Source organism: Notolepis coatsorum, assembly GCF_963971535.1.
Source record: "Notolepis coatsorum genome assembly, chromosome: 7".
NCBI classification, from domain to species: domain Eukaryota; kingdom Metazoa; phylum Chordata; class Actinopteri; order Aulopiformes; family Paralepididae; genus Notolepis; species Notolepis coatsorum.
This window is the reverse complement of record NC_140171.1, coordinates 28,494,468-28,566,556: the sequence shown is the minus strand read 5'-3', so window position 1 is coordinate 28,566,556 and position 72,089 is coordinate 28,494,468. Positions and strand designations below refer to the sequence as shown.

At 44.6% G+C, this 72,089-nt stretch overlaps 1 protein-coding gene across 1 annotated transcript; it reads right to left on the bottom strand.

Moving 5' to 3' along the window:
- Positions 1-14,110: 14,110 nt before the first annotated feature.
- Positions 14,111-54,331, bottom strand: LOC311231599 (uncharacterized protein; the record flags this gene model as incomplete). Its single annotated transcript, XM_084318227.1, has 13 exons — positions 14,111-14,303; positions 31,331-31,433; positions 32,141-32,277; positions 33,036-33,209; positions 33,954-34,127; positions 36,098-36,271; positions 37,984-38,157; positions 39,869-39,993; positions 46,971-47,136; positions 52,660-52,756; positions 52,884-52,937; positions 53,261-53,560; positions 54,082-54,331. 13 exons carry the CDS (start codon positions 54,329-54,331, stop codon positions 14,111-14,113), a joined length of 2,121 nt encoding a protein of 706 aa, XP_084174353.1.
- Between the last annotated feature and the right edge of the window lie 17,758 nt (positions 54,332-72,089).

Genomic DNA, 72,089 nt, shown 5'->3' with positions numbered 1-72,089 from the left:
ACCCAGGGCCAAACAATACATATGTGTGTCTGAGTGTTTGATTGACAGGCCCTTTTAGCCTGTGACCATCCTCTGTTCTTCTCCAACTCCTCTCTCCCCTCTGGTTCCCGTGTCAGATTGACAAAGATTAAAGGTGCTGTAAGTGGTATGTATTTGTTCAAATAAGTGTTAAATAGCTCTACATTCTGACAGCCATCACAGATATAGAGTGTTTGGTCAGTAACATGGTTCTCCCAGTCCCTCCGCTCTGCATATGGGGATGTGGTGGGGATTGATGTGTGGGGTGTTTGGAGACTGGCTGTTCCGGGGGCGTCTATACTTTAAGCAAGTGGCTTGTCCTTCCGCTTTCCCGTTTTGCGCTCTGATTGGCCACGCACGTTTCTGGTCATGTGACATGTGCGCCAATCGTGGGACGGCAAGTTCTGCGCCTATTTCCGGGTCTAACAGCCTGCAAACTACCTAACGCCTAGTTTATCACTGGTTAAGCTTAGGCGACTCTTTCGCAGTTGGTTAAGGTTAGAGTTTGGAATCAGGGCTGGCGTTTTATCGCCATGCTCTAAGACAAACTCTAACCTTAACCAACTTCGAAAAAGCGCCTAAACTTAACCGTCCAAAAACTTGCCGTCCCACGATTGGCGCACATGTCACATGACCAGAAACGTGCGTGGCCAATCAGAGCGCAAAACGGGAACGCGGAAGGACAAGCCACTTGCTTAAAGTATAGAAGTGTTCCGGGGGGGTTCACATGCCTTCGAGCAACACTATACTTATTGTACTTATTTTATGCCTATTCTTATGTCTGCACGTTCTATGTTGCACTACTTTTATTGTCTTTTATACCTATTCTTATGTCTGCCTTTTATACATTGTTTTTATTCTGTCGATTGTATGCTGATTTTATACCTATTTTAATTTTGTGCTACTTGATGTGGGGAATCAATGTGTGAAGGGTGCTATATAGATAGAGTTGTTGTTATTTATTATTATTATATTGTAAAAAAAAAATGTATGCATTGGGTGACCTCAATTGTCCTTTATGAGAATAAATAAAGGTTTGAATATTCTTCTGGCATCCCTTCCCACTTTATCCAATCAGGTGAGAGAACCCTAGATATTTGCCTTGCGGGCACGGGGAGAACATGCAAACTCCACACAGAAAGGCCTGGGAGATCCCCCACCTGGGTACCTGGCATCGCGGAAACCTGGTCAGGAAGCGGGAATCGAACCCTGGACCTTCTTGCTGTGAGGCGACAGTGTTAACCACTACACCACCATGCTGCTCGCCAAGCCAGATTTGCTTACTGCACCGGTAAACTTGACCTGTTTAAAGGAATATTATTTGCTTAACACTAGTTTTAATTTCTTATTTTTGTCAGCCAAACACTCTATATCAGTGATATCGGCTGTCGGAATATAGAGCTATCATTCTAACATGTAGACCACTTATTTTAACAAATAAATACCACTTACAGCACCTTTAAGGTAAACAGTTAGGAACAGTTCTACGCCCCCCTCCACTATCAAGCCACTCGATAAGCGGTCAGGATGAAAACCAGACGGGCACCCATGGGACGTGAGATCCCAAACACAGTGGCCTTTCGTCTAGACCAGTGTTTCCCAAACTCTGGGTCGCGACCCAAAATGGGTCGCGGACCCGTTTTTATTGGGTCGCAAAAAAATATGATAATAAAATAAAAAAATAAAAATAAAAGTATTAAAAATATATATATATATTTTTTTTTATAAAAAAGAAAAAAAGCTGTAGATGTGTTGATTCAGTTGGGCACCACATACTTATGTGAATCTGGGTTTTCTACTCTAGCATACCTGAAAAACAAATACAGAAACAGACTAAATGCTCAGCATGACCTCAGAATAGCACTTTCAAAAACCAAGCCCAGAATAGATCTGCTGGTTGAAAACTTCAACCAGCCACATACCTCTCATTAGATTTCATTGTGCCATAGATGAAATATTATACCCCTTCTAGCATGATGTCAGGTCAGTAGAATTTTTTAATAAGTCAGTACAAATTAATCAGAATGTTGCTCAATGTTGGGGTTTAAGGTTGAGGGACGGAGGGAGGGGGTAAGAAATGGAGAGTTGAAAAAGGGGTGAGAAATAGAAAGGATAGTAGAACATGTTTGTTCATTTAAAAGTGTTACAACATTTTATGTACATATGTTATGAGGTGGTGAGCAACTTAATATTACACTCTGATTATTGCTGTGATGTACTTTTATAATTAAATAAATACATTTCATCATATCAGTAGTTTATAAATGTATGTTACGGCAATTCATTTTTTTTGTATCTACTTTTTTCTCCCCCTTTTTTCTGTATTTTTCTCCCATCCCAATTTAGTCGTTATGCCAATTCCCTTCCCTCCCTTCCTGGTCGTTGCCAGCATTTTCCCCCCACTTGCCGGTCTAGGGAGGGTTGATAGATACTATCACATGTCCCCTCGCTCCGAGTCAGCCAGCCGCTTCTTTTCACCTGACAGCGAGGACTCTCACTGGGTGAGCGTAACGCGTGGGAGGCTCACACTACTTCCCCCAGTTCCCTTCCTCGCTGAGCAGGCCCCCCGACCGACCTGTAGGAGTCGCTGTTTACAACGACCAGGATACACACCCCACCGGCTTCCCACCCTCTAACACTGCCAATTGTGTTAGTATGGACAACCAACCAAGCCGGAGGTACCGCTGACCGCTGGATTCGATACCAGTGTCTCTGCGGTGGTAGGCAGGCGCTTAGTCCGCTGCGCTACCCAGCCGCCCATGTTATTGCAATTCATGATGTATTTTTGTAAGTTTGGGTCCCGGGGAAACACCAAATTTCTCTTTTGGGTCTCGAGCTGAAAAAGTTTGGGAACCCCTGCTCTAGAGGCACACACACGCGCACACACGCACGCACGCACACGCACACACACACACACACACACACACACAGGCGGGCAGTACCAGGGACTCCAGGGTGGTACGTAGGACACCCGTACTCCCGTGACGCAGCCAGCTGGAAGCAGAACACCGACCTTGCTTTGCCAACGGCAGGCAGGTAAGTGTCTGTGTTGCCCATAGCTGACAAACATACAGTATACCAGCATGAAACCTCTGAGCATTATTCACATGGAACACAACACGATTAGCGCAGCACCCATCCTCTCCTGTCCATCACTTCATCGTAATTCATCACAGAGTAGTGCCCGATAATGTGGAACATCCAGTCCCTTTATGCGTGTTGTTTTAGTGGCCAACATTGTCCAGTGAAGGACGGTTGAAGCTTTGAATTGCAGCGCTGCGTGCAGCCACAGTGACCATTATCCAGACACTTGAAGACTGAAGAGTCGTTGAACTGTGGCCACTGATGGAATTCCGTATTGAACAGCTCAAACCGGCATTTGCATACTGAAAATGGCCCTTGATAAATCTATATAGGAGTGCTGTTTGGACTTTTATCTACTACCGTGTAGTGTAGTCTGTCGAGCATCTTCCCCCGTGACATGAGGCGTTTGAAACTCACGCCTCGGTATTGGAAACAGACCATAACTTGATTATTTTCCACTGACTGACATTTATAGTTCCAGACACACTGCATGTGTGCATAATTGCGGAGGCCATTAAGTAATTGTGTTGGAAGGGCTCATGACCCCCGCTGAGCACCGCGCTTTTCTCAGAATATCAACCCCTTCTGCTTGGAATGGTCACATCCAATCCATTAGACCCCTTTGCTTTACTAATGCATGCATGTCAAACAATAGGATGTTTGCATCTGTATTTTATTCACCGGATTGTTTGTATACGTGCACTAAAAGATTCCACCACCAGTGATCAAACCCACAGCTAAAAGGTAATTTCACATAACGGCGCATAAGCCGTTTCTTCATTGCCTCCCTAAAGCTGGAAATCAGAGCATTGACACTTGAATTTGTGATGTCATCAAGTGAAATTCTTTTGGGAGTTGGTCCATTGTCAATGAATTAGTGAGCGATTTTGTGGACTCTCAGTTTGAGCTATTCCATCCAATCGAGTTATATTTTAACGTAGAGCTTAGAGCTCGGAATCAGTCAAATCACCATGGGTACTGTCATAGTGTCCATATGGGAATTCTTTTTTTAGGGTGGATTTTCCCTTTAAAGGGATAGGCTGCTATTGTTTTCTACCCACGTCAACCTAAAGCTATCCACAATGTGGTTCTGTTTAATGTCTGAAGCCCGTCTTAAGTGGGATTACAAGCACATCCCCAGCAATCTCTGAAGAGCTCAACGTCCCCTTTATCCATGCTTGAACTCCAAACAAGTCTGTCTCCACAACAATAATCCAATAATCACTTTCAAAAGGTATGAAAAAAGGAATGTATTTGCTTGCTTATATTAAGGGATCAGAGCCTGTTTCATTGGTTCAAGCTTCAGGTATCAGGTCTCCTCTCAAGTACCTATTAATAATCATAGTCCCACTTGAGACAGTCTACATGGTCACACAGACTCATTCGCTCCTGGACGGATCTATTGTGAGCTAATCACCGCATAATGTTATGCGCACCTTTAAAATGTGCACCGGGGCACGCCGTGGCCCTCAGGGAAGGGCTCGCTAATCAAGGTGCATAATCAAAATGGCTGTAATGGCAATCAGGCTTAGCAGATTAATTCTTCGGATCATACAGCGGCTCACTGGTCCTGTCTTTGATCGTGAAGAAGGGTGTAGGTGTTCTGGAGAGCGCAGGTGATTAAGAAGAAGATACCCTTCGTGGTCGAGAAGGAGCTCGTTATGCAAACATTTTAAAGTGCCTAATTCTTTCCATTGTCCTGGACGTCCAAATTCCACATTTGTATTACAAGTCAACCCGGGGGTCAAGGAGTCCGATCTGCTGTTATTACTCACAACATCTCTATGGTAACTAAGGAAAAGGACTTCACTTGCTGTGCCTAAAGTGAATGGAGAAAGGTGAATATGTACAAGCGGGATGAATGACTTCTATGGCAATTCAGTGACTTCACAGTTTACCCTTGGAGCAGGCCAATTACAATAGGTGTACACTGTATACACTGTATACATTGTATACACTGCGGAAACCTTCGTGGGGTCACAGGGCGTTCAGTATGAAATAAATCAATAATTCCCACAGTATACAGGATAGCTTTCTTTTTCATTTCTTTGGAGGTGCTCTGGTGCATCTGGAGGTTGGACATGTCTGCTTGTTCATGAACCCCAGCTGTATGATATGTTGACTTTCTATCTTTAGAGTAAGACAGCATCCTTCATTTTCACCTTTTTACCACATTGAAAGGTTGCACTCTATGTAGAGTATTATTTACTGAATACTATTATCATTATTTTATACAAAATGTTTTACGTCATACTGCTCTTGGAGTATGAATTACATTTAAAAAAAAAATTAAATAACCTAAATGTGACCATGTAAAATTATAAAATGCAACATTGCATTCTCCTATCAAGGGAGTCAACTCGTGCCACAACAACAACAACAAAAACAACAACCACACAGTCAGACTCAATCAGTCCCCTCTAACCCACCCTCCATAACAATGCCATTGATTACCGTCCCGCCCCCGGTTAGGATGAGTACGACAGTGATGACAGGACACAATGTTAACTATTAACCAGAGAAGCTGGTGGCCTGGTGGCAGAGCTTCCTCTAGCAGTGACTGATGGATGCTGGTGCCTGGGCTGCACAGTGCGTCTCCGCCCATCCTCTCCTCACTCGGTTGCTCTCCTGAAGACAAATTGAGGAACCCCTGTTAGAACCCCCCCCCAAAAAAACATTACCCTCAACGGCGAGTATGACTGTTGCGACGTGTTTGCATGGAAACCTACAGCTATGGACTCATGCATGCACACAAGTCTGCCTGGAATACACTGTGGCATCTGCTTCATAAGAGCTGTGATAGTAATAGTACGCTCGCTGGGTTGTATTACCTCTCAAGCAAGCGGTAGCACTATCCATCTTCGGGTTTTCTTTTGGCGACAGAAATACATCAGGCTTCTACCGGTGCCAAATATCATTGTATTAACAATCGCATTAGTATTCAACCATTCCTCATAACAGGTAGCTCTCCTCAAGACAACCTGTCGTTAGCCTCTGTGAAACAAGCTGACAAAAACATCACTCATCTATATATTATTGCCATGCACCACTCCTGTAAGAACCCCATCCCCCCCCTAAAATAAAGTTCCACCATGTGTGTGCTGTCCAGCCGTGCCGTGAGTGATTACTTTGTGGCTTTGACATTTTGCTGCAGCAGTAATGAGGCTTGTCTTTGGCGGCTGTGACACCACCGGCAGCCTGCATCTCGGCTGTTCAGTTCAATGTTGGGAAGGAGATGTACTGTGGCCAAATCCTGGCACTCTCTCCTGCTAACGATGGCTCACCCATGGCGAAGTAGAGAGAAGAGATTGAAGCCTGAAGACTGCTGTGTGTGTGTGTGTCTGTCTGTGTGTGTTCGTGTGTGTGTCTGTGTTTGTGTGTAGGTGTGTGTGTGTGTTCGTGTGTGTGTCTGTGTTTGTGTGTGTGAGTGTGTGTGTGTGTGTGTGTGTGCATACATTTGTGTGCTTGTGTAGAGAGTGAGAGAAAAAGAGAAAATGTGTGAGTGTATCTGTGTCGGTATGTCCGTATTTATGTGTTTAGTTGTGTTAATCCATGCGTGTATGTGATGTGTATATATGTGTGTGTGTGTGTGTGTGTGTGTGTGTTCACGTGTGTTTAGGTGTGTGTGTATGTGTGTGCATGCATTTGTGTGCTTGTGTGTTTATTTGAGAGAGTGAGAGAAAAAGAGAAAATGTGTGAGTGTATCTGTGTCGGTATGTCCGTATTTATGTGTTTAGTCGTGTTAATCCATGCGTGTCTGTGATATATACAGTATGTGTGTATATATATATATATGTGTGTGTGTGTGTGTGTGTGTGTGTGTGTGTGTGTGTGTGTGTGTGTGTGTGTGTGTGTGTGTGTGTGTGTGTTCGTGTGTGTGTCTGTGTTTGTGTGTGTGGTGTGTGTGCGTGTGTGTGTGTGTGTGTGTGTGTGTGTGTGTGTGTGTGTGTGTGTGTGTGTGTGTGTGTGTGTGTGTGTGTGTGTGCGTGCGTGTGTGTGTGCGTGCGTGTGTGCGTGCGTGCGTGCGAGTTTGTCATTGCCAAGATGGAATCAGAGTCTGTGAGAAGAGCCTGGACTGGGCCATAAAGAGGAGTCGTATGAAACGAGTGGGCTGAACGCACTCAGCTCGTACACCGTACCCTCTGTTCAGCAGGGTGAGGATTTGCATGCGCTTACCAACCTCAACGCCGGCAATGTATTCTGCATCTAAATTAACCATCAGAAATCAAGCATCTCACATATGAGCCGCATGAAATGTATGCAAAACGTAGCTGCTACAAGTAGGAGCAGCAGCATCGATCGTCTACCAGAGCTGTTTTCTTTCCCGTGCCAGTTGGATGTTGGTGGCTGTTGAATTAGGACCATTTAGTCAAGAACATGTAGGAACCTGTAGGGAGCAGCCAGCTAGTTGTTATCTGGATATATCGGACTGATTTAGTGATGATGATGAGTTAAACTTGATGTTTAAATCTTTGCCATGTTTGAGATTTCTGCAGTGTTTCACTTTTCATGTGGTGGGTTTTGTATGCTTTTATTATCATACTTTATATATATATTATATATATATATATATATATATATATATATATATATATATATATATATATATATATATATATATATATATATATATATATATATATATATATATATATATATATATATATACCCGAGGTGTAGTCAAAACGGTTATAATATCAGTAAACTGCTATTCTATTCTATTATATTCTAGTCTAGTCTAGTCTAGTCTTTTTAGACAAACTGCATCCCTCAATGCTACACTGTGTGAGATCTTCGATCACAGATTATTTTTGAATTCTTTTGAATTTTGCTCCAAAACATCTATCTTAACGTGGACACACTGACTCATAGTCTACTGTGAGCAAGTTTCATTGAGCAGTGTAGCAGCGGTGCAGTGATATGCCATACTAAAGTTACACAGCAACACCCCCCTTTTTTACCAATCAGATAAGCTCAAAGGGAATTTTGTTGGAATGAGTTTGACTTTAGGATGGAATATCTCTGCACTATTGCTACACTGGTCAATGAAACTCGCTCATGGTAGACTGTAAATGAGTGTGTCCACATTAAGATGTGTTTTGCAGCAACTAAACACACATTGCCCATCCTGGATACACATGTAAAACTGCTCAACAACTCCACCCAATTTTCCAAAATTTGTAAATCCTTAAAGAATTTGGCAACAAAAATAAATCTTCTACTAGTCTAAACCCATTTCAATTACCATTTAAAAATAATTTAACTTGGTGCTTGCTCACACAAAGAAGACAAAAACAACACATCTAATTTCTTTTTTACATTTTTATATATTTCTTTAAATAAATTAAAATGAAAATGTATATCTATATCAAAAACAAGTACGTATATACAAGGAAGTGTTCGAGGTATTACTCAAATGTGGTGAAACACAAACATGTCAATACTGCAGAGAATATACACAGTACTTTGTATATTATGAGTATTTGCAGGGGTGGAAATAATGTATTTGTTGTAAGGGATAACACAGAGTCTATACACAGTCATTACAAGAGCCATAACTATTATGTGTTACTGTTTTACACTTGAAGGGCAAACCCATTCAGCTGCAAGTCTTCTGGAATGTCAGCCATTGTAACAATATCATCATTAGAATGCTCAGTTCTCAGAATTCTACTCAGAATTACCATACTCCAGAAAGGGTAAAAAGGCTAATATTTGTGTATATATATATAAATGTGCATCTCACATTTCACATTTTCCCATTTCATAGTGTTTCTCGATCTCGCAAGCCATTTTAATTAGATGCTGTTCAATAAAAGCCTGTATACTGCTTCTCCCACTCAAAGGTCATGCAGATTGTCTCAAACTAGTTTCTGATATAATCAGAAGGAGAAGCCCCGAGACAGACTGTGTTGAGAGAGCTTACATCATGTTGCCGAGCATCTAGTCTAAACACTAATCAATGGCTTAGTGACAGGCAGGAACTTGGTGTTGTTACTGACACCAGGGACGTGCACAGGACTTTAGAGGGGCAGGTGCTCAAAAGCTGCAAAGGGCACTATACTTGTGTGTGTTTTAACCGAGCGCGCGCAGCTTGCGAGCCCGATTTTTAAGGGCCCTTTTCGGGCGGGGGGGCCCCCTTTCTATGCTTTTTGGGGGGTTTTGGTGGTCAAATATTGAATATTGAACTATAATAATCAGTGCAGGAGCTCACTTATCCTTGAAAGACACTTTTATCACTGACTTAAAAGGCCCATACATCTCCATAAATGTTCAGGGGGGAGGGAATAAGTTCTTACCCTACAGACCCCAAGAAGTGCTGTATATTCTGTATTGTTTAATATAAATGCATTTTTTATTCCAATCCCGATTTGTATTTGAGATTCCCAAATCCCATCGGATTTGACTTCTTCGTGTCCCTCAATGAGTGTAATACCAGCATTCAACTGTATGCACCACAGCGGTTTCTATCATCATCATCATCACCACCCACGCTATGCATAAAATATAGGTCCGCGGAGAGGCACGCTGAGGAGGCCGTGCAAACTTCAATGGAATATGGGGCATCTCTCTCTCTTTACCTAATATTTTGATTCTATCCTGACATTTTTCAGTTGGAAGGGCAGTCTATATGCGTAACGGCAAAAAAGGGCACCTTTTTTATGAGGCTCAAAAAGGCAGGTGCTCAAGCACCCCTTGAGCTCTATGTGTGCACGTGCCTGATCACATATCACATATCACTAACTACATATCACATATCACTATCACATATCACTATCACATATCACTATCACATATCACTAACTACATATCACACTATCACATATCACTAACATATCACATATCTCTATCACAAGTAACTACATATCACATATCACTATTACATATCACTAACTACATATCACAGCCTGTAAAATTAATGTTCAATCAGTTTAACTCATTCCCCGCCAACGACGAGTATACTCGTTATTGGCCGGCAATCGAATAACGCCAACAACGAGTATACTCGTTATTTGATCGTTATTTCTTTTATTCGCTATTTCCATTCATAAATCATCCAGGAAGGCTGTGTAACCATATGGAATGACTCTGAGATCGCAAAAGTACAATACCGCCGCCTGGTGGTATGTGGCCGATGTTGCACTCCCTTTGTGACTCTGTGTATGTGTGTATGTGTGTATCATTGAAATTCATCCGGGCGGAGTTTTCGAGTAGCCTGGACCGAGGGGTCTACCGTCTACCCGATCGCATTTAATCGCTTTCGGGACGCCCGATTCATTATGCTGTGGGGGGTTATGTCGTGGCCCAAATGGACATACGATCTAGCAGATGGCAATCAAATAATTGGAATATTCTTTTTGGAATCTCACCGGCCATAGGTAAGAGCGATTTAACGTCAATTTCAGCTTAGTTGTGCATTGTTTTCATAGCCATCGCCCTGATCAGCGTATGCTGTTGTACTAACGAATGCCGTTATTGACAATCAATTAATCAGAAACGACCCCCCCCCCTTTCATGCATGCATGATGGAACATAATATACCGATCATATGCATTCGATTTTTTCATTGTAGCGTGTATAGGGACGAAATGCCAATGGATTAAGTAGAATATGCGTCGCGGCTAGGGATGGGTACCGAATTGGGTACTTTTAAAGGTACTGTACCTACCGAAACACGTCGGTACTACCGTGTATCGATTCACATGAGATCCAACGGTGCAAATTTTCGGTGAAATGCAAAAAAAAAATAAAAAAAATCCGATGATGTCACGTTTTGTTTACCGCAAAACGAAACCGCACGTTAACACAATGGCGGCCATTCACTGGGAAATAACTGGGAAATTCTTTTTGGAATCCAACCGGCCACAGGTAAGAGCGATTTGACGTCAATTTCAGCCTGATTGTGCAAGGATTTCATAGCCATCCCCCTGATCAGCGAATGCCGTTATTGGTAATCAGAAACGACTTCCCCCGCCCCCCCCCCCCCCCCTTTCATGCATTCATGGTGGAACATGATACCGATCATATGCATTTTGATTTTTAACTCTAGCTTGTGTAGGGCCGAAACGCCAATCGATTTAACGTTATTAGCTTAGTGCCTTATAACTAGCTTTGCAGGAATGATCCCAGACCATTCCCATATAACGCTCATATTCATTACGGTATCAAACGGGAACGTATTGATGACATTTTTTTTTTCTTTATGGCATATTGAACGGAAGGTTCATACTGTCAATTGACAATGACAATGGATACATAGCTATAATATAAAATATAGATTTAGCTCTACAAACAACGTGACACACAGTGAAAAGTTGTAATGAAAAGTTGGCGTACTAATCTAATGGCCGGGAATGTGTTAATGTCAATGGCAATACATGTTTTCAAACTCTCTTTGGGTGTTTGCAATTCATGGGGACTGGGGAGTATATGTCTCTGATATCTTGGTACAGTGGGCAGGTTGTTAGAAAGTGTAGCTCAGTTTCCACATCTGCTCTGTCTGACATGGCTGTTAGCCTAGCCACAGAGCGTCTTTAGAGGAGAGGCTCCGATTGAATCCGGGACACAGACATGCAGCCAATGGGACACTGGCTCTGTTCATGGTCACGAATGGATTCCAGCTTCATTTATTTACTATACAGATGACAAACGTGTTGCTTCTGTTTTTCTTTTTTACATACTTGCGCCACACGGAACAACTGATCACTACAGCCCAGCATCATATTACTGTAGCCAGTCTCTTGAAACACCACTATGTCCAAACTTCCACTCCTCTAGAAACTTTCTTTTGTTATGTGCTCGCGCTGCCGCGTGGGTTTTCTTTTTAGCAGTCGGCTTAGTCCTTCCATAGTTTCACATATTTGTAACCCGTTTAACGTTATTAAGCTAACGTTAGCTAATCGTCGGACATAACGTTAGCTCCCTATGCTCAGGACAGAAGAGTATAGCGGATGTGACGTCGGTAGACCAAAACACACCGCAGAGCGGGTCTTCTCCAAAGCGGGGGACACAGTGAGTGTGGAGCGAAAAGAACTGCTATCAGCAGCAGAGTAGTTCATTGCTGCTAGATTGTTTGTTTGTTTAGATGTGTATTTGACAATTTTCTTATCAGCAGAATAGTTAATTGCTGCTAGAGTGGTTTGTTTACCCTTGTTTTATACTTGTTATTTTGTAAAATACAATACCTTTATTTATTTTGTATTGAAATATATAGATGAGTACCTTTTTATTTAATTGGTAAAACATATTTTTTTAAATAAACATAACATTTATTTAAAGATATGTGTGTGACTGTGTATATATATATATTAGTGCTGTCAATCGATTAAAATATTTAACTCAATTAATCGCATGATTGTCCATAGTTAACTTGCGATTAATAGCAAATTAATCGCATTTTTTTTCTACCTTAAATGGATCTTTTTCAAGTTCCAAGTTTTAATACTCTTAACACACACACACACACACACTTCAGAAACAAACATAGTATCAATGAGAGCATCAATAATACACCTGAGTGAAGTCTAGTAAAAAAAGTTACTGCTAGAATACTGACATTCAGGCTCATTGAAACACATCACAAATACATCACTACTGTTGTCACGTCAGGGACCCACCAGAATAAGGTCTGCGGCCCGTTTAGGGTTTCCGACCCACAGCTTAGGAAACCAGGCAGTGTGTGGCACGGACCAGAGTATCATGGTATTATGAAGGCAATTCATGGCATCGTTCCATAGCTTCTAATATGATCCATTTACCTGCATCATCTGCTGATCAATACTGAACATCATCACAGAGAGCCGCCTCAACCTGTAAACGGTGGTTAAATGCTGTGAGGGTGATAAGCAACGATTCCTTCTTTTCTCAGTCAGCACTGCGTCCACCTGCTGTTTTACCCCCTCTAGCTTCCAGAATAGCAGTGCTATAGTATCAATCCCCAGCCCCTCCTCCCCCCCTGCATAATGGTCCGCTCCGCCCCCCAGCAGCCTCGCTGGTTGCTGATGGACTGTCACTTTCGCCAGGGGAGTGCAAAGAGAGTGACGTGTCTCTCTCGCCTAAGTGTATGGGAGCCATGCTGGGGCCACACTAGGGGGTTTTAAGACATTATGTTCCCCCAGAGCCCAGCAGCCCAGGCACGCTATTACCCGCTATTACAGACCGAATCTGCCTCTGATCTCAAACCTGATGAGTGTTGGAAACCCAAAGAGACTTGTTTTGTCGCCATGCGATTCTTTCATGCTTCAAATGGGGCCTTTTCATATGTATGAGTCAGAACAGAGCTTCCCGTTTGAAAATCAAAAGAGTCTGTCTCGTTCCAGGGCCCTCCGATTCCCTCGCCTTGTGTTGTAATACAGTGTTCCCGAATGATCGCTGCATGAATTAGTTTGTGGCAAAGCAGTCAGTGATAATGGAAATTGGGTTCGGTAATTGCGTTTGTGGCTTTGGAGATTATGCTTTGACATGGCCAGGTGAATTGAATTGAATTGAATTGAGGGCGGAGGTGAATTAGAGCACTGACAAGCACTGCTCTGAATTAAATTTGCATTGAATTTTGATTTCTCATTTCAGTGATGTATCTTCAAGGCAGAGTTCGAATTTTCATTGTGGAATTCTACAATTTGAAGTAGTACATTTCTTTTTGACCATAGAATACTGTATAAAACATGCGATAACCCACACTTAAAAGTAATCATGTCATTCATTTGTGAATAAGTCCTCGTATAGTAGATCCCAGTTGGTCATTGCTTTCATTCCTGGAGTTATATTTATCCTCAAATCCAACGTTTTAAAAGAGCTTAGCTTCCAGCTTTGAAGAAACGAGAGATTCTGTCACGCTCGCTGCCATCAATCAAGACCACATAGGGTCTCTGCTTCCTGCTAACAAGGTTTTAAGTACGGTCTCTACAGCATCAGCGCTGGGCCCCCACCGTGTGGGGATCTGTGCTCGCAGGCTCCCAGACGGCTCCTCTGAGTGACGCGTCCCAGCCCCTCGTTAACCATTTACAGATCAGACACTGCCTTCTTTGGGGAAGACGGACAGCAACAACATCCCGCACCTCCGCAGAACATCCAGGGGCAGAGGGGGCAGGACTCCTGTTGCTACGGAGCCCCGAAACGGAGGCCCGGTGGCAGGATGCTGGGTGTAACCATTAACTAGGTGTTTTACACCGGCGGAGGGCTGACCGCCAAGGTTGACGGATCTGGTGGTCTTCAGGAGGAGGCTGGAGAACCATTAACCCTCTCACCACTGGGGCGCTTCCTCTTTCCCCATAGAGATTCTGACCTTTCCATCCCTCCTCCTACCCAACCCGCTCTCTCCATTTATCCGCCTCCGTTTTACGTTTAGCACCGAGGACAGTGGGGTCTCGCCGGAGTCAAAGGTGGGGATGTTGTGAGATTGATATGAGGACAGATCGCCGCCGTCCTGCTTCCTGAGTGTGCGTGGCGAGCCGTGGGAATGTGTAAACTCGTCACTCCAACATTATGTGGAGTAAAAACGTTTTTTTTAGAGTAAAACATTGATAATAATATTTATTATTCATATTTTATTTGAATTGGATGTGTACATTCAAAAGCTATTACAAATCAGGGAGGAGTGCAAAATATTGTCTGAGGAAAGGAGGCGAACACCCCCTCTCCTCTCCCGTCTGAACGAACTACCAAAGTACCGATCAGCATTTCGATCCAAAAATATGTACTAGTAGACTATTAGAAAAGAAATTCAAATGTAAAGATCAGTTGACCTAGTAACGTTATTGAATCACCTACCTTGGCTTTCACAATACACATGTCATCGATGAGCTGATACTGTGCCTCTCTCACCCATCCACACACCATCTGGTTGTAGGCATCCAAACCTTTGTAAGATTTAATGTCTTGACTTGATCTGTGTATGGGCTTGGTGAAAAAACTAGGTAGTTCACTATGTCGGGATAGGCAATAAAAGGCAGAATTGTCGGGTCGTAACTCCAAGATGAAGGAGCCAGCTCGTACGGATATTCACCACCTATTAGTCTGAGTTTATCAGAATATCGCGCCCTTTCCTTCTCTGTAGTTCGAGCAGCTTCCACACGTTTTCCTGTACTTTGGGTTTAGACATGTTCAAATGGTCTTAAATATTTTATTCAGCGTGCAATCTGCGCATCCGTGTTACTGACCAAATCGTGACGTCGGTGCAAACACTCAATTGTAGTATGTATCTAAAATCTATTTACAAAAACAATTATCATTGCCCCCCCCCCCCCCCCCACATATAATTTAAGTTTGTACTCATTTAACATTATGCTGACAAAATACAACATTCTAAAACACAAACATCCTGTTACCTTCGGATGTAATCATCTAGTATACATTATGTAATGAAATGAAACATTTGAGAAAGAAACAGAGAAACAGAAACAAAAATGATAAGACCTTGTGACCAACTTTAAAATATCTGCACACCAGATACTAGCACTATATATTGAATTAAACCCCTATTTGTTGACTGTCGATAGCCCTTTCAGGTGACAAAATCCGTTTAGCGGTTCTCGAGTTACATGCCGATATGTGAGGCGTGCGCCGAAGTACACGGCAGACTTTTAATTTTTTCAAATACCACTCCAGACTCTCGAGCCTCTACCTCTGTCAATCATTTGGCGATCTTGAAAATTATTGGACACGGTTGTAACTTGTAACCAATGAGTAGGGCTTTCCAATGGTGGGAATGAGCGAATCAGGGATCTAGGTGAAAAGTCACGAACAGGAAGATAATTCTCCGTCGAATGCATTGAAGTCTATGAGAAAATTGTTTTCTGAGCTCTCTCATGAAATTTGGACATGTACTAAACAAGACTTCAGGCTATGGACCCAGGGTGTCTTTTCAGCCAAACCAATTTTTTTGGAAATACTACTTCTGGACTACTACAGTATAACTACTACAGAAACAAGTTTTTCTACAACTCAAGTTCAGACCTACTGTATGTTACTCTATTTAATTAGCACTAAAGGTGCATTTTCTTTATTGTATCAGAAACTTCAGAATGCCATCTTTCAAAAGAAATCAGGCTCATGCATGTGCCTATATAAGTATAAAGTATAGTGTTTTGGTTTGCAAAAAAAGTATGCAGTCCTCAAAAACGAAAACTAAAATGACCACTTTTGGGGGAGCCTGTTTTAAATATCCAGGGAACATATCTCTGGATTGTTGGGGGGGGGGGGGGTTTGCACAGTGGTCATGTGGCAAATGCACTCCATCAGCGATGGGATCTTACCTATCCTGTCCCACTATCACTTTATTAAGGCCATGCTGTATTGTTCCCAATCATATAGCCCACTCAGCATACACTTCAATTACGTGGGTCTTCCTGAGTTAAACCATCATTGAAGTATTCTCTCCATTCCCCCGTGCAGAAGAGAAGTTAAAAGGGTTGACAGATTCAGCTGGTGCCTCCATCATTAAATACTACCCCCCCCCCTCTTCATACAAAATCAGCAGACCTCCATGATGGCTCTGTCCTGCCCCGTAATGGCCGCTCCTGGACCAAATGGACTGAAGAGCTTTCATGTCTTCTGAACAGCACACTCCTCTCATTATTGCCTATAGTAGCCCCACATCAAACACCCTCATTATATTCAACAAGGGGGGGATCGTGTGAGACGTGTGAGACGAGCGGGGGGCTACAAAGTGACGATGAGTTCAAATAGTGATATGCTACGCGAGCAAAACGCGGGCCACATGGGAAAAGGCTGTACAGATGAAGATTTTTTTTCTTCTTCTCTCCAGACATGAAAAATAATGCTTTGTGTCACAATTTTATTTCCCCCCCACTGTTATTTACATAGGATTTTACTAGAAATGATGTGGGAAATGGGGGCCTTTAAAGTTTTAACATGAGAATCCAGGATGATTTGTAACCAGCTGCAGGCGCTCACATTATGCATTGGTGAGTCTTCACACACTATTAAATCCCATATATTTAGTGGTGTGTATGAGTGTGTGTGTGTGTGTGTGTGTGTGTGTGTGTGTGTGTGTGTGTGTGTGTGTGTGTGTGTGTGTGTGTGTGTGTGTGTGTGTGTGTGTGTGTGTGTGTGTGTGTGTGTGTGTGTGCGCATGTGTGTGTGTACGCATGTGTGTGTGTGTGTGTGTGTGTGTGTGTGTGTGTGTGTGTGTGTGTGTGTGTGTGTGTGTGTGTGTGTGTATTCTATGTGTCTAAGTTATTACAGTGTTGGTACTTACATTATCATATCGTCATGTTCTGATTTTAGGTTTTGGTTTATCTGTGAAGAGAGAGACCACATTGTACCAGACTGTCAGGTGGTGTGTCAGGTGGCATGTACCACATGATGTACCACATGATGTACCACATGCCACCTGGCAGTCCAGTCCAGTAAGCTTCAGACCATGCTGTGTTCCTGAATAAATATAATGAATGACTTGTAACACTGCTATGTAATCATCAAACAGAACTGAGCCAAAATACTGTGATATCATCATCATCATCATCATCATCATCATCATCATCATCATCATCATCATCATCATCATCATCATCATCACCAGCTCTCCCCTGAATCATGGCTATTTATAGTTCCTAAGCATTGTACACCATCTACATAAAAGTCTCTATTTATAGGTCCATGTAATAGTAGATGACACCAATATGACAAGGCCTGACCAGGGGGTTAAGCTAACACACAATATAGCTGTAAAACTCATTAACATGCAAATGGAGGCAACAACTCAATAGCCTGTTGTCATACCTACACTGAAAAGCCCAAATAAGTTGCAGTGAAAAATCACAAGGGCCATACTTGATAAGACATACTCTTGTTACCATGGCAACGTCCGTGGCTCAAGCTTAGAACGTGGCGTTCTGGATAATCGTTGTCATTGTGATACATGGGGTTTGCAATGAGACCCCGTGCCTTGCTGTATTAGGAGAGTAATGTGCTTGCGATTGATGGGATCTTTCTTCATTCACAGAGCAGATCAATAATTGGGAATGGAAATATGGATTGTATGGTCTATATACACAGAAGAGCTCCTATAGCCCTCGTTCCTGTCTGGGGGAATGATGTGTTCTGTGAATTGCATGTTGTACAGATATGAGTTGTGTTGCAATAAGTCCACAGCATGGTGCCACTTTTCACAAATCATCACCTCCATAAATCCTTTAATGATTATATATAGCTGGCATGTCTGGCAAAAGACACATCATATTTCTCATCAGTCCCCTGCAGAGACCTTGTATCTCCACTTTTACCCTTTTTCTTTTTCTTTTTCCTCCTCTTTTATTTTTGTGCTGACATTGACATATACATTCCAGTGTGTAAAGAGTGTTTCACGTCCTCTGGGACCAAATCGTATAATTGAAAATACAAAGTGTATTTAGAATTTGAAAAAAAAAATACATCAGTTCCCTGAAAAGCCTTTTTGGAGAGATAGTTAGTTCCTTCAGAGGGCTTTCAATTATGGCAAAAGCACACAGATATATAAATTATATATATGTACGTGCTTCACAGTAATGTCTATAAAAAGACGATCAGCGCATTTTAGCTATAGGCTACAGCCCACTGCCATAGAATCTTTGCTCTTTACTGCTGGCAGGACAAAATTACAAATAATCACATCAACAGCGGATTCCTGCACGTACAGTAGAAGCCGGGCCGCATTGTTATGCTTTGCATGTGCTCGTCATTATTGAGCCTTTCACCTGCAATTTATTACATTTCACCCACTTAATGTGAATAATTAGCACTTGAGGTAATATATTGGTACGGGCTGTGCACCAGCTGACCTCCGTGGTGATGTTTTGTTGTTTTAACCTCCTCCGTGTAAACTCTTTGCTGACAGCAAAGTGAGACAACAACCACCAGACTTAAACCCAGCTAGGTTTTCTGATGTAGAATGATTGCATACTTATTCGTAGTCAGGCCTTTATCATGCTTTTATTTTGATCGTGGCCTGTCATCGGGGGGTGCTTTGAGAGAGAGGGACAGACTGACCCTGGTTGGTTTTCTGACGTAGAAAGATTTCATACTTCCGGGAGGTTAGGCCTTGATGATGCTTTTATTAACTTTTTTTTAACCTGTTTCTACTGACATCAACAAGCACTTTTCTGCTCTGCTCCAACTTGGTCGAATCATGCAGGGAGCTGAATTAGAAGCACTACAGCAGTCTGTTCCTTTCTACGTCTTCTGCTCAAATAAGCCCTTCTTTCCCTTGTTCCTTTACAGCATCATAGGATACAGCTATACCCATAATTCTATTCAAGAGATTAAAAAAATCTTCATAGAAACAGAGTGAGGAAACCAACACCCACCTAGAGACTCTGCTTTTTGAAACACCCACCAGACTATAGGATTTGAATATTAGATTGGGATTATTTAACTCTCATGATTAATTAGTCACAGTTCTCATGATAACTTCTCATTAAATGTGCACCATTCATTGCATATTCCTGGTGCCCCCTGCTGTCCAAAACCACAAACAGTTCTTCCTGTCTTTAGTTGTTGTTTGCAGGTATGCTGTTGGTCCATCCAATGTAACTGGCTTAATGATGCCCTCTTAAGAATGGAATATTTTGTATGACATGACCTATTGGATCTACAGATCTAGAGAGAGATAGAAAGAGAGAGAGAGAGAGAGAGAGAGAGAGAGAGAGAGAGAGAGAGAGAGAGAGAGAGAGAGAGAGAGAGAGAGAGAGAGAGAGAGAGAATGTATTGGAGATAATAACTACCTTGGGGAGTAATTATGATGTGCCAAAAATACAATCTCTCCCTCACTTCCCTTAGATCAGTTTTTGGCATGACCACCGCGGCTACTCCCAGATGTTCGCTTCTTTTGTGCCATAGTCGGTCGACATCATTATTCAATGTCCCCAAACACAAAAAGGGGGGTTTCAAAATGACATCAGCAACACGTTAACGTCGATGTTCGGAGACATACTAATAAGAGAGGTTGCCTCTTTATCTTGTCACCCCCCCCCCCCTTTTTTTTCTCCACCTTGTTTTTTTTTCATCTCCTCCATCATGGCCAGAGTTAAATGAAACTCTAGCTAAAATGACTTCATTGTGCAAAGATGTCAGACATGTGTTATGGTTGCTAAGCAAACAGTGATTAATAATATCTACACACTGAAGGGCTTTGCATGAGCGCGGTAAGCGCCAGCGCAGTACGTCTCACTCGTTACCAATACGAAGACAATGAAGGCCTGCGGCACTGTAATTACCACACAATGAATCTGCCAGTCACTCCTGATACATTTGAACAAGGAGGGACGGCTAGAGATGTCCAATCTAAATTTGTCATGTTTTTTTTTCATGTGAGCTATATAGGACTAGAAGCTGCGCAGCAGCGTATGTTTTCTTTCAAAATCTCTCCAGGCAAAGAAGTATAAATTTTTTTTTATATATAAATATTATATTTCAATGTTGTTGTATCTAAAGTAGCCAAAGGCGGGGATAGTGCACCACGTTTATTAATTTTTATTTATTTAGTAAGCCAAATTAAATATGTATTTAAGTACTTATGTATGTATGTATGTATGTATGTATGTATGTATGTATGTATGTATGTATGTATGTATGTATGTATGTATGTATGTATGTATGTATGTATGTATGTATGTATGTATGTATGTATGTATGTATGTATGTATGTATGTATGTATGTATGTATGTATGTATACCAAACAATCACAGTTGAACTGATAATACACAAGACCAGATGGTGTTTTCTTTAGAACCTGGAGACTTCCCCATCTACACGTGCACGCAGCACACATGCACACACACTTGCACCACCCTCTATTTTGAAGATACAAATGGGATTTGAATGGCAGTGGTGAGGTTTTCGTTTTCCCAATGCTGGACTATGTCGTAACATGGTCAAGTTAGTAGGCTAAATATGTCAAATTGTTTATTACATTAGAAGTAATAAAAAAAGAAAAAGAAAATGGATTGTCCTATTGGCCTGTATTATTACCTTTATGAGCATTCAAATAAATCTACATGGTGTTAGCCATATGGTTTTACCATGCAGCCATTCTTTGTTGTTGGCTAACATCAGAGCTGACCAGTCCTACAAGCAAATCAATCTGTCATGATATATATCTGTATATCTGTATGGCCCCCATAAATGTCCAAACCCCCCTCCCACCCACCCACCCACCCACCCCCTCCTAATGTACAGTGTCCTCCCCCTTGTATGTATATATTTTCTGTTAGGATCTCTGTTTAACAGTACTGTATTATTTGCATATCTTGTATGTCACAAATGTAACAGTACTGTATACCTGTATGTCATGTATGTCAGAAATGTCATGATATATATCTGTATGTTGCGTATGTCATTATGAATTGTACCCATTCTGCAATCTGTTAATAAAGTTTTCAATCAATCAATCAATGCGCTGGGCCGCCTCCCCCCATAGCCCCCACCCAGGGGATATGTATCTCAGTGGCTTCATTTTCATTTGTTGCACCCAAAGTCGTTTTCACAGTTTACAGAATGGAGTGGCCCCATTGACTTTGCATCAGTTTTGCGGCTAATAGCCGGAGCTGCAGGTATCCATAAGAATAGCATGGATTGTGCTGATCTACATTCAGGAAATACTGAATTTAGGCTACTCTTTAAATGAAGGGGGTGTCAAGTGGGTTTGGTGGTGGCTTAGGGTCAAAAGGCCTCCGGTTACACCACCACAACAGCATACAGTACTCCACCTCCACCATGACCACCACCACAACCTCCTCCACCATGACCACCACCTCCACCAACATGACCACCACCTCCACCACCACCTCCACCATGACCACAACCACCACCATGACCACCATGACCACCACCTCCACCAACATGACCACCACCTCCACCTCCACCACCACCATGACCACCACCACCACCATGACCACCACCTCCACCTCCACCACCACCATGACCACCACCTCCACCATGACCACCACCTCCACCATGACCACCACCACCACCATGACCACCACCTCCACCATGACCACCACCTCCACCATGACCACCACCTCCACCACCACCAACATGACCACCACCTCCACCACCACCACCATGACCACCACCTCCACCACCACCAACATGACCACCACCATGACCACCACCTTCACCATGACCACCACCTCCACCACCACCAACATGACCACCACCTCCACCACCTCCACCATGACCACCACCTCCACCACATCCACCATGACCACCACCTCCACCACCACCACCATGACCACCACCTCCACCATGACCACCACCTCCACCATGACCACCACCTCCACCACCACCAACATGACCACCACCTCCACCATGACCACCACCACCATGACCACAACCTCCACCACCACCACCATGACCACCACCTCCACCATGACCACCAACATGACCACCACCACCACCACCAACATGACCACCATGACCACCATGACTACCACCACCACCATGACCACCACCTCCACCACCACCACCACCATGACCACCACCACCACCTCCACCATGACCACCACCACCACCAACATGACCACCACCTCCACCATGACCACCACCACCACCAACATGACCACCACCTCCACCACCACCTCCACCTCCACCACCAACATGACCATGACCACCTCCACCACCTCCACCATGACCACCACCACCAACATGACCACCACCTCCACCATGACCACCTCCACCATGACCACCACCACCACCTCCACCATGACCACCACCACCACCTCCACCATGACCACCACCACCACCACCAACATGACCACCTCCACCATGACCACCTCCAACATGACCTCCACCTCCACCACCACCATCATGACCACCACCTCCACCACCACCAACATGACCACCACCTCCACCATGACCACCAGTGCACCACCACCACCACCAACATGACCACCTCCACCATGACCACCACCACCACCTCCACCACCTCCACCATGACCACCACCACCACCACCAACATGACCACCTCCACCATGACCACAACCTCCACCACTACCACCATGACCACCACCACCAACATGACCACAACCTCCACCACCACCACCATGACCACCACCACCACCATGACCACCATGACCACCACCACCACCATGACCACCACCACCATGACCACCATGACCACCACCACCACCATGACCACCACCACCACCATGACCACCACCACCAACATGACCACCACCACCACGACCACCACCTCCATCTCCACCACGACCACCATGACCACCACCTCCACCAACATGACCACCACCTCCACCACCTCCACCATGACCACCACCACCACCATGACCACCACCACCACCAACATGACCTCCACCACCACCAACATGACCTCCACCACCACCACCACCAACATGACCACCACCTCCACCATGACCACCACCACCAACATGACCACCACCTCCACCATGACCACCATGACCACCACCTCCACCAACATGACCACCACCTCCACCTCCACCACCACCATGACCACCACCTCCACCATGACCACCACCTCCACCACCACCTCCACCATGACCACCACCTCCACCATGACCACCACCACCACCATGACCACCACCTCCACCATGACCACCTCCACCACCTCCACCAACATGACCACCACCATGACCACCACCACCACCATGACCACCACCACCACCATGACCACCACCTCCACCACCACCAACATGACCACCACCATGACCACCACCTCCACCATGACCACCACCTCCACCACCACCAACATGACCACCACCTCCACCACCTCCACCATGACCACCACCTCCATCACCTCCACCATGACCACCACCTCCACCACCACCAACATGACCACCACCTCCACCATGACCACAACCTCCACCACCACCACCATGACCACCACCACCACCATGACCACCATGACCACCATGACCACCACCACCACCATGACCACCACCACCAACATGACCACCACCACCAACATGACCACCACCTCCACCACCACCAACATGACCACCACCACCAACATGACCACCACCTCCACCATGACCACCACCACCAACATGACCACCACCACCACCATGACCACCACCTCCACCACCACCAACATGACCACCACCACCACCACCACCACCACCACCAACATGACCACCACCACCACCACCACCATGACCACCACCACCATGACCACCACCACCATGACCACCACCACCATGACCACCTCCACCATGACCACCACCACCACCATGACCACCACCACCACCACCACCATGACCACCACCACCAACATGACCACCTCCACCATGACCACCACCACCACCATGACCACCACCACCACCACCACCAACATGACCACCACCACCAACATTACCACCACCACCACCATGACCACCTCCACCATGACCACCATGACCACCACCACCACCATGACCACCACCACCACCACCAACATGACCACCTCCACCATGACCACCACCACCACCATGACCACCACCACCACCATGACCACCACCACCACCACCACCACCAACATGACCACCTCCACCATGACCACCACCACCACCACCACCATGACTACCATGACCACCACCACCACCACCACCACCATGACTACCACAACCACCAACATGACCACCTCCACCATGACCACCACCACCACCATGACTACCATGACCACCACCACCACCACCATGACCACCACCACAACCTCCACCACCACCATGACCACCACCTCCACCATGACCACCACCACAACCTCCACCACCACCACCACCACCATGACCACCACCTCCACCATGACCACCACGACAACCTCCACCACCACCACCACCACCATGACCACCACTTCCACCATGACCACCACCACAACCTCCACCACCACCACCACCACCATGACCACCACCACAACCTCCACCACCACCACCACCACCATGACCACCACCACAACCTCCACCACCACCACCTCCACCATGACCACCACCACAACCTCCACCACCACCACCACCACCATGACCACCACCATGACCACCACCACCATCACAACCTCCACCATGACCACCACAACCTCCACCACCACCATCACAACCTCCACCATGACCACCATGACCACCACCACCACCTCCACCATGACCACCACCTCCACCATGACCACAACCACCACCTCCACCATGACCATCACCACCGCCTCCACCATGACCACAACCACCACCTCCACCATGACCATCACCACCACCTCCACCATGACCACCACCACCACCTCCACCATGACCATCACCACCGCCTCCACCATGACCACAACCACCACCACTACCACAAGGCCTGTAACTTTGTAATAGGGTTTTAATTATTTCTAATTGATTAAACTACTAAACACTACTAAAACTTATATTTAAGTCCCAAAAGTTATTATTAATATAATAATATAATATTTTTTTATTATTCATGTCAGGCTCCAGACAGTCAAGATAGACACATTTCTCCAATATGTCTTCCTACGCTGGTGCCGGGATAACAGCCTACTCCTGAACATTGGTAAAACCAAAGAGATGATCGTGGATTTTAGGAGAATACAGCAGGGGACACACACGCCACTGTGGATAAATGGGGCTATCATAGACAGGGTGAGCAGTTTCGAGTACCTGGGAGTCCACAGAGGACCTGACATGGTCAACACACATAGATTATGAGACAGCTAAGGAAGTTCAGAGTATCAGGGAAGATACTCCACTCCTTCTATTCCGGGGCTGTAGAAAGCATTCTGACTGGAAACATCACTGCCTGGTTTGGAAACAGCACGGCAAAGGACAGGAAGGCACTCCAGAGATTGGTGTGCTCAGCAGAGCGTACTACGGGTATTGCACTACCACCCCTGCAGGACTTATATAACAGGAGGTGCAAATCCAGAGCCTGCAGAATAATGAAAGACCCCCACCACCCCAACAACAGCCTGTTCAAGCTGCTGCGGTCAGGCAAGCGCCTACGGTCACACGTACGCTGCAAGAACAGAGACTCCGGCTCAGCTTCTTCCCCCAGGCCATCAGAACACTGAACACTGACCTCTCCACTCACAAGTACACATGAGCACACTCAGACACACAATCACTTTAAACTAAATGTCACTTTTGTATAGAAAATAGAAAGTCACTTTAAAGGAAGGAGGTACTGTATAGTATAGTTTAGATACATTAAGAGTTCAAATTGTAAATTGTATATTGTTTGTAGTGTACATAGGAACCAGTTTCTCAGGAACTTAGCATGTCTTTTTTTACCATGCATATCTTGTGTCTTACCTATTTAATTTTTTCTATGCCTATTTTATTATTGTATTTTGCACAATCAATGCGGGCATGACCACCCGCATTTCACTGTATGCCCTGGTATGTATGTGACAAATAAACCTCTTGATTCTTGATTCTTGATTCTTTCATTGGATCTACAAGAGGGAAATGTTGTGTGCAGGGTGCACCACACATCTTTCACCACAAGATGGAGCTTTAGCCCTTTTATGAAAATTCTCTCATTTCATCTTTAGAAATAGAAGCACCTGCGCCAACGTCCACACACACACACACTCACACACTCACACACTCACACACACACGCACACACGCACACACGCACAGTGCACACACACACACACACACACACACACACACACACACACACACACACACACACACACACACACACACACACACACACGCACACACACACACACACACACACACACACACACACACACACACACACACACACACACACACACACACACACACACACACACACACACACACAGGGCCGGACTGGGGAAATAATTCATACCGGGAGATATAGCATGAAATATAGCCCCAATCAGGCCACTTTTTAAGCGGGGGTCTGGGGGTCCCCCACCCGGATTTTTTTTGTTACAAAGACTTAATTTCCTGCATTCTGGTGAATTTTTGTGCATGTGAATCACAAACTAATGAGCCAACAATTGCTTAGTACAATGTACTGTTATGAACCTCAAATAAAACTGTTGTGGCACTAGCAATGCTACTCTCTCCACCTTCAAAAAGAAAAAAGCAAGAGCACAACATATTTGTCTATTTACTATTATAATACAGTTAACCACTCTCTCCACCTATTCAAACAGAGCAAGAGCACAATACCATATTCACTTTACTGATGCACTACCCATCAACAGTTAAAATAGCCCTTTACACAAACATTAAATAACAGACCTTTCATTACAATACTATAATAACAGTAGCCACTGCCAGAATAGTGACACATGTATCGCGTGTGGTGAGCACACGCATGCATGCACAACAAAGACAGAAGATTGCATTGTCTCAATCATTTTAACTATAAAATGAGCTCAAAGTATGAACTCACTGACTGAAATGTCCAACAAAAAGCATAAATTGTCAAATAATATTGATCACATTAACTAGACTAGATGTTTTTGAGGAAATTAGAAAGGGAACAACAACTTAACCCTTGTGTCTGATCAGATTCTTATTTTTTTGATAACTTTGCAGTGATTATGTTTGTAGCCAATGTGGCAAAGGTGTGTAATCTTTGAATTATCTTGGAATTATTTTTACTTTCTCTTTCATAAAATGTTTATTCAACTTCATAACCACCACATATTGTTTTTTGTAATGTCAGATTTCTCCTTTCAGAAAAGTGGGAGTGTGCCATCTGCCATTCCATTCGCCGCCTCCACTGTCAATCAGTTGTATCGCCTGGTCCCGCCTCCACCAATCACAAGCGGCAGCACGGCTCCATTGTGTGTGTGTGATCCGCGTGAGGGAGAGAGAGTCAGATAGTTCTCCAACTCTGTCGCAGACAGTGAAATCCTGGTTGTTCCCCACCCACCTAGGTTATCTAACTATCGCGCCGCGCCGCCCCCACAACTAGAAACAATGGCCTGGCAAATTTTTTATAAAAAATTATAATAAAAAATATATATAATTTTTAGTTTTTTTATATAATATATATATATATATATTTTTATCTGTGCAGGCCGCGTGAATATTAAAGGCAACCAACTTGTGTTCAGCTTTTCGTTCAGCGTTTCTCTGATTGGCCACACGGCCACGTGACCGCCCTAGCACACGCCCTTTTCCGCTGAGAGACGTGGCAGAAGCGCTGGTCGAACCAACGCGCTGCTCGAACCAGTTCAGACAGAGGTGTTTATTTATATTAATAAACATATCTACTAGAAACACTGGTGTTCTGTTGTGTGACTGTACTAAACTCTTCCACCACATGACCGACATTTGACATACAGTACACCTCCTATCTATGTTGGGATTATGTTTGGTCATGACAAAACAATAAAAATCGCTACTGTTAGTAATGCTGCCACCACCCACTTCAATGACAGAGCTCTCATATTTGCGAATGCATAAACTATATCTTAAATTATGGCGATGATGACCGACATTTGACATACAGTACACCTCCTATCTATGTTGGGATTATGTTTGGTCATGACAAAACAATAAAAATCGCTACTGTTAGTAATGCTGCCACCACCCACTTCAATGACAGAGCTCTCATATTTGCAAATGCATAAACTATATCTTAAATTATGGCGATGTGTCTAATATGGCTGTCGCGAAGTCATTGATAAGCGACAGCCATGAGCCATATTAGACACATAGCCATAATTTAAGATATAGTTTATGCATTCGCAAAATATGAGAGCTCTATCATTGAAGGGCTTCCTACAACAGAGCACCGCCGTTGCTGCTGCTGGAGCTGGATCAAGCCGGCGGCGGCGCACGGAAGCCGGGGAAAAACCACCGCGTCGCCCCGCTGGCTGGCGCTTCAGCAGCCTCCACGGGCGAAATAACATATAACGTTACAGCGTACAGTTCCACACTGATGTACAGTGAGTGTTTAATATGGCTGTCGCGAAGTCATTGATAAGCGACAGCCATTTTAGACACATAGCCATAATTTAAGATGTAGTTTATGCATTCGCAAAATATGAGAGCAGCTGTCATTGAAGGGCTTCAACGGAGCACAGCCGCTGCTGCTGCTGGAGCTGAAGTGATGTACAGTGATGATGAGTGAATCTGGTAGTTGGTTGTTAAAAACGCGAAACATAATAACGTTACGCTTTCTGGTTCAGCGCATTTCATAACTGTATGGGCTTTGTTTATACTTCAGAGCTCAGAGGTGATGTACAGTGACGAGTGAATCTGGTAGTTGGTTGTTAAAAACGCGAAACATAATAACGTTACGCTTTCTAGTTCAGCGCATTTCATAACTGTATGGGCTTTGTTTATACTTCAGAGCTCAGAGGTGATGTACAGTGACGAGTGAATCTGGTAGTTGGTTGTTAAAAACGCGAAACATAATAATCAGTCAGCAGCGCTCCACTGCTACCGCAGCTGAACACAAGTTGGTTGGTACAGCAGCTTAAGTTGGTTGGTAGTGGTACACAAGTTGGTTGCCCGCGCTGCCGCTAGCTCCTTGGGTTTCATTTGGGACGTGGGAGGGGCTGCCGCTTGCTTGCGCGTGGGGGCGGGGGGTCGCGGCCAATCAGAGAAAAGCCGAACACAAGTTGGTTGCCTTTAATATTCACGCGGCCCGGCCTGGGTTAACCCTTTTTAAACCTGAAACGCTTGAACTGCATTGTATAGCCTGTGTATACACGGTTAAGTTTCTGGGGTTTCTTAGTGGGTTAAGGGAGCAACCACCTCCTGTTAATAAACATAGGGGGGTGGTTGTCTCCCCGGTGTGTTGGTAGCAGAGTCGACTCTCGGGTTGAGGCCGGGCCTGACCCCGTCTGCCAGAGAGTATGCCCCAGCATCTTTCATGAGGTCTGCCAATTGTGTCAAACTCTTTCTCTGAACCTCGACCCCGCAGGATGAATAAATTGGCAGGGTCGGGGTTCGTGGAGATTGTGACATGGTGCACAGCATACAGAACACCCTTTCCGCCGAGATACTGTTCTTACAGTAAGCCCCTTAGGCGCCTGTCTAGTCCGCAGTACTCCGGGCGCAGGTCGAGTTCTGCTCTTGGGACCTGTTGGCCTGGATTGAGGGATCAACCTCCTTGGAGGGTTGTCTCCCCAGCGCGCCGGCTGGCCCCACGATATTGTGGGGGGGAAGCCTCCTTGAGAGCGCTTCGGAGTGGCGTGCCAAGGGGAGAAGGGCCTTCACCTGATTTAGGCCCTGTCCGATACGCTGGCGATGTGGGGGGTGGTGTCACCAGTGACCGTCTGGTGGGGTCTCGATGCAGCAGCCTCGTTGACCTCACCAGGCCCCTTTTTTCAGGGGGTCCTGGGCCTGGGGCTGGGACCTCCTCTGCGCCGGCTGCTACGGCCTTGCCACGGGTTTTTTTTTTTTTTAACCCCGACCCCGCGTTGTTGGGGGCTGTGACGTTTTTTTTTTGCTTCGTGTCCATTCCCTGGTGGCGTGTGGGATGCACATCCGAGTAGTCGCGGACCCTTCTAAACAAAGGTAAGTCCCACGGTCTGCTCACCCTGTGCGTTTGAGGCGCTAAACCCTCTTCACGCAGTCGGGTCCGATCTCCCTCCCGTCCCTCGCTAGGGGGGGGCCCGGATCCTCCCCGGTATTCTGATGGTTGTAGGGGACCTCAGCGGGTACATCTGTCAAGCTTTTCGCTCTGCTCAGCTCTTGTGTTCCAATAGAGCAGAGCGTAAAGCCATAATGAAATACAACGAAGGTTATCCTATAACCCTAGTTATATGAATTATGGTGAGCGCTCTGCTCTGACTCACTGAGGGCTCTACGGTCTTCCGTTTCGGCAGTGAAAGACTAGGGAGGGAGCTGATAGTGTGGCCATGACCCCGCTTATATAGGAGCGGATGTGGGAGTGGTCAGGCAGGTGAGTAGGTGTGTACATGTGGTGAAAGTTTTTCATGATAGTATATGATTAAAGGGATAGTTCGAATAGAGCAGAGCTCTCGCCATAATTCATATAACTAGGGTTATAGGATAACCTTCGTTCTCCTACATGCCACAAAAGCTAACCCTAACTTATTAATTTACGTAAACCGTTCCAACTGTAGTTTGTTAGCTGGCCTGCTGACATGACTCAATAAAAGGTTAGATTCAGAATAAACTATTCATTATGACAACGTTGTTTTGCACTTGATTTGACCAGAACAGTCTCCGCTCTGTGGAAATTACTTTTTATTCACCCTCCACTGATCGTTTTAAAGTTAGAAACCACACTGTTCAATGTTTTGGTCCAGAACTCCAGTACAACAGTACCTGGGTCAGACAAGAGATAACAACAGTTTACATACATGAGTTTGTCCAGTCCAACAGAGAGCAGTTTCTCTCTTGAATCTCCTGGGTTATTGGAGCTCAGGTCCAGCTCTCTCAGGTGGGAGGGGTTGGAACCGAGAGCTGTGGCTAGAGCAGCACAGCCTTCCCTAGTAACACAACATTGGACCAGCCTGCAGAGTTCAGCATTATTAATACTATAAATATAATAAATATATTACAATTGATCATTTACAATTGAGCCATTTTGTTACTTTTTTATTTTGTAAAATGTGGCATGAATATTAAGTACATGAATATTAAGAAGGATTTATCAACAACCATAGAACAACATGAAATTGTGTGAATAAAAAATGTATTACACCAGTGCACACAGTGAGAGGAAGCATTGTTTTCACTCCTGTCTGTGATTCTGTCTGTGTATCTGTTATACCAGCCATAACTCCTTCAGTTCTGATCCAGTTTGGGTGAAATGTCGCACATATTGTATAGGCCAACAATTCTCAAATATGTTTAAAATCAATCAACGACAAGTATTTTAATTTAATTAATTTCCACCATTGTCCATTGAAATCAAGGGTAAACATAAACGCACAAGGGTGATGCTATACACAAAGCCTCAGCTCTGGTAATTAGCTCTCTGGCAACAGTTTACAATATGGAAATGACAGAGTGAACCTTGTAATGTAGTTGATACACATAGCTTTGGGTTTTAAAATCACTTAATTTCATATATAAATATACATTTATTTTCTTTTTCTTTTTACAATTCTACATCTTGTTATATTTCTTTGAGTAAAATGTGTCTCAATAGAATACTGAACAGAGACTCTCAGAGAGCAGCTCCACTCTTGAATCCTGCAGGTCGTTGTCATCCAGGAACAGCTCTCTCAGACTGGAAGAGGTAGAGCTGAGAACTGAGGCCAGAGCTTCACAGGATCTCTCTGAGAGTTCACAGCCATCCAGCCTGAATGCAGATGGATGGGAAGGAAACCAGAATGAACCCAGCATGCAGGAAATATTTATTTATTTATTTATTTATTTATACAGGTAAAAAGTAGTCAGTAGTCATTAAACTAACCCTAACCCTACTCAGTAGTACAACTGATTTACAGAGTTTCCTGTCCTGCAGGCAGAAATGAAAGAATATAGAATGTAAATAGAAAATAGAACGAAGATGGAAATTGTCTTGGAAAAGAAAAGATTTATTAACAACCATAGAACAAGATGAGGTTGTGTGAATTATGAATGAATTACACCAGTGCACACAGTGAGAGGAAGCATTGTTTTCACTCCTGTCTGTGATTCTGTCTGTGTATCTGTCTGTACCAGCCATAGCTCCTACAGTTCTGATCCAGTTTGGGTGAAATGTTGCACATATACTGTAGGCCAACAATTCTCAAATATGTTTAAAATCAATCAACAACAAGTATTTTAATTTAATTAATTTCCATCATTGTCCATTGAAATCAATATTAAGGGTAAACATAAACGCACAAGGGTGATGCTAAACAAAGCCTCAGCTCTGGTAATCAGCTCTCTGGCAACAGTTTACAATATGGAAATGACAGAGTGAACCTTGTAATGTAGTTGATACACCTAGCTTTGGGTTTTAAAATCACTTAATTACATACATACAAATATACATTTATTTTCTTTTTCTTTTTACAATTCTACATTTTGTTAAATTTCTTTGAGTAAAATGTATCTCAATATAATACTGACCCGAGAGTCTCCAGTCTACAGTGTGGACTCTTTAGTCCAACAGAGAGCAGCTTCACTCCTGAATCCTGCAGGTTGTTGTCACTCAGGTCCAGCTCTCTCAGACTGGAGGAGGTAGAGCTGAGAACTGAGGCCAGAGCTTCACAGGATCTCTCTGAGAGTTTACAGTGGGTCAGCCTGAATGAAGATGGATGGGAAGGAAACCAGAATGAACCCAGCAAGCAGGAAATATTTCATTATTTATTTATACAGGTAAAAAGTAGTCAGTAGTCATTAAACTAACCCTAACCCTACTCAGTAGTACAACTGATTTACAGAGTTTCCTGTCCTGCAGCAGAAATAAAGGATATAGAATGTAAATAGAAAATAGAACGAAGATGAAAATTGTCTAGGAAAAGAAAATATTTATCAACAACCATAGAACAAGATGAGGTTGTGTGAATTATGAATGAATTACACCAGTGCACACAGTGAGAGGAAGCATTGTTTTCACTCCTGTCTGTGATTCTGTCTGTGTGTCTGTCTGTACCAGCCATAGCTCCTACAGTTCTGATCCAGTTTGGGTGAAATGTCGCACATATACTGTAGGCCAACAATTCTCAAATATGTTTAAAATCAATCAATGACAAGTATTTTAATTTAATTAATTTCCATCATTGTCCATTGAAATCAATATTAAGGGTAAACATAAACGCACAAGGGTGATGCTAAACAAAGCCTCAGCTCTGGTAATCAGCTCTCTGGCAACAGTTTACAATATGGAAATGACAGAGTGAACCTTGTAATGTAGTTGATACACCTAGCTTTGGGTTTTAAAATCACTTAATTACATACAAATATACATTTATTTTCTTTTTCTTTTTACAATTCTACATTTTGTTAAATTTCTTTGAGTAAAATGTATCTCAATATAATACTGACCCGAGAGTCTCCAGTCTACAGTGTGGACTCTTCAGTCCAACAGAGAGCAGCTTCACTCCTGAATCCTGCAGGTTGTTGTCACTCAGGTCCAGCTCTCTCAGACTGGAGGAGGTAGAGCTGAGAACTGAGGCCAGAGCTTCACAGGATCTCTCTGAGAGTTTACAGTGGTTCAGCCTGAATGAAGATGGATGGGAAGGAAACCAGAATGAACCCAGCATGCAGGAAATATTTCATTATTTATTTATACAGGTAAAAAGTAGTCAGTAGTCATTAAACTAACCCTAACCCTACTCAGTAGTACAACTGATTTACAGAGTTTCCTGTCCTGCAGCAGAAATAAAGGATATAGAATGTAAATAGAAAATAGAACGAAGATGAAAATTGTCTAGGAAAAGAAAATATTTATCAACAACCATAGAACAAGATGAGGTTGTGTGAATTATGAATGAATTACACCAGTGCACACAGTGAGAGGAAGCATTGTTTTCACTCCTGTCTGTGATTCTGTCTGTGTGTCTGTCTGTACCAGCCATAGCTCCTACAGTTCTGATCCAGTTTGGATGAAATGTTGCACATATACTGTAGGCCAGGGCTATTCAACTGGCGGCCCGCGGGCCAGATCCGGCCCGCGGGATGATTCTGACCGGCCCGCCAAAGATTACATGATAATAAAAAAAAAATAAAAAAAAATAAAAAAAATAAAATTATTTTTAATATTTTTTTTCTTTTTTTTTACTTTTTTCTTTTCATGTCAACGTTAACACGCACAATTGAGCCAAAGGTCACTCAATTAATGACAGATTTCATTGATAAATTGAGGGAAAACTTTGCAAGTCGATTTGATGAATTTGACATGTCCAGAGAATTGATGCATTTTGTGAGCAACCCATTTGCCAATGTAGCTGCTATTTCCACAAAAGGACAAGAGTTCCTTGCATCACTTCACATTGATGAAGGTCTCCTGCAACTTGAAATAATTGACATGCAAGCATCATCTGCTCTGAAGCAGGCACTTGAGAATGAATCCACCACAACATTTTGGATAAAGTGTATTCATGTCAAGACATTCCCCAAAATAAAAACGCTGGCAATATCTGTGCTAACAATGTTTGGCTCAACATACACCTGTGAATCCAGTTTCTCTCACATGAATGCCATTAAAACAAGCAACGTGCCTCCTTGACAAATGAGCATTTGCATCACTGTTTGCGGGTAGCCCTCACTTCCTATGAACCCTCTTTCTCTGCCATTGCCCAGTTAAAGAAGTGCAATCGCTCTCATTAGATGTGTGTATGTAGGCTAGGCCTGTCTGCCCCCCACCCCCCTGATGTTTGAGAGTTAAGAGTGGACAATAAGTGCTAATAAAATGCTGTGATTTGCTGTTGTTGCACAGACATGAAGCACTTTTTCATAAGCTCAGCTGCACTATAAATGTGCTTTTTTGTTCAAGTGTTACTGTTGATGTTAGAATGTTCAGATGCACATCATGCACTTGTTTGTTTTTTATTTTATTTTTATATTGAAATGTTGAAGAGGAGATGTTGCAGTTGTTGCACAGTCATAAATGAAGCACTTTCTGCAGGAGATGTTGCAGATGTGGCACATAAATGAAGCACTTTTTTTGAAAAGTATACTACTTTTGCAATGTAGTTAAATAAAAGTTGTGAAAATGTGGTTGCGTGTTGTGTCAAGTGTACATATATTCATAGCACGGGGAGGCGCCGTGGCAGTCCGGCCCCTGGCCCCTTGGGTTTCTGACAATGTGGCCCCCTGAACAATTTAGTTGAATAGCCCTGCTGTAGGCCAACTATTCTCAAATATGTTTAAAATCAGTCAACGACAAGTATTTTAATTTAATTAATTTCCACCATTGTCCATTGAAATCAATATTAAGGGTAAACATAAACGCACAAGGGTGATGCTACACAAAGCCTCAGCTAGACTCTGGTAATCAGCTCTCTGGCAACAGTTTACAATATGGAAATGACAGAGTGAACCTTGTAATGTAGTTGATACACATAGCTTTGGGTTTTAAAAGCACTTAATTTCATATATACAAATATACATTTATTTTCTTTTTCTTTTTACAATTCTACGTTTTGTTAAATTTCTTTGAGTAAAATGTGTCTCAATATAATACTGACCCGAGAGTCTCCAGTCTACAGTGTGGACTCTTCAGTCCAACAGAGAGCAGCTTCACTCCTGAATCTTGCAGGTTGTTGACACTCAGGTCCAGCTTTCTCAGACTGGAGGAGGTAGAGCTGAGAACTGAGGCCAGAGCTTCACAGGATCTCTCTGAGAGTTTACAGCTGGTCAGCCTGAATGAAGATGGATGGGAAGGAAACCAGAATGAACCCAGCATGCAGGAAATATTTCATTATTTATACAGGTAAAAAGTAGTCAGTAGTCATTAAACTAATCCTAACACTCAGTAGAGCAACTGACTTACAGAGTTTCCTGTCCCGCAGCAGAAATAAAATAATATAGAATGTAAATATAAAATAGAACGAAGATGAAAATAATAAGAAAATTTAATTAATTAATCTTGGAAAAGAAACGATGATAAAGTACATGCATATTAAGAAGGATTTATTAACCATAGAACAATATGAGGTTGTGTGAATTATGAATGAATTACACCAGTGCACACAGTGAGAGGAAGCATTGTTTTCACTCCTGTCTGTGATTCTGTCTGTGTATCTGTCTGTACCAGCCATAGCTTCTACAGTTCTGATCCAGTTTGGGTGAAATGTCGCACATATACTGTAGGCCAACAATTCTCAAATATGTTTCAAATCAATCAACGACAAGTATTTTAATTGAATTAATTTCCACCATTGTCAATTGAAATCAAGATTAACACTTTGATTGCCAAACCCGAGTTTTCTCGGGTTTACCCCCCGCGGGTTGAATGCCCACTCACGAGAATTCTCGTATTTTCTCGTTTTTTTTTATTAGCGATCTGAAATCATATTTCATCAACCTAGTCTACCGTTGGAAATTCAGCCACTCCAGGTGCTCAGATGTGAAAAAAGCGCCCCCTATCGTCTCCCAGATGGTAATTCACCCTTTTGGATTGAACTCAATGAAAATGAATGAGAAAAAAAATCCCTGACTCCACATTTTACTTCTCACTCACGCAGCCGGGGTCGATCAGCTCCACTAGTGAGCCTCAGAGCAGCGGGATTATGTGTTTTTACAGTATACACAGTGAATCAATAAAAGGATCGATATTTTCGAATGGCGATCAGGAATTGGAATAATACATTTGGATACCATCTGATCTCAGGTAAGGAATCTATGTTACCAGTCTTAGGATAATCAGACTCGTTTTCACGGAGATATAAGCTTTTATGTGATTATGTGATATGGCTGATTGACTGTGCGAGCGGTCAGGAAATAGGAGAATCGATTTTCAGCTTGCGGCCAGAGCGTGCATGCGTACACATGTACTATCGATGATCTAGCGTTTATTTGAAAACTATTCGTGAATGGGCCGAGGAATGACAATGTTCTAGAGTATTCCAGTAAAGGGCGATTATCATGGAATGTCTTAATTTTTCCATGAAAACAAGTGCTTTTCAAAATGCTAGAAAACGGAAATGAAGCGATAAAAAAACGATCTGCTACGACAATGTTGACTGGAAAATGAGTCTTTGATAAGCGACGGGCAGATTAGACATATAGCCATAATTTAAAACATAGATTAGGCAATATTAACGTTAACATTGAAGTGGTGCTGGGCATTCAAGGAGGTAAAAAGGAATTAAGCTTGGGCAGTGAAAGTGTTAAGGGTAAACATAAACGCACAAGGGTGATGCTACACAAAGCCTCAGCTCTGGTAATCAGCTTTCTGGCAACAGTTTACAATATGGAAATTACAGAGTGAACCTTGCAATGTAGTTGATACACCTAGCTTTGGGTTTTAAAATCACTTAATTTCATATATAAATATACATTTATTTTCTTTTTACAATTCTACATTTTGTTAAATTTCTTTGAGTAAAATGTGTCTCAATATAATACTGACCAGAGTTTCTCCAGTCTACAGTGTGGACTGTTCAGTCCAACAGAGAGCAGCTTCACTCCTGAATCCTGCAGGTTGTTGCTACTCAGGTGCAGCTTTCTCAGACTGGAGGAGGTAGAGCTGAGAACTGAGGCCAGAGCTTCACAGGATCTCTCTGAGAGTTTACAGCTGGTCAGCCTGAATGAAGATGGATGGGAAGGAAACCAGAATGAACCCAGCATGCAGGAAATATTTCATTATTTATACAGGTAAAAAGTAGTCAGTAGTCATTAAACTAACCCTAACACTCAGTAGAGCAACTGATTTACAGAGTTCCCTGTCCTAGAGCAGAAATAAAGGATATAGAATGTAAATATAAAATAGAACGAAGATGAAAATAATAAGAACATTTAATTAATTAATCTTGGAAAAGAAACGATGATAAAGTACATGCATATTAAGAAGGATTTATTAACCATAGAACAATATGAGGTTGTGTGAATTATGAATGAATTACACCAGTGCACACAGTGAGAGGAAGCATTGTTTTCACTCCTGTCTGTGATTCTGTCTGTGTATCTGTCTGTACCAGCCATAGCTTCTACAGTTCTGATCCAGTTTGGGTGAAATGTCGCACATATACTGTAGGCCAACAATTCTCAAATATGTTTCAAATCAATCAACGACAAGTATTTTAATTGAATTAATTTCCACCATTGTCAATTGAAATCAAGATTAACACTTTGATTGCCAAACCCGAGTTTTCTCGGGTTTACCCCCCGCGGGTTGAATGCCCACTCACGAGAATTCTCGTATTTTCTCGTTTTTTTTTATTAGCGATCTGAAATCATATTTCATCAACCTAGTCTACCGTTGGAAATTCAGCCACTCCAGGTGCTCAGATGTGAAAAAAGCGCCCCCTATCGTCTCCCAGATGGTAATTCACCCTTTTGGATTGAACTCAATGAAAATGAATGAGAAAAAAAATCCCTGACTCCACATTTTACTTCTCACTCACGCAGCCGGGGTCGATCAGCTCCACTAGTGAGCCTCAGAGCAGCGGGATTATGTGTTTTTACAGTATACACGGTGAATCAATAAAAGGATCGATATTTTCGAATGGCGATCAGGAATTGGAATAATACATTTGGATACCATCTGATCTCAGGTAAGGAATCTATGTTACCAGTCTTAGGATAATCAGACTCGTTTTCACGGAGATATAAGCTTTTATGTGATTATGTGATATGGCTGATTGACTGTGCGAGCGGTCAGGAAATAGGAGAATCGATTTTCAGCTTGCGGCCAGAGCGTGCGTGCGTACACATGTACTATCGATGATCTAGCGTTTATTTGAAAACGATTCGTGAATGGGCCGAGGAATGACAACGTTCTAGAATATTCCAGTAAAGGGCGATTATCATGGAATGTCTTAATTTTTCCATGAAAATGAGTGCTTTTCAAAATGCTAGAAAACGGAAATGAAGCGATAAAAAAACAATCTGCTACGACAATGTTGACTGGAAAATGAGTCTTTGATAAGCGACGGGCAGATTAGACATATAGCCATAATTTAAAACATAGATTAGGTGATATTAACGTTAACATTGAAGTGGTGCTGGGCATTCAAGGAGGTAAAAAGGAATTAAGCTTGGGCAGTGAAAGTGTTAAGGGTAAACATAAACGCACAAGGGTGATGCTACACAAAGCCTCAGCTCTGGTAATCAGCTTTCTGGCAACAGTTTACAATATGGAAATTACAGAGTGAACCTTGCAATGTAGTTGATACACCTAGCTTTGGGTTTTAAAATCACTTAATTTCATATATAAATATACAGTTATTTTCTTTTTACAATTCTACATTTTGTTAAATTTCTTTGAGTAAAATGTGTCTCAATATAATACTGACCAGAGTTTCTCCAGTCTACAGTGTGGACTGTTCAGTCCAACAGAGAGCAGCTTCACTCCTGAATCCTGCAGGTTGTTGCTACTCAGGTGCAGCTTTCTCAGACTGGAGGAGGTAGAGCTGAGAACTGAGGCCAGAGCTTCACAGGATCTCTCTGAGAGTTTACAGCTGGTCAGCCTGAATGAAGATGGATGGGAAGGAAACCAGAATGAACCCAGCATGCAGGAAATATTTTATTATTTATACAGGTAAAAAGTAGTCAGTAGTCATTAAACTAACCCTAACACTCAGTAGAGCAACTGATTTACAGAGTTCCCTGTCCTGCAGCAGAAAGAAAAGATATAGAATGTAAATAGAAAATAGAACGAAGATGAAAAAAAAAGAAAATTAAAAAAATTGTCTTGGAAAAGAAAGGATGAGAAAGTACATGAATATTGAGAAGGATTTATTAACAACCATAGAACAAGATGAGGTTGTGTGAATTATGAATGAATTACACCAGTGCACACAGTGAGAGGAAGCATTGTTTTCACTCCTGTCTGTGATTCTGTCTGTACCAGCCACAGCTTCTACAGTTCTGATCCAGTTTGGATGAAACTTAAGAAACGCACAATTCTCTAATATCTTTCAAATCCGTCAACGACAAGTATTTTATTTGAATACATATCCACCCCTGTCCATTCATACCTCTGGGCACCAGATGCCCTGCCATACACACGTACAGCAAGCAAATGCAACAGGACATTCCCAGACTCAAATGCAACATTCCCTTTTTTAAACAAAACATCATGCACACAAAGAGCTACAGTAGGACAACTCCATTCTCATCCGACCAGCTGATAAAGGTGGAGCTGTAGTTGTCCTTCACACTACACTGACTACCAAGCAGAAGCCATGTGACAGCTGATACCAGTACATGGCATGTATAGGTCGGTAGTACTGGGAAATTGAGCAACAGACCCAGTACATCCACTCGCAATATCATCAAACCGGTTCTGTATCGTATCGCTCTCGCTCGGCATCGCTCTCTGCACTATCTCGCATACGTGCACGCGCACTGAATAAAGACCACAATGTACCTTTAATCCCAATATTCGTCTGACCACACCCCTATCAGCTTACCCATATAAGCAGGGGTGGGGCCACCCACTCTCCTCCTTCTCGCTTTCACCACAAGGAAGAAGTGCCTCGGTAGATCCCCACACTTGACACCATGATGGAAGAAAGGTTTAGGAGCAGTTTTGGGAAACAAGGATACGTTGACATCATATCTTTATTTTCTCTCTCACTATTTTCGAGAAAATACGGCGATATTGTCTTCGTACTGGAGTGTCTGGAAGATGATGATCATTCTAAAAACCCTCCACCGGTTTTCGTATTGGGAGCACGCCGCTGCATGCTTCTCAACTGCAGTTCCTTGCTGTGTTTGTTGGGGTGAAACCTGTCAGGCCACAGCTGAACTGTCGGACATGCCGCTGTTGTGAGAAGCGGTGCGTTCCAGGTTGGGTGAGTAGTGTTTGCTGGCGGGCTCCACTTGTCTGTTAGTGCTATGGGGGCTACTTGACAAAGTTTATGGAAACCGGCCCCAGGCTAGGGTCCTTTGTTCAGCCACCTAGGCGACAGAAGGCCTTGGTCTGAAGACCATTATAGTTTTAACTAGTGGGCCGCGACCATTGACACTGGTGATCCCTGTGTGTTCTGGACGAGTGGATTCTCTCTGTCACTGTGTTAAGGCCCCATCTTTCATGTCCAAATGAGAGTATTCCTTCACGAGGGGATATGTGCATGTAATGTGCGATAGCGGCAGATTCATGTTCAAAGTCAGCTACACAGGCCAGTTGGTACTGTGCTGATTCCGTCGGATGTGGTAATGTCACCGTTGTGAAGCGGTGTTGACATCTTGTTTTCTCTTTTCTCTTAAAAAGTGAGGAGAGGTTCAGAACGGCGGCCTGTCTGGGTGAGTGTTATGTCATTGTTTACATGTTCATAGCTTACGGTTAGCCAGTCAGCTGTTAACTGCTGCGTTAGCCTGCTGGATCGCTGCATGGCCTGCTTAGGGCCTACTATTAGCCAGTCAGCTGTTAGCTGCGGGGCTAGCATGTCGTGGTCGCTAGGTAACGTTAGCTTGCTGCTATGGCCATGGCCTGGCGCGGGGTAGCTTAGCTTCTCGCGCGCCGCCGTGAGCTCGCTTCTGATTGCGTGCGTCGTTAGATCGGCGTCTCGCGAGCAGAAGCAGTAGCACCCGAACGGTTGGAGCGGTCGTTAGCTTGATGCTATTCTGTTGAACGTGCTTTGATTTTAACATGTTTTACACTCTTGACCACGACGTCATCCTTGACAGGGGATGTTTTCGTCGACCCTGCCCTGAGCCAGGACGGCAAGGTTGCATCAACAGGGGACTGTAGTGCGGGTTGGGGCGGTGACGCTGCCCAGTTCGGACAACACAGGAGCGGCTGTGTTCCTACGGTGTCTGTGACTGCACTTTGCTGATCTGCGTTCCGGGTAGGAACGGGGTTGACCAGACCTCATAACACGTCTTCTGGTTTTACTTTGCTAAATGTATTGTGAATAACGGTGTTTTTCCCAAAACGTGTGTTGCTACAATGCATTTAGGATACGTTGCGGGTTATGTGTGAGCTGTTTTTGTCACTGGCAGTTAGCTTCTCCGTGCAAACGGGATGTAATGATCTGGTTGTTGTGTGAGAAACACGGCCGTGTACTCACAACTAAGGTAACTAACCTATGAAGCTATGCTTGGTGACAAGTGAGTAAAAGAATGTTCTTTCTCAGACTGTAATGACAATGAACAGTGTGTTCACACATTAACAGGTTTTCCTGTTTTAACTGGCCGTATTGAGGGTAAAATAGGAGGATTGTGTTTCCCCCCCGGTTCCCTGGGGACTTTTTCATCCTCCTATCAGACATGTTGTGCATTAATTGTGTCTTTTGTGTGGTAGGGATACGATGTAACTCTTAGCTTGATTGCTGAGGTTGTGCTAAATCTGCTGGAGAAACTTATTTCCTAAAGGGAAATTGGTTTGGTTGCTGTCATGTGTGCTTAGCAAGGCCTGTGGTCGATACTAATCAAGAATGATGTATTCTCTCATTGTGAAAAAAACGGCGTTCCTCTGTTGAGTGTTTTTGCCATTTTTTGTAGGTGATGATGTTGTGTGTGTCATGTGACCTACAACTGGGTTGTACTGGCCACGGAAGCACATGTGTATGTTGGACCGGGGTTCTTAGAGCCCTCTCTATTCTGTGTTTTTCCTTAGTAAAAATCAGATAGCAGGTTAGCTCATGCGCTGTGTGGAGCTGTGAAACGCTTCATAGAGCTGACTATGACTGTGTCATATTCTCTTTTTGTCGTTACATCGTATCATGGGTGTGGGGTCGTAAAGGGGTGAACTGGTAACCTTTCCTCTCCCCATTGTTCTGTCGGTCAGGGGTACACCCCCTGTCCTTCAAGGTTCCCGTCACGTGGCGGTTCGGCACGTTACGGGGGGGGGGGGGGGGGGGGAGGGAGTTCCTGGTCCCACGGCCTGGTATATTGGGCGTGTGCACCGCAGGAATTCCCCCGCCATAGAGTACGTCACCGTGCGCGTCTCTGTTGGTAGGACTTCCGTGTGCTGTTCAGGTCCATGTGATGGATCTGTTTTCAGGGGGGGTGGTCAGGGCTCCTCCTCACCAAGCGCCTATTCAGGCCTTCTGTGAGTTCGGACTCCTTCTTCCATGTGAGGAAGCCTCCATCAGAGTACAGAGCCTTCCTCCTCAGATTGTCAAAGTGAGTGGACCCTCTAGAAGGGTCCTTTTCTATTGTATGTATATTCGATTCAATTCGTTTATTGAGTGTGTATGGGTTCAGTGCCTCTTCCCCGGAGGCCCTAAAACCAGTTTTTTACATGGCTCAAGGTGCAATATATTCTTTTCAATCTGTACAGCTCGCGTGGGAAGTCTCTCTGGGGATCCCCGTCTCTTTCCTATGGGAGGGTGGTGGGATGTAAAAATGTGAACATTTTTTACCCCGGCTGTGTAGACTGGGATACATACTGTTGATGCTTCCTTCTTTCTATTCCAGAAGTGTTGGAGTTAGGGAGTGTTAGCACCTTTATTAGCCCCTGTAGGGAAATGCAGGTGTCAAAGCAGTAACAGCAATAAGAATAAGACAAAGGAGAGGTACAGTTGGGAATAAGAAACTAAATATGAATAAAATATATAGTAATAAGATCAAGTAAACACAGGGCTGCTTCCTCTTAAAATATCTTGAGTGAGTGACTAGGTGAAGCAATACTCAATAATAATCAATGAATAATGAATAATATAAATATGTGTGTATGTACAGCCCACCTTGGTATAAATATACAGACCTAACACTATCCTAAGTCTACCCTGGTACAAATATGCATAACTCCATACTATCCCAGGTCTACAAATCTCTATCTGTCTGCTTTGGTATAAATACAGAACATAACTCTATTCTAAGTCTGCCTCAGTTCAAATGTGTATACCTCTAACCTAAGCCTGGTACAAATATAACTAACTATCCTTGGTCTATTACTGGCACAATATTATATATAACTAACCTAAGTCTATCCTGTGCAAATATACAGTACTCCATACTAAGTCAACCCCAATTTAGTATTTACTCCCACAAATCCACAGGAACAAAACCCAGCCTAATTCACTAATTCAACTGCTCCTTATATCGGAAAGGAGAGATTTGCAAATTAATTATTTAAATCCAATACATCTCCCTGCTACACCTCTTAAAGTGGAAATGAAGCAGTGAGCAATGTGATCCTAGTTTGTTTGTTGTGTACCTTGTGTAAGACAGGGTTCTATAATCAAATGTGAAATCTATCTTATTTGTCTGAAAAATCAAATATAATATCCCTGTTTTCAACATGGGCGCCGCCATTTTGTTGCTGACGTCATGGCTGACGTCATGCCACTGGTTGGGTGTATACACGGCTGGTTAGCTGCCTATAGTGAATGGGTCAGTCAGTAAATAAAATGTTGCCTACAAAACAACGGGACCGCGGTGGTTCTGTTTGTATTGCTCCTGGCTGTTCAAACTAATTTTACCATGTGAGAGAGAGGAAAGTTGGTTAATTTCCACAAACTACCAGTGAAAAAAACAGTGTTGTTGGCACGATGGCTCAGGCTGGCTGCACTCAGGCGGCGCGACCAGCCTGTTGGACAGGGAAGGAGGATCTGCAGCGAACACTTCATTGCCTCGGATTATGTTGTTGGGGTGGGATGTTTGTCCAGAAGACCACTAATCAGCTGAAGCCGGACGCGGTTCCCTCAGTCTTCGACAGACAGACCGGCGTTAGCTCTCGGGAGCGATCGCTAGCTAGTTGGCACCAGCCGGGGACCGGAGTTAGCTCTCGGGAACGATCGCTAGCTAGTTGGCACCAGCCGGGGACCGGAGTTAGCTCTCGGGAGCGTCGCGGAGCATTCAGCCTGCTGGCTACCTAGATCCACTTCAACCAGCCGAGCGTCGGGAGCTCCAGCAGCTTGTTGATGTGCTAATAGCCTGGAGCCAGCTACCGTTAGCTTGCCGAGGCTATTAGCACACCGACAAGCTGTGTAGCCAGCTACCGTTAGCTTGCAGAGGTTCCAGCACACCGACAAGCTATGTAGCCAGCTACCGTTAGCTTGCCGAGGTTCCAGCACACCGACAAGCTGTGTAGCCAGCAGGCTGAATGCTCCGCGACGCTCCCGGTTGCTAACGCCGGTCCCCGGCTGGTGCTAACTAGCTAGCGATCGCTCCCGAGAGCTAACTCCGGTCCCCGGCTGGTGCCAACTAGCTAGCGATCGCTCCCGAGAGCTAACGCCGGTCTGTCTGTCGAAGACTGAGGGAACCGCGTCCGGCTTCAGCTGATTAGTGCTCTTCTGGACAAACATCCCACCCCAACAACATAATCCGAGGCAATGAAGTGTTCGCTGCAGATCCTCCTTCCCTGTCCAACAGGCTGGTCTGGCCGCCTGAGTGCAGCCAGCCTGAGCCAACGTGCCAACAACACTGTTTTTTTCACTGGTAGTTTGTGGAAATTAACCAACTTTCCTCTCTCTCACATGGTAAAATTAGTTTGAACAGCCAGGAGCAATACAAACAGAACCACCGCGGTCCCGTTGTTTTGTAGGCAACATTTTATTTACTGACTGACCCATTCACTATAGGCAGCTAACCAGCCGTGTATACACCCAACCAGTGGCATGACGTCAGCAACAAAATGGCCGCGCCCATAATGCTAAATGCTTCAGAAATGCACACAACAAATCGTTTTTTCTTAGAAACTGCTTATTTTTATAACGTGATTTCTTCTGTGGCTTATCTAAATACTAATGTGATGCTATGAATATGTATTTATCGCACTGCTTCATTTCCACTTTAAACTTGTTCTATGTAACGTTCGGGAGACTATCATCCTTAGGATTGTATCCCACTGTCTACCTGGGTCACTCCTGTTGTTATGGTTCACCTTGTATGTCACCACTGATTGCTGTCATCACTAATTGTCTGTCACACCTGGGTGCTGTCATTGGCTGTCAGACTGCTGTCACTTATTGACAGCGTGGAATGTTGAGTATGTGACCTATTTAACATTTGCTCTATTCCTTGTTCTTTGCTAGAGCTTCACCTAATCCTACGGACGTACCTACAGCTGGACAAGCACAGACCTATTGTCTTCTCCCTGTTTATAGTGTATGCTTTTCCCTGTTAATAAACAGTACAGCTGTTTTGGAATAGTAAAACATTCTCCGTCTCGTTCTTCTTCTCGACAACTTGGAAGTCACTTACCCGTTCGTAACAGAAGCTCTAGCCATCATGACTTCCAACGAGGAGATACGGGAGGAGATGGTGAGCCTACGGGACCAGCTCAGGATCATGATGGAGCGGCAGATGGCAGTCGGTGTCGAGCTGGGTCGACTGGGAGATGTTTCCCTGGCTTCTCAGGAGACGGCGGAGACAGCGTTGGCGGCGGTGAACCAGGCCCGCTCTGCGGCCGCTGGGACAACATCAACGAGGATATCCGCAGCCGGAGCATCATCGATCGGCGGGGAAGGCGAGCGGGGGTATCCGGTGGATCGGGAGGACTACCGAGAGCCACGTCTGCCGGCGCCGGAGCGCTATGGAGGGGCTCCAACCGGCTGCCGTGAGTTTATCGCCCAGTGCTCTCTCATTTTTCAACTGCAGCCGCGTACTTTCCCCAGTGATGTGGCTCGGGTAGCCTATATTATAACTCTCCTCACGGATCGTGCTCTCTCTTGGGCCACAGCGGAGTGGGAGAGTGGGTCTGTGGTCTGCCGCGACGCGGATGCCTTCACCCTGGAGTTACGTCGTGTATTCGATACCTCCAGGGTGATTTCCATTTACGAGGCCGGCAGTCGACTTATGTCCTGCCGGCAGGGCATTCGCGCCGTAGCAGACTACGCCATTGATTTCCGTATTGTGGCTCGAGAGGCGGACTGGCATGAGGCTCCCTGCTGTGTCCATTTTTTGCATGGTATCTCCACTCGCATGCAGGACGAACTGGCTACGCGGGAGCTACCCGAACGCCTGGATCTGTTGATTAACATGGCCATTCGGTTGGATAATCGTCACCGGGAGAGGGGACGCGAGAGGGAGGCTTCGTCACAGGTACTCTTCCGTCCCTCTCCTAGTGTCGATCGGCCAGCATACCAGCCAATGAGAGAGCACCGGGGCGATGACGAGCCCATGCAGCTGGGAGCGTTGAACCTCTCTGAAGCGGAGAAGCAGAGGCGGGTCAACGAGAAGCGCTGTTTTCATTGTGGCCGCACAGGGCATCGCTTCGCCGCCTGTCGTGGCTCGGGAAACGCAGGAGCCCGCTAGGCCTGGGGAAGGTGCTAGCAGGTGGGCATGTCTCTCCGGTCATAAACGTTCACGACTCACGTATTTTTTTTGATGTCACTGTCAGGTGGGGGGATTCTTCTAAAACGGCCAAGGCTTTAGTGGATTCGGGGGCTGCGGGCAACTTGATTCATGTGGGGGTGGCTCTAGAATGGGGGGTTCCTTTAGAGACACTAGAGGTGCCCATCCCTGTCCGTTCGCTGGACGGCCGACCGCTTGGTTGTGGATTTATTACCCAGCGCACCGGGAAACTGTGGGTTCGGGTGGCGGGTAGCGAGGGGGAATATTTGAATTTTTTTGTTGTTATGTCTCCTCATTCCGACATTGTTTTAGGCCACCCCTGGCTTGTGCTGCATAATCCTCGTATTAATTGGGCTACGGGTGAACTCTCCATGGGAAGCGGCGTCAGCGCTGACGCTGGCGTGAGTTCATCCGTCCCTCCCCCCCTCCCTCTTTTGTCTCTCTCCAGGTTGACGGTGGACGTTGCATATTCTTTATTATCCCCCAACCCCGATTTGGCAGGTGTTCCTGCGGTCTATTGTGACCTGGCGGACGTTTTTAGTAAAACGCGTGCTAAAGCACTACCGCCTCATAGACCTTACGACTGCACCATTGATCTTCTACCCGGCGCTTCTCCGCCCCGGGGACGGATGTTCTCTCTCTCCCGCCCTGAGACAGTGTCCATGAACACTTACATTCGAGAGGCATTGTCCGCGGGGCATATCCGACCGTCCACATCCCCTGCAGGCGCTGGCTTCTTTTTTGTGGCTAAAAAAGATGGTGATCAGCGGCCGTGCATAGATTATAGGGGGTTGAATGACGTTTCCATCAAGAACCGTTATCCTTTACCGCTCATGGACACCGCCTTTGAGTGCTTACAGGGGGCACAGGTCTTTTCTAAACTTGACTTACGTAATGCATACAACTTGGTCAGGATTAGAGAAGGGGACGAGTGGAAAACTGCATTTAATACTCCTAATGGGCATTATGAGTATTTGGTCATGCCTTTTGGTTTAGCTAATGCTCCAGCAGTTTTCCAAGCCCTGGTCAACGACGTGCTGCGGGATCTAATTGGGGTGTCAGTGTTTGTATATTTGGATGACATCCTTATTTTTTCTCGCGATATGGTGCAACACCAACTGCACGTTCGTGAGGTGCTTCAACGTCTCCTTAAGCATCAACTGTTTGTTAAGGCTGAGAAGTGTGTGTTTCACACTGCCACCGTTTCCTTCCTGGGCTTTGTGTTGACGAAGGGCGATCTTCGCATGGATCCAGCCAAGGTGAGTGCAGTCTTGGATTGGCCACGGCCTTCGTCGCTCAAGGAGTTACAACGTTTTTTGGGCTTTGCAAATTTTTACAGGCGCTTTATTCGCAATTTTAGCGCCTTAGTCAATCCATTAACCGCTCTCACTAAGTCCTCTCTCCCTGGCTTTGAATGGTCGCCTAGGGCAGAGTCGGCCTTCTGCTACCTCAAACGTCGATTTACCTCCGCCCCTGTACTGATCCGTCACGACACAGAGGCTCCGTTCATTGTGGAGGTGGATGCCTCTGACACCGCGGTGGGGGGGGGTAATCTCGCAGAGATGTTTAAAGGATGGTAAGGTGCATCCTTGTGCCTTCTTTTCGCGCCGGCTGTCTCCGGCCGAGCGTAACTACGACGTGGGTAATCGGGAGTTATTGGCAATCAAATTGGCATTGGAGGAATGGAGACATTGGTTAGAGGGGGCGGCACATCCTTTCATTGTTTGGACTGACCATAAGAACTTGGCTTACATCCAAGGGGCTAAACGCCTTAACGCTCGCCAGGCCAGGTGGGCGTTATTCTTCACTCGATTTCGGTTTACCATCTCCTATCGACCCGGTTCCAAGAACGTCAAGCCTGACGCCCTGTCACGTCAGTTTGATCTTCCGGGTCGAGAGGAGAAGCCCCACCCTATTATTCCACAGGCCTTGATTTTGGCACCCGTGTCATGGGGCATAGATAGGGTGGTGAGGTCGGCTCAGGCACGGGAGCCCGATCCCGGTGGGGGTCCTCCGGGTCGGATGTATGTGCCCAAGGCGGCACACTCACGCCTGCTGCAGTGGGCGCATACATCCTCTCTCACCGGCCACCCTGGGGCCACCAGAACCCTGGAGTTTATCCGTAGGAGGTTTTGGTGGCCGACAGAGGGGGGGGATACACGCTCCTTTGTGGCGGCCTGTCCGGTGTGCGCGCGCAGTAAGACCTCTCGCCGTGCGCCGGCGGGTCTCCTCCGACCGCTTCCTATTCCCAAGCGTCCCTGGTCGCACATATCCCTGGATTTTATTTCCGGTCTTCCCTTATCGGATGGGTTCACTGCCATCCTGGTGGTGGTGGACCGGTTCTCCAAGGCGGCCCACTTCATTCCCCTCCCCAAGCTCCCCTCGGCTCGGGAGACGGCTGACCTTGTGGTGCAGCACGTCTTTCGGGTTCATGGGCTTCCAGTGGGTCCTCAGTTCGCCTCCAGGTTCTGGAAGGCGTTCGCCGCCGGTCTGGGCGCCTCCGTCAGCCTGTCGTCTGGGTTCCATCCGCAGACGAACGAGCGTGTCAACCAGGACCTGGAGGGCGTTCTGAGGTGCTACGTTGCTGGGTGTCCGGCGACGTGGAGTAGGAGGTTGGCCTGGGCTGAGTATGCGCATAATACCCTCCTCTCCTCCTCTACTGGTATGTCTCCCTTTCAGTGTCAATATGGTTTTCAACCTCCTCTGTTTCCCGAACAGGAGCAGGAGGTGGAGGTGCCGTCGGCCCAGGCACATGTGGCTCGCTGTCGCAGGACGTGGAGCAGAGTGCGGACGGCGCTGCAGAAGGCCTCGGTTAAGGCTCAGCGGCAAGCTAACCGCAAGCGTCGTCCGGCTCCGGTTTTCCGTCCGGGACAGCGGGGTTGGCTTTCCACTCGTGATCTCCCTCTCCGGGTGGAGTCCAGGAAGCTGGCTCCTCGCTTTATAGGGCCCTTTAAAGTGGTGCGTCGGGTGAATCCTATGGCTTACAGGCTACGCCTTCCGGCCTCTATGAGGGTCCATCCGATGTTTCATGTGTCCCTGTTGAAGCCATTCCTCTCATCGCCCTTGTCCCCGCCACTCCCTGCGGTTCCTCCGCCCCGCATTATTGACGGTCAGCCTGTCTATACGGTGCAGAGAATCCTGAGTTGTAGGCGGAGGGGTAGGGGGTTTCAGTTCTTGGTGGATTGGGAGGGGTACGGGGTAGAAGAGCGTTCTTGGGTGCCTCAACGGGACATATTAGATCCCAGCCTGATCGATGATTTCCGGCGGCTGCATCCCGAGGCCCCTAGGTGAACGTCAGGTGCCGTTCGTCGGGGGGGGATACTGTAACGTTCGGGAGACTATCATCCTTAGGATTGTATCCCACTGTCTACCTGGGTCACTCCTGTTGTTATGGTTCACCTTGTATGTCACCACTGATTGCTGTCATCACTAATTGACTGTCACACCTGGGTGCTGTCATTGGCTGTCAGACTGCTGTCACTTATTGACAGCGTGGAATGTTGAGTATGTGACCTATTTAACATTTGCTCTATTCCTTGTTCTTTGCTAGAGCTTCACCTAATCCTACGGACGTACCTACAGCTGGACAAGCACAGACCTATTGTCTTCTCCCTGTTTATAGTGTATGCTTTTCCCTGTTAATAAACAGTACAGCTGTTTTGGAATAGTAAAACATTCTCCGTCTCGTTCTTCTTCTCGACAACTTGGAAGTCACTTACCCGTTCGTAACAGTTCTACCTATATACAACCTGCTACACCTCTCAAACTTGTTCTACCTGTATATATACCTGCTACACCTCTTAAACGTGTTCTACCTGTATATATACCTGCTACACCTCTCAACCTTGTTCTACCTGTATATCTCCCTGCTACACCTCTTAAACTTGTTCTACCTATATATCTACCTGCTACACCTCTCAAACTTGTTCTACCTGTATATATACCTGCTACACCTCTTAAACTTGTTCTACCTATATATCTACCTGCTACACCTCTTAACCTTGTTCTACCTGTATATCTACCTGCTACACCTCTTAAACTTGTTCTACCTATATATCTACCTGCTACACCTCTCAAACTTGTTTCCACCTATATATCTACCTGCTACACCTCTCAAACTTGTTCTACCTATATATCTACCTGCTACACCTCTTAAACTTGTTCTACCTATATATCTCCCTGCTACACCCCTTAACCTTGTTCTACCTGTATATCTGCCTGCTACACCTCTCAAACTTGTTTCCACCTATATATCTACCTGCTACTACACCTCTCAAACTTGTTCTACCTATATATCTACCTGCTACACCTCTTAAACTTGTTCTACCTATATATCTCCCTGCTACACCCCTTAACCTTGTTCTACCTGTATATCTGCCTGCTACACCTCTCAAACTTGTTCTACCTATATAGATGGTGTTGAGTGGGGATAGGGGGAGGGGTTGATATTACTGGTCACACCTCAGCCTCCGGAGAAGAGGTCTTGAGAAATTCACTGTATAATAAGTTACTAAACTCCAACCCACACATTAGACCAAAAACTAAAAATTTAAACAAAGTACAATACCAAACAGGGCTTTTTTCCTAGAGGTCGCTATTTAACATTACATTACAGAGCATCTTCAGAGCATTTTCTTCAGAAATTACTTTCAGAATTGAATCAAGGGAATATTACCTAGACATTATCTAGACAGCACACCTATTATCTAGAATAGATAGTATCTAGAGGCACACTTCATTTTCTACATATTATCTAGACAGAACACTAAATTATCTAGATATTACAGAACACTTATCGAGCTGTTAATTATCTAGATATTATCTAGACAGAACAATTCATTATCTAAATATGACAGAACACTTACAGAGCTGTTAATTATCTAGACAGAATACTTACAGAGCTGTACTGCAGGCTTTGACCAATGGCAGCAGTCCCAGAAGACCCTCCTCTGATGCAGAATATTTCTTCAGGTCAAACTCATCCAGTTTCCTTTCTGATGTCAGGCAGAAATGGCCACTTTTATTCAGCAGACAGATCATTTACAAAAATCAATCACCACTAGAGTCTCTCCACCTACTGTACATCAGGATCAATTCATTTAGAATTAATATTTAATTTACCAGTTGTAATGGGTCCAGATGCTTTGGAGGTTGATCCTGTCTCATCCCTGACTGCTGGAGAACAAATAAGACAAAATAAGTAAGAACACATCTACACAGAACAGAGAAGACAGCTGGAACACATCTACACAGAACAGAGAAGACAGCTGGAACACATCTACACAGAACAGAGAAGACAGCTGGAACACATCTACACAGAACAGAGAAGACAGCTGGAACACATCTACACAGAACAGAGAAGACAGCTGGAACACATCTACACAGAACAGAGAAGACAACTGGAACACATCTACACAGAACAGAGAAGACAACTGGAACACATCTACACAGAACAGAGAAGACAGCCGGAACTCATCTAGACAGGCTGACAAGAATACCTGTTTGTAGATCTGCCACCAGATCATTCCTGCCAACCAGCTTCAGTATCTCCTCTGTAGTCTGCAGAGCTCCATCAGGACCATAGGTCTGCACCATCACCTCCATCATAGCCAGTCTGATAGCGTTCTCTAGCCGGCATGTTGGGATGGGAATGTAGCCATGCCCTTTATCCTTCAAATAAAACCTGAACTTCTTCAGCTCCTCCTCCTTCAAGTCATCCAGAATGGTGATGAGTTGATGTGACACCATTGTAATGGGTCCAGATGCTTTGGAGGTTGATCCTGTCTCATCCCTGACTGCTGGAGAACAAATAAGACAAAATAAGTAAGAACACATCTACACAGAACAGAGAAGACAGCTGGAACACATCTACACAGAACAGAGAAGACAGCTGGAACACATCTACACATAACAGAGAAGACAGCTGGAACACATCTACACAGAACAGAGAAGACAGCTGGAACACATCTACACAGAACAGAGAAGACAGCTGGAACACATCTACACAGAAGAGAGAAGACAGCTGGAACACATCTACACAGAACAGAGAAGACAGCTGGAACACGTCTACACAGAACAGAGAAGACAGCTGGAACACATCTACACAGAACAGAGAAGACAGCTGGAACACATCTACACAGAACAGAGAAGACAGCTGGAACACATCTACACAGAACAGAGAAGACAACTGGAACACATCTACACAGAACAGAGAAGACAGCTGGAACACATCTACACAGAACAGAGAAGACAACTGGAACACATCTACACAGAACAGAGAAGACAGCCGGAACTCATCTAGACAGGCTGACAAGAATACCTGTTTGTAGATCTGCCACCAGATCATTCCTGCCAACCAGCTTCAGTATCTCCTCTGTAGTCTTCAGAGCTCCATCAGGACCATAGGTCTGCACCATCACCTCCATCATAGCCAGTCTGATAGTGTTCTCTAGCCGGCATGTTGGGATGGGAATGTAGCCATGCCCTTTATCCTTCAAATAAAACCTGAACTTCGTCAGCTCCTCCTCCTTCAAGTCATCCAGAATGGTGATGAGTTGATGTGACACCATTGTTGATCACTGAAGAAACAGAGCAGAGCTTGTAAATGTTCTCATCTTGAGACCCAAACTGAGTCAATTCAGTATTGAGAGCTTGGATCCAAGCTCTTTCATTCATTCTAGTTTGTTGTGTCAATTTCAAAGCTATTTTATATCAACAATGCAGTCATTATAAGTGTGCATGTTTGTTTGAATTATGACCAAGATGCATAATCTTAATTAATTAATTGGGCAATAAAGAATTAGAATCTGAATATATACTATGAGTAAAGTATAGTATAGTAACAGTATACACAGGTGCAGTATACACAAGGTACCATAACAGCTAGCTAGCCGTTGTGGACACTCACCTTTCCACACCAAATGGTCGGCAAGGCACCTTGGTTGAGAAATGCAGGTTTCAGTCTATGTGTTGTAGGATAGACAGTCTATCTATCTATCCTGTCTCAAGATGCACAATGAGATATTCTTCTTCTTCTTCTTTTGAATTTCCAGCAGTGTAGACGCATCGTGGCGTATTACTGCCCTCCGCAATTCTTTTGATGGGCTCTTCTTCTTCTTCTTTTTTTCCAGCAGTCTACTGGAACCCATCATCCCCTACATTGTCCATTGGAGTGCAGCTATTGCTGCTACTTCCTGTCTGAGCCCCCCTTTGCGGGACACTCCTTGCCCCCTGCGATCTTATTCTGGGCTTCTTGGTCCCTCACAGCCCCCTCATCCAATTCCCTAACCACCTTCTCCCATTTCAGACCTTCCATTCCCAAATGTTGAACCGCTATCCTAACAATCATCTTTACCCTATCTGTTCTACCCTTAGCCTCTGCCAGACCATTAACTACCCCTGCCACGAAGGCCACAATACCAAATTTCTCCTCTCTCTATCCTCCTGCTCTACCCTCTCTGCCAAATTCCCTTCTCCAACCCCCTGCACCCTTTCTTGGCTTCCCTGTCCTACCCTGCTAACCGCCTCAGCATACGATAACTTACCCTCCCTTCTCACTCTCCGAACCGCGACCTCCTTCTTCATCACCTCGAACTCCTTCTTCATCACCTTACATCCCCTAAACGCTACACTATGCTCCCCACCACAACTACAGCACATCGGCTTCACTCCCTCTCCACACTTCCCATAGTCATGTTCCCCGCCACACCTAGCGCACCTCTGCCCCTTCCTACACGTGTTAGCTATATGACCAAACTCCTGGCACCTATAACACCTAAGAGGATTCTGAACAAATTCCCTAACCCTATACACCATTTGCCCTGCAAACACCTCCCTAGGAACAACCCTACCCTCAAACTCAATCACTACCGTCTCCGTCTCTATCCTATCCGCTCCCCTCTTCATCCTTTCTACTCTCTTAACTGTGCCATTACGCCTGTCCTCCCTTAACTCGTCCACCAGCTGCCCTACATCCATCTCGACCGGCACCCCAGCTATCACCCCCTTACATCTCCTCTTCTCCCCTACTCTCACCACCTCCCGTATACCCACCCCACCAATGCTCCTCATCCTCCTAGCCCTCTCCACCTGCCCCTCACTACCACACCCTACGGCCAGGTTCCCATCCCACAAAACTCTCGCGTACTTTACCTCCCCTAATTCCTCGTCAATGAGTTTGGGCAACTCGAGCCTACCTATCTTCCACTCTCCCCTCTCCCCCTCAAGCCTAACCACCATATGAATAACTTTTGCCACATCATTTCCAGCACCCTCGCCTCCTGGCCCACTTGAGCTATCGTCCCTCACTTTCTTCCTCTTCCACCCTCCTCCCCCACTCTCCTCCCCCCTACTCTCCATATCGTCACCACCCGACCCCTTACCCTTGCCCTGGCTATTCTCACCCCCATCGCTGTCGTTCCTCTCCGTCTGTTTCTTCCTCTTCTTCCCCACCTTTTCCCACACCTCTTTCTCATTCTCCTCCCCACTATTCTCCATTCTGTCCAGGTCTCTGGTGTCTGCCTCCTCCCACTTTCCATCTTGAGACAATTGTTGAATATATATAGAACACAGAGGTAAGGAATCTATTTTACCAGTCTTAGGATAATCAGAGCTGTTTTCACCTATATATCAATATGGTCTGATATTAACATTCAGTATTCAATAGTGTCTGATTCAATATTAACATTCAGTATTCAATATGGTCTGATATTAACATTCAGTATTCAATAGTGTCTGATTCAATATTAACATTCAGTATTCAAGTAGAACAGCTAGCTAGCCGTTGTGGACACTCACCTTTCCACAGCAAAACGGTCGGCAAGGCACCTTGGTTGAGAAATGCAGGCTTCAATCTATGTTGTTTAGTCTATCTGTTCAGTACTGTTCAGTACTGTTTCAAAATGCACAATGAGCTCTTCTTCTTCTTCTTCTTATTTGAATTTCCGGCAGAGTAGACGCATCGTGGCGTATTACTGCCCTCCGCAATTCTTTTTATGGGCTCTTCTTCTTCTCCTTCTTCTCCTTCTTCACCTTCTTTTTCTTCTTCTACTGGACCCCGTCATCAACTACATTGTCCATTGGAGTGCAGCTACTGCTGCTACTTCCTGTCTGAGCCCCCCTCTGCGGGACCCACCTTGCCCCCTGCTATCTTATCCTGGGCTGCTTTGTCCCTCGCAGCCTTGTCCCTCGCAGCCCCCTCAGCCAATTCGCTATACACCACCTCCCAGTCCAGACCTTCCAATCCCAGATGTTCTTCTTCTTCTTCTTCTTCTTATTTGAATTTCCGGCAGAGTAGACGCATCGTGGCGTATTACTGCCCTCCGCAATTCTTTTTATGGGCTCTTCTTCTTCTCCTTCTTCTCCTTCTTCACCTTCTTTTTCTTCTTCTACTGGACCCCGTCATCAACTACATTGTCCATTGGAGTGCAGCTACTGCTGCTACTTCCTGCCTGAGCCCCCCTCCGCGGGACCCTCCTTGCCCCCTGCTATCTTATCCTGGGCTGCTTTGTCCCTCGCATCCTTGTCCCTCGCAGCCCCCTCAGCCAATTCATTACACACCTCCTTCCAGTCCAGACCTTCCAATCCCAGATGTTGAACCGCTATCCTAACAATCATCTTCACCATCTCTGTTCTACCCTTAGCCTCTGCCATACCAGTAACTACCCCTGCCACGAAGGCCACAATACCTAATTTCTCCTCCCTTCCCCTCTCTCTTTCCACCTGCTCTACCCTCACTGCCAAATGCCCTCCTTCAACCCCCTGCACCCTTTCTTGGCTACCCTGTCCTGCCCTGCTAACCGCCCCAGCATACGTCAACTTACCCTCCCTTCTCTCTCTCCGATCCGCGACCTCCTTCATCATCACCTCGCACCCCCGAAACGCTACACTATGCTCCCCACCACAACTACAGCACTTCGGCTTCACTCCCTCTCCACATTTCCCATATTCATGTTCCCCGCCACACCTAGCGCACCTCATCCCCTTCATACACGTGGTAGCTATATGGCCAAACCCCTGGCACCTATAGCACCTAAGAGGATTATGAACAAATTCCCTAACCCTATACATCCTACGCCCTACAAACACCTCCCTAGGAACAACCCCACCCTCAAACGTAATCACTACCGTCCCCGTCACTGCCCTCTCCGCTCCCCTCTTCATCCTTGCTGCACTCTTAACTATGCCATTACGCCCGTCCTCCTTTAGCTCTTCCACCAGCTGCTCTACTGTAACCTCGACCGGTACCCCAGCTATCACCCCCTTACATCCCCCCCCCCTCTTCTCCCCTACTCTCGCCACCTTACTTATACCCACCCCCCCAATGCTCTGCATCTTCCTAGCCACCTCCACCTGCCCCTCACTACCACACCCTACGGCCAGATTCCCATCCCACAAAACGTTCACGTACTTTACCTCTCCTAATCGCTCGGCAATGAGTTTGGGCCACTCGAGCCTACCTACTTTCCTCTCATCCCTCTCCCCCTCAAGCCTGACCTTCTTCTTCTTCTTATTTGAATTTCCGGCAGTGTAGACGCATCGTGGCGTATTACTGCCCTCCACAATTCTTGCTTCGTCCACACTTGAGAAAGTTTACACTCCTCTTCTTCTTCTTCTCATCTTCAAAACACATTTCTATCGTCTCTGTCTCCTTCTTCTCTGCTCCTCTTGTCATACAATCACAATACAAACATCATCTCCTCTCTTGGAGGGCCCCCTGAACGAATTGTTGAATATATATAGAACACAAATGTTCTAGAATGTTTGATTATGACGTCATACTGTGACATCACAAATGTTCTAGAATGTACTATTATGACATCATACTGTGACATCACAAATGTTCTAGAATGGTCTATTATGACATCATACTGTGACATCACAACGGAACATGTTTGAGAGTAATTTGAATAATATAAATAATATGTTTGGTAAGGCTGTCCCCGAAGCCTGTTTTTGGGATTCAAACTTCGTCAGGGTTTGAACCTTCGTTTTTAATAAAATAATTAAAATTGCATCCACTAGTGGACATTTGAATAAAGTGATGAATCTGATTAAATTAATATTTTTTCATTTATTATTTTGTTAGTGATGTAATCAAAAATAACACTTGGAACAAAAAAAACAATAATATACGATTGGTAAACACTCTGATTAACCAAAACACTTAAAAGAAAACTGGATGAATTATTATAATAATATGTGGTTGGCACTTCTTTATCGTTGCTATTGTAGATAACTGTGTCAATTCTAGAGTTAATACATGTAAAAAAATGTATTCATTGATAACCCAAAAAAAATACATTATCTACTTGAGGAGAGAATGTGTATATCTGTGTTTTAACTTTGTGTACACACTTACCGCCCATAATGGGAGTAGGTATGCATTACTCATACATTGTTTCTGCTTGGGGAGAAGTCTTGGTTTTGGGGAGAGTAATACTTAGGGTTTCCAACCTGCTCTACTTCTAGAAACAAAACAGTGAACAAAATGTGTATTTTAGCAGCTTTAGGGGCTACAGGCGTGTAGTTCACCAGTTTGATAAGAATCTATTATTTGGGAAACAGAAAATACTCTGTTACACTTGTAGGGCTGGGCGATATGGCCAAAAATGATATTGTGATAACGATATCAATAACAATATCATATCACGCGATATCCATAATTATCGATATTGTTATAAGTATTAAGAAAAATATATATAAGAGACTTCCGGTTTTGCTCCACAGCACATGGCTGGCTGACATTTCGGAGCTCAGCAACCGGACCACATTATCCCTGAATACGTTTTATTTTTTATACCATTTGTTTTTCCAGAAGTTGGAGTTATGTCTAAACATACGCAGAGCAAGCTGGGATCCCTGACCGAGTTGGATAAGGATATCATCAGGGCGATATTCCGAGAAGAAACGGATGCTATCTTGGCTAAGCTAGCGGGCAGAGTGGATGCATTGCAGGAAGAGGTGGCTGGAATAGGCACTCGTTTAACCGTGGCGGAGGAAGATATGTCCGCGGTCGTGCAGGCGGCTGAAACCAACGTCGCGGGAATACTTAACTTGGAGGACAGGCTACGTGATTGTGAGATAAAGGCGGCAGACCTGGAGGACCGTGGCAGGAGATGCAATGTGAGAATATATGGACTGCCTGATGAAACGGAGGATGACGACCCGATTGGGTTCCTTGTGGAAATGGTCCCAAAATGGTTTCCAAAGATAGCTCGGCCTGAGATTGAAAGAGCGCATAGGATCTTTAGGCCCGCTACCCAGGCGAAGGGCGGACGTGCAATCCCCCGCACATTCATTTTCTGCTGCCTGAGATTCCAGACGAGACAGCATATACTGAGAGAGGCAAGACTGAAACCTCCGGTTGTGAATGGCTGTACATTGAGATTCTCCGCTGACTTTAGCGATTACACAGCTAAACGGCGAAGAGCGTTCGCAGGCGCTATGGATCTGGCACGAGAGCGAGCTGTGGAGGTGTTTCTGTTATTCCCAGCAACGTTAAAGGTAAAGACGGGCCGGGGAGAGGTATCGTGCAACCGGCTGTTCAAGTCACCATCCGAGGCGGAGGACTACATCCAAAGAAGCAGCACAGTCGCTCCGACGGGGGGGAGCAGACAGGCCGCGGTGGAGCAGGCGCCGAGCGACGGGCATTGAGAAGCTGGAGCGGGTACCTGAGGCGGGCTTCACGCGTGGCCTGCTAACATGCTAGCTATCCAGGCTAGCATCCCTATAGGAGCGACGATGATTCCACGTGTGGGCGGCTAGCATACAAGCTAACCAAGCTACCGTCCTCACTGCACGAGTGCTTTTAGCACACCGGCTAGCTAGCCAGCCCAGCATTTTGGTATTCACTTTCGACCGCTGCTTATTCAATCTTCAAGACGATAATACCTGACTTCTCTATACGGTACTGTTTAAATCACGAACATGATTACGGACTAATTGAATGTAATTCAGATGCCCTATACTCTTATCAGTTTTTTCATTATTATTTATCTCTTGCCCTTTTTACCATCCAGCAATTGAGCTATCCAGTAAACGGCGCAAGGATTTGTTACGGTTGTTTATTATCCTTATTCGACTCTAACCGGGCGGGATGAAGATCACAGTCTTCACTCAAACAGACTGAATATGTTTATGGTCCGTCCATTCGAAGGGGTTATTCCCCCTTGCAAAGAACTGTATGCGTGTGGCAGGTCAAAGCTATCCTGCCGCAGCGGACAATATTGTTTGCATTTAACTCTCCTTCTTGTCATAACAGAATACACAGGGTTTTTTGTTTTTTATTTCTTTTCGCTCGCTCTATTGTATGTCTGATCTCGCCCAACAGGTCCTTAGCGTGGGGTTGTGTATATATTGTGGTACTCTACTTCAGGGGAATCACGTCCAATCATACTGCAACCTGGGTGGACTATGGCTAACTTAAACATCTTGATCTGGAATTCAGGGGGGCTTAACATGCAACATATATAGCGCACAAGTGTTCTTACATGGATGAAAAGACAGGAGGTCGATGTGGCTTTGCTGAGTGAAACGCATCTTTTAAAGGCTGACAGTGCTAAACTTGCAAACAAATTTTATCATAGTATAGGCTCCTCCTCTTTTAGCACTAGGTCCCGGGGGGTAGCCATAGTGGCTAAGCGGAGGCTGAATATTAAACTAGTAGACGTGTGGTCGGATGCTGAAGGACGAATCACTATAGCGAAATTGGAATACATTAACAGGAAAATTGCTCTTATAGCTGCATACGCCCCTAATGTGTATGACGCACAATTTTATACTGCACTCACTACAGAGATGCTGAAAATGCCTGAGTACTCATTCATAGTGGGTGCTGAATTCAATGCCATGTGGGATCCATTGAAATCCGGAGATGCGGTAACCCACGATCAAAAGCAGGCGTCCGCGGCCCTACGTGGCTGGTCTAAAGACACAGGGGTTATGGATATGTGGCGGGTACTCAACCCAACCTCACGAGACTACTCTTTCTTCTCCGCGAGACATAAAACTTTATCCAGAATTGATTATGTCTTCTCCTCCCCTAGGCTATTCGATAGTTTTGACGTTGACTTGAAGCCCATTGCACTGTCAGACCACAAATACATCCTCCTTAAGGGTTCACTCAGCAAAATGACATCTCGTGCCCCTAGATGGCGCTTTAACTCAACACTGCTGAAGAACGAGGAATTTAATCTACAATTTAAAGAGAAGCTCATTGAATTCGTGCAGTTTAATGCTGGCTCGGTACAGGACCCCAGAACTCTGTGGAATGCGGTCAAGGGGTTTATTAGGAGTAATACCACGCTATTTGCTTCCAATCTCCGCAAGGGGTGTCTCTCCAAGTTGGTGGAATTGGAGGAGCTGCATAAAACATTGCTGTCGTCTATGCAGCGCAAATATTCTGACTGAAGCTCCAAATTAAAGTAGTGAAAAAGGAGATTAACTCCATTTTAAGACAACAGTCTGAATTTCAAATGCACAGAACAAGACAGCACTATTACTTTCATGGCTCTAGACCAAGTCACCTACTGGCTATGAGGATACGGGCCAGCGATCAATTTGCGGATATCCCTACCATTAAGAACCAACAGGGGGAGATAACCACCAACTTGTCACGCTCCAAGATCAACTCATGTCTGGGAGAGAGAATGCCCCAGGCAGAGAGTTGACAGCTGTGTCATACCGCCATCTAGCGGTCACCTGCAGACAATGCACTCAACTCTGATCTTGTGTGCTCAAATCAATAACACTCTACTGTGGCAATTAGTGTCTTTATTACAAGTGTTGTCTGTTTAGGTGTGTTCTGTGTTAGCATTCTTATTCTGTGTTTTGTATTTAGCCTAGTCCTTGTTCCATGATTGTTGTATTGTATTTTGTATTATATTAGTTCTAGTGTCTTCTTCCCCCAGCTGTTGATCATTTGTAATCATTGTAATTAGTCTGAGTATATTAGGGTGTCCTGTTCCCACTTCCTTTGTGGCGTCATTCCTCCGTGTTCCCCGTTCCTGTTTGTACCTTGCTGTCGTCTGCCTTGCCCTGCTGTTGTATTGAATCTCAGTAAGTTATATTAGTATTCTGTTTTGTCATCTTTGTTTTCGTATCTCAGTCCGTGTCTGTAGTTAGCGCCAGCGCCGCTGTATCACACTAGATGAACTCAGGGAAGCAATTGCGGACATGCAGCGGGGCAAGGCTCCTGATTGGGATGGCATTCCACCGGAACTCTATACTGCGTTTTGGGATATACTTGGTCCCTTATTACTTTCAATGATTTTACACTCAGTCGAGGAGGGCAACTTCTCCAGGGATGTCAATATGGCACTTATATCTGTTCTACTCAAGAAAGATAAGGACCCCACGGAATGTGGCAGCTATAGACCCTTAAGTCTCCTCGGATCCAATCTCAAGCTATATGCTAAGGTGCTAGCCATCCGACTTCAAAAGCACATGACGTTTCTGGTCAACCCCGATCAAACTGGCTTTATAAGAGGCCGTCTGGTCACGGATAATATCAGACGGTTACTACACGTGATTGACGCCAGTAAGGATGTTGCAACCCCTACGGCTGTCATGTCCTTAGACGCGATGAAGGCCTTTGACAGATTGGAGTTGTCGTATTTATGGGCAGTACTAGGAAGGATGGGATTGGGCGAGGGTTTCATTCACATGATCAAAGTTCTCTACACAGGCCCGTCTGCCATGATCTTGACAGGGAAGCTTTGCTCACCACTATTCGCTGTTTCGCGCTCTTCTAGACAGGGTTGTCCTCTTAGCCAGGACTCTTTGCTCTATTATTTTCTCCCTGCTGGTTCCAATAAGCTAGCGGTCCACCTGTAAGATGCTACAACAGTAACACCCAATAACTCTCAAGGGTTTCCTGACTGTAAATATAGCAGGATTACTGGGCTGAATGCTGATAACTGTCGCTGTATGTTGACAGGATCCGATTGACTTTAAACTGTTAAACATATAACATAACAATATTCTCCTTTGTTTCATCACAATTTACTCAAGCCTAGTAAAAGACACAATATTTCTGACACTGGGAATACATTCCCTGAGATCCACATGTCCCTAGATACCAAGAACATGCAAATAGACCTTGTAGAAGTGGAGCAATCTTCCATTTACTTAGGGCGGGATCCACAAAGAATGGATTGCACAGTGCTAATTGCATCCTACTTACAATTCATTATGAATTGAAAATGGGGGACCCTGGTGTAAACAAGACGAAAGTCTTTCTCTGGTCTGCATCCCCTTAACAATTGTGTGTATTGAGCCATACTGTATTGTACCCATTCTGCAATCTGTTAATAAAATGTTCAATCAATCAAATTTGGAAATATTCAGGAAATATTCAGAATTTTCTTCCACAACAGTGCTAATGTAATTAAATAGTTACAGAGGTTTGAACACACTGACATAAAAGTATTTTTTACTTACGTCTGAATTATTTTGCAAACAGATGCCTGCAAAATAGTTCCAGCTGAGAGGTATGAGGTCTTATCTAGTACATGATCAAAGTTGATAACAATACCACGGAAATGCCCCCCGATGGGACGTCCGATGCTTAATAAGAGGTTACATGCTAACTCATTTGAAGTTACATTTGATCCGTCTTCATGCATGCAAGAAGAGAAGATTGAGGGAGTAATACATTTAATAAAGTTTAAAGAGAGAAAAATAATATTCTGGCTGTTTTGTCATTCTGTACTTTCAAAGTACATTTAAACACCAGATAAATACTTTTGATACTTTAAGTGCATTTATTGTGAGCTACTTTAAAGGTGACCTATTCTGAAAATCGTCTTTTCCTGTGTGTTGCATTGTTTTTACAGAAAGAGGGGTTGTCCCAACACTGAGAACATGTTAAATATGTGCATTGTTCCTTTTCAGCAGTTCAGCTGTGACAAGAACCCTCCCTCTTGAAACAGGCCTGACAGGACTAAAACGGAGAGGTATAGAGGTGTTACGGTTGGGTTAGGTGTGTTGGACCCAGGTGCAGTGCAGAACAGAGGAGACGGAATGCAGGGGTTGACTTTCACAAAATAAGCAATACTCTTTTATTTTAGAGTGGCGAGTGGCACGTTAAAACGGAGCAAACAAAAGGGGAGACAGCTCAGTCTCACAAAACATGACAGTAAGTCGAATACATGAAAACGATAACATAACACTAAACCGGGGGAAATAAAGGGGAGACAATCTGGCCAGTATCACGTCTTCTTGTGTTATCCTCTCTCCATCCAATTCCTCTGCGTTGTGTAATTTTAATGATCCTGACGTCTCATATACTGGCTGATTCAATCATTATCTCTCCCCGTTAGCGCGATCCGCAAACCATAATAATTCTCCACCTTCGTAAGAATTCGACACTTTGACACAGCGTAATACCTTACAAGGAGAAGCAGTGTTTATTTACATAAACAGAAGCCTCAGCCCAGATGTTAACAGATTGTATTGTCCTTGAAAAGTCTATTCTAATGATCTTTCGGTGTGTTCAGTCTATCGTCCTTCTGCTATTCAGTCCAATGGTGGTCAGGCCTGGTCGTAGCCAGAACCCTTCTCCCGTTAGCCGAAGCTAATGATGATGTGGCATCCTTCCTCCCCCCCCCCCCCCCCCCCCTCTCCGTGATGAGAGGAGAGAGTGTCCTTCTGTGTGATCTCAGTCCTAGTCGCTCTTGGTCTGCCTTACACCCGGAAACACTGTTCGACTTATAGATCTTCGTCATAGCAACGACGGCCCCCGCCCCTCTCCTGGTTGTCATGCGACGCTGTCATGACAACTGCTAATAACCTTTCACACATTTCAAAACGTTTCATTACTGTTTCATTAAGATGAACCTCTCTCCGCCCTGCTCTCTGGGCCCACACTCGCTCTTATCAATGTGTTCTTACAAGGGATGTCAACATTCGGCCCTGCTCAGTGTGGTGCTCACAATCACCCTGCTCTACTGAACCACCGTCTCCTGCTTCCACCGTCAGCATGCACTTCGACCTCTCTGGCACCGTTACATGCTACCATCTCCCCCCAATCTATACATCACATACATTGAATAAACCCCATTTTCTCTCAAAGGGTTACCCCAAAGTACCCCAAAATACCCCAAAGTACCCCAAAGTATCCCAAAGTATACCCTAAAATACCACAAAGTATCACGAAATACCCCAAAGAACCTCAAAGTTCCCCAAAATATACCAATACCTCAATGTACCACAAAATACTGGCTCAGAGGTAGAGCAGGTCAACTAATGATCATATGGTCAATGGTTTGGTCAGTGGTTTGAATGCCAGCTCCTTCTGTTCACATGCCAAAGTGTCCTTGGGCAAGACACTGAACCCCAAATTGCTCCCAATGAGTCTGGCTGCCATTGCAAAATGGACTTATTCCCCATGGCAGGAGCGATAAGTCTTACTCACAACGGCATTACTCAGGTATTCTGGCGATCGACTCACAGTGTCAGTAGTGACACTGAAGAGCATATAAAGCCACCTTAACAAGACACACCAGATACCAATTAATGTAATTATGGCAAAGAGACAGGTCAAATACCACCAGGTAACGCTAGGGCTTTGCTCCCTGAGGAGAGCAAAACCCCAAACATTACATAGAGGCTGCTAGAATGAGAACAGGACTGAAACAGAGGCATATTGGCTACTAGAATGAGAACAGGACTGAAACAGAGAGGTATAGAGGCTGCTAGAATGAGAACAGGTCTGAAACAGAGAGCTATAGAGGCTGCTAGAATGAGAACAGGACTGAAACAGAGAGGTATAGAGGCTGCTAGAATGAGAACAGGACTGAAACAGAGAGGTATAGAGGCTGCTAGAATGAGAACAGGTCTGAAACAGAGAGGTATAGAGGCTGCTAGAATGATAACAGGACTGAAACAGATAGGTATAGAGGCTGCTAGAATGAGAACAGGACTGAAACAAAGATATAGAGGCTGCTAGAATGAGAACAGGACTGAAACAGAGGTATAGAGGCTGCTAGAATGAGAACAGGACTGAAACAGAGGGGTATAGAGGCTGCTAGAATGAGAACAGGACTGAAACAGAGAGGTATAGAGGCTGCTAGAATGAGAACAGGACTGAAACAGAGAGGTATAGAGGCTGCTAGAATGAGAACAGGACTGAAACAGAGAGGTATAGAGGCTGCTAGAATGAGAACAGGACTAAAACAGAGAGGTATAGAGGCTGCTAGAATGAGAACAGGACTGAAACAGAGAGGTATAGAGGCTAAACATGCCTGCTATGGCTTTCTTTCCATTTTCATAGTTTCATTGAGCAAGGCCATGATATAGACAGTTTCACTGGAATTCTGTTGCTAGGGAACAGTTTCGACCCAAATGTATTTCCTGTCAACTGTTGCATTAGCAAACATTGCAACGTGGGGTCATCTGGCCATCTTTGTTATATTTTGTGTCTGTACTACTGTACAGGTCAGGAGATATGCTAAAAATTTAAAGTTTGGCGTAATGGGGGGCGCTAGTGGAAAAAGTCATGGGGTCACCAAAATAAATACTTGTTTTCCTCTTTGGGTCATGAATGTGTACAGCAAATGTTATGGCAATCCAGCCATTACTCTTCAAGATATCTTGTTCTGAGATTGGCCTAATGGTGCTTGATGAATGTCATGGGTCCACCAAAATTCCTCTAGGGGTCATGAATGTTCACAGCAAATTGTGTGACTAACGGGTCAGTACAGTAGATATGCTCATTTGAAATCTTTGGTCTGATTGAAGGAAAGGTAATGGGGTCACCAAAGAGGAAAGGTCATGGGATCACCAACATCAATAAGTGTCTTCTGTTCGGGTACATGAATCTTTGCAGCAAATTTAGGACATTCCTTCCATTACTTTTCGAGACATCTTTTTCACAGGCAATGCATGTTGCAAGCAAACGGAGGGCATAACCTCTTTGGCAGAGGTAATAACCCATATATGGGTTACTGTACACTGACAAATTGTTTCTCTTACATTTGAAGCTCAGCAAAACAACAGCTTCAGGGAAAGAATAACAGGTGTTTTCTTTTTTTTTCTTTTTTTTCTTTTTTTAAATAACAGGTGTTTTCTGTGGCTTCCTACCACAGATGTTGGATAGCCTCATCTATCTGATCATGCCATGGGTAGACCCATCACAGTAAAGGCCAACAAAATACAGGTTTTCAAATAAAAAAAAAACTACAGTTTTCCTGCACTTTTCTGCCTTCTGTGCCCCCTTCATTATCTTAGTGTACAATATAGAATACTATATTGAACACTACTGCATAGAGACTAGACAGTCATGCCTTTTAAATTCCGACCTCTCGCATCCTTGTGTGATGATGTGAGAGATCACAGGAGCCCCATGCAAGATGGCCCCTGTCGTTCTAGTTCTGACCTCATTAACTAAAAGTACATGACCTGACCTGTTGCATTTCACAGCATCATAAATCATATCTCAAATGAAACGTCTGGGTTCATTGATTCTCTGTCCAAGATAAGGGGTATTGGGAATATTATTTTTAAATACCTTTTGCATGAAGTAATTTTTTTTAATTTATTGGGCATTCGTACAAAATAAATTACACATCAAACATCAAAATACATAATAAAAACCACAGAGAGCACAATACATGAATGCCTGGATAACACATTACTGTAAGCTGGTAAACTAAAGGCCTGCTTGTTTCCAATGGGGTCCAAAACATGACAAGACAAGACAAGAGCAAAAACAGCATCAAGACAGACAACTTTACATCGGCAGTTAAGACAATTTACATTTACATTTACATTTAGTCATTTAGCTGATGTGGTAAATTCCCACAGACTTTCTACAATAATTTGAGGTTATTGTAGTACAATACAATGAGATTGATTATCTGGAAGGAGGAGGAAGGATTCATACTGATAGAATTGTTGGTCTCCTCATCTGACTTAGCAGATGAGGAATAAAACGTGTACACCAGACAAACCAGAACTGTAGTTCAACTCAGCTGATTTATTGGAGTCAGGGCCAAGAGTGAATAAAAGGTTGCCTTTTACATACAAAAGATTATCAGAGAACATTAACAGGGCTGTCTGTTGTACAGAAATATCACAAGCAGGTTTGCATCTCAAACCTCAATAATGTACATAAACCAGTCACTTGGTTAACCTAATCTGAACATACATTAACCATACTGCACACATTATACATGAGTAAATCTGGTTTCAGATATTAAGGATTTACACTAAACTTTAAACAACAAATGGTGTTTTCCCATGATTTACTCACATAAAATGCAAACAGCACAGCAGTCTCTCTCTGGTGGAAGGAGCGGTGGAGCCCCCAGACCCCCTGGGTTGGTCCGGTCTGAGAGCTCCCGAATTACAATTAGTCTCTTCCTTATATACCCAACTTCTAGCCAAAATAGAATCCAGTTCACTATTACAGTTGATCCAATCATGCATCTCCTGTGGGCGCCTTCTGTGAGCGGTGTCCTGTAGGCGCTGGCAGCCCCTCCCTCTGGGTTTCTCTGTGTGTCTTCTCACGGGGGGGCTGGCCTGATGTCCTTCTGGTGGGGGGTGTGAATACACTTTGACCCTTTGGGCCAAATTACCATATAGTACTAATCTGATCACAGAGTGGGGGTGGAGAGTAGCTCTCGTCACCCCTGCTAGTTGGCAGAGTAGCTGTGATGACTTCTTTAACACGAGTGTAATCACCCTTCAAACCTTATTTCTAATATTATGGTTTACTCTTTTGATACTAAACAGTTGATTAATAGATCCATGACTCTTCAGCATGTAATCAGCATTTACATACAGTCAGTTTGAGTGAGGGCTTTGTGACTTGTAACTATTCCCCTATATACCATTTGGGTATGCAGCCTTCTCATGCGAGGGGGTTGGTGTGAAATGTCTGTCTCTCCTACATTATGACTCTCTAATTATTCACACATATTATTTATGAAATACAACGTCAATATTACCACATTCCCCGTTTTGACGATTCTTATCGTCACATATGATATATTGACTTGATTTTTTATACATACTAACCATACATAATAAAATTCATTTTTTCCCAAAATTAAAATTCATTTTTTCAAAATTTCTCCATTTTTTCTTTTTCCAATCTAAACATTACACATTTAAAATCAATCACAATTTTTTAAATTACAGTATTCGTTTACATGATCTGGGGAGGACACAGAAATTATTATTCATTCTTTCATACATTTTGCTTCTCCTCTCTTGTTAATTCCTTTTCCAAGTCAGCCCAATCACATTTTGCATAATCAACTCAGTTGGTCTTCTCACCTCTCCCCCCTTTATGAACATCCCATGGACATAACTCCTACCACCTCTGCGCACAGTCGACAGGGAGGGCGGAGCATCACGCAAGGAATTTTTTATTTTTTTTTCACCATGTCGGCCATAATCTACACCTAATATCTTACCTATGTGTATGTGTTTAGTTTAGTACTCTTGCGTTGTGTCATAATCTATACCAGTTGTTACCGTTCAGTCACCTCCCGTTCAACATACCAATCAATCACACAGAGGCCCTTGTTCAACGCTTGAGCGAACTACTCCGAATGCACTAGACCCAATCCACGTTGTACCGCGCATGCGCAGTGGCAACCGAAGCGACTGTTACAACGTCGCTTACGACAACCAAAATCTGCCACGACATTCATCACGTTCTCTACCCCTTCCCCAACATCATTCTCAAAACTCGAAACGTAACGTACGCCGCCCGCAAACGCCACAAAACAATGGCACGCAAGCTAACTAGCTTAGCCAGCTCTAATGCGACGTTCAAGGTCCTCACGGGAGCCGTGCCTTCCAAGATCCGTTCATCCACGCAATTCGCTCAGTACCAACCAAAGCATAAACAACTCACACAAGCTTAAAATAGCCAACCACTCTAACAGAAAATAATTTTTAAAACATTCTCACCAACCAGCGCCGCACATATAGTTCAACACGAATCCTTTCTCCTACCTACTCCGCCCATAGCACCGCGAACGTTACATACTCCCCACAACACCATGACGTCATCAAGCAGCGAATCCTTAATATCATATACCATCGTTACCGCATCAATAATAACCCTCAAAACGGCCACAATCTCTCCAGTCCACGTCTAGATTCGCCTCTCACCTGCAATCGCCGCCACAGCGTTTAAACAATTCTCTCATAACGCCATCGTAACGTCCCCAGTTTCACCGCGGACTCTTCCACAGAGCTAAGCTAGCTAGCCCCAACCACCAGTAGGACTCGCCTCCAACATATGTCCGTTGGTCACTAAAATATCATAACAAAACAACAATAAGCTCCCACGTTTCGCCAATCATTCATAACCATAGCCATAGTCCCCCATACAACTCATAACCATAGCCATAGTCCCCATACAACCATTAAGTACTTATCAGTCAGTTCGACCGAATTGTTTTTGTATCACAGCGAATGTAATTAATCAACAGGCCGGTTTCGCTCAAGATTAAAAAGGATACTATGCCTAAGGACGGCAAATATATCTACATTTAAAACAGGTCGAGTGGTCCCCCAGACTCCAGTCCGTCCCTTCCCAAGCCTTGTCCTGAACACGCCGGCACCCTACACTTCTATTAATCACTACGTTTTTATCCTGTAATCGCACAGACCCCTGCGCTGATCATGTCATCTCACTCCTCTCTACCATACCTGACTTGCATTGTTCTGAATAGCAGCAGAGCTCTGCACTCTTCCCATATTCTCTGTACTTCAGTTAGAACTATTCCCCGTACCCTATTACACATAGCTGTCCCTCCATTCAGAACAATTAAATCAATCCAACTCACCCGCGCCCCCTTCCTGAGAATAATTTTAGGGCAATTATATACTCAGAACGCGCCCCTGTCGTACACACCAGACAACCGTGCTTCCTAGCCAGAAAAGCCTTTTATCTGCCGTCATGCGACGCTAATTCCAATAACCATGATTAGATAGTCTGTGCCCCACCAATACGTCACCCCATAACATGCCGTATCTTCTTGGTGCAACTCCCCCGTACAGTTCATAAAGTATATTCCATACGAGTTAACCAACCCAACCCCCGTGGCCCGCTGGGCCGAGACCGGCCTCCTGTGTCTGAATAAACATACAAACATAAAAAGCCCACGTTTGCATGTTCACTGCACAACAAGCGCGATCTTCATACCTCCAGACATCCTAACCTAAGACACCGCACCCCCAACCCTGCATGCAGAAGCCATATTCACCGTGGGCCCCAAACAGTGGCGTACACAACCAACCTTCATCCTGTCCCTCTCTCTCCTCCCTTCAGACAACAAGCCCCTCGTCTATCACTCCAAACGCAGC